At 45.4% G+C, this 60948-nt stretch overlaps 3 protein-coding genes across 4 annotated transcripts; 1 reads left to right on the top strand and 2 right to left on the bottom strand.

The window, feature by feature from the left end:
* Positions 1–2265: 2265 nt before the first annotated feature.
* tm199 (Transmembrane protein 199) lies at positions 2266–4437 on the top strand. Its single transcript, NM_001140932.1, is given in 6 exon segments — positions 2266–2820; positions 2903–2976; positions 3073–3162; positions 3297–3339; positions 3463–3575; positions 3827–4437. Coding segments are annotated over 6 exon segments (600 nt in total). The 5' UTR covers positions 2266–2636; the 3' UTR covers positions 3923–4437.
* Positions 4438–9139: 4702 nt separating this feature from the next.
* Positions 9140–15333, bottom strand: sebox (SEBOX homeobox). The gene is made up of 3 exons (XM_045703381.2): positions 15204–15333; positions 11766–11968; positions 9140–11671 (listed from the first exon to the last, which is right to left on the bottom strand). Exons 1-3 carry the CDS (start codon positions 15331–15333, stop codon positions 11045–11047), a joined length of 960 nt encoding a protein of 319 aa, XP_045559337.1. The 3' UTR covers positions 9140–11044.
* On the bottom strand, positions 14461–43022 carry LOC106580780 (smoothelin-like protein 2). Of its 2 annotated transcripts, XM_082966509.1 has the most exons (11): positions 42897–43022; positions 37357–38965; positions 36349–37098; positions 19655–19736; positions 19303–19545; positions 19099–19161; positions 18921–18987; positions 18634–18777; positions 17837–17960; positions 16591–16742; positions 14461–15466 (listed from the first exon to the last, which is right to left on the bottom strand). In XM_082966509.1, the coding sequence occupies exons 3-11, from the start codon at positions 36889–36891 to the stop codon at positions 15340–15342; spliced, it is 1545 nt and encodes a 514-aa protein (XP_082822635.1). In that variant the 5' UTR covers positions 36892–37098; positions 37357–38965; positions 42897–43022; the 3' UTR covers positions 14461–15339. The 2 variants fall into 2 exon arrangements, with proteins under 2 accessions (XP_082822635.1, XP_014017661.2); XM_014162186.3 differs by lacking the exon at positions 42897–43022 and having other exon boundaries at positions 37357–39009.
* Positions 43023–60948: the final 17926 nt, after the last annotated feature.

Raw genomic sequence — 60948 nt, 5'->3', positions numbered from 1 at the left:
GAAGCGGCGCAGGTCCTATTCCATGTACTTGTCATCTCCCGTCTGGATTACTGCAACTCGCTGTTGGCTGGGCTCCCTGCCTGTGCCATTAAACCCCTACAACTCATCCAGAACGCCGCAGCCCGTCTGGTGTTCAACCTTCCCAAGTTCTCTCACGTCACTCCGCTCCTCCGCTTTCTCCACTGGCTTCCAGTTGAAGCTCGCATCCGCTACAAGACCATGGTGCTTGCCTACGGAGCTGTGAGGGGAACGGCACCACCGTACCTTCAGGCTCTGATCAGGCTCTACACCCAAACAAGGGCACTGTGTTCATCCACCTCTGGCCTGCTCGCCTCCCTACCTCTGAGGAAGCACAGTTCCCGCTCAGCCCAGTCAAAACTGTTCGCTGCTCTGGCACCCCTATGGTGGAACAAGCTACCTCACGACGCCAGGACAGCGGAGTCAATCACCACCTTCCGGAGACACCTGAAACCCCACCTCTTTAAGGAATACCTAGGATAGGATAAAGTAATCCTTCTAAACCCCCCCCCCCCCCCTTAAAAGATTTAGATGCACTATTGTAAAGTGGTTGTTCCACTGGATATCATAAGGTGAATGCACCAATTTGTAAGTCGCTCTGGATAAGAGCGTCTGCTAAATGACTTAAATGTAAATGTAAAATAGCTTAAGGACAACAAAGTCAAGGTATTGGAGTGGCCATCACAAAGCCCTGACCTCAATCCAAAAGAAAAGTTGTGGGCAGAACTGAAAAAGTGTGTGAGCAAGGAGGCCTACAAACCTGACTCAGTTACACCAGCTCTGTCAAGAGGAATGGTCCAAAATTCACCCAACTTATTGTGGGAAGCTTGTGGAGGGCTACCCGAAAAGTTTGACCCAAGTTAAACAATTTAAAGGCAATGCTACCAAATACTAATTGAGTGTATGTTAACTTCTGACCCACTGGAAATGTGATGAAAGAAATAAAAGCTGAAATAAATATTATTCTGACATTTCACATTCTTAAAATAAAGTGGTGATCCTAACTGACCTAAGACAGGGAATTTTTTACTAGGATTAAATGTAAGGAATTGTGAAAAACTGAGTTTAAATGTATTTGGCTAAGGTGTATGTAAACTTCTGACTTCAATTGTACATAGGGCAGCAGTTTCTCAGGTGCAGGGTTGAGTACCGGGTGGTAGCTGGCTTGTCTAAGGTTCAGGGCAGGGTACTGATGACTGTTTAACAGTCTGATGGCCTGGAAATACAAGCGGTGTATCAGTTTCTTGGTTCCAGTTTTGATGCACCTGTGCTGTCTCTGCTTGTAGATGGTAGCGGGTTGAACAGGCTGTGGTTGGGGTGGCTGAGCTTCCTTGATGATCTTCTGGGCCTTCCTTTGACACTGGGTGCTATATATGTCCTGGAGGGCATTCTGGTGACCTATTGAAAATAGTTCAACAATGATATAGCAAATTAAGATGTGTGATTAAGATGTGTGACCACCCCTTAAGATGTGTGACCACCCCTTTTGTTTTGATTAAAAAAACAAAGCAGCACACACACCATGTGCCTTTTGTTCTTTGAAAGGTTAAAGGGGTGGTCTCTAGATACTTCTATCAGCCAATCAGGGCTGTATATGCAAATATATTAACCTTTGTATAGAAAAAGAAAAAGTCATTTTAGCAGACGCTCTTATCCAGAGCGACTTACAGTAGTGAATGCATACATTTCATTTCATTTCATGCATTTAAAAAAAAAAAAAATTGTACTGGCCCCCCGTGGGAATCGAACCCACAACCCTGGCGTTGCACACACCATGCCGGCGTTGCAAACACCATGCTCTACCAACTGCCCACACTTTTGGACAGAGCTCAAGGTTATACGTTATGAAAAATATACTTTGTAGTTATATATATATATTTTTTAAATAACACACACAGTGATTTATAAACATAAAATAATGTTTAAAAAATGTTAACACTACCTGGGGGCTGTAATTATTATGTATTCATTTCAAGGCATTGTCATTGAACTAGCTACATCATTATTTTATTTCCCATGACATTAACCACAATGCAAAGCGGTAAAGAAATATAAATAAATCAATTGAAATAACTATATTTGAAAACGATACTTGTACAAAAATCAACACGATAATAATTTCCACTGTGTACAAATACTGTATATTATTAACTATGTTTGAAAGTACAGTATTTTTGGTATTTATTTTTGAGTGGAAGTAGCTCTCACGTCAGATCCTGTCACAAGGTAAACATAGACGCTTCAAAGACATCTCTGGCTGCTTCCTCTTTCTGTTGTCGTAACTGATAGCTAGTAAAAATTAACGAAACCGTCATCATTGTCGAACATCTTAACATGGGTAGTTGATACGATGAATACCAAATGTATCAATTTGTGAAGAATTGGCAATGGATAATCTGTATAAACTGCCAACGTTTCCTCCTGGTCGTGGGTTTGCTAGCTAAAGACGTTAGCTATCCTTGTAGGTTGAGCCTTCTCCGCTTGTAGCTAGCTAGATCAGCTGGCTAACTCAGCTCAGCCAGCTACGGGAGAATAACAATTAGCTAATACAGCCACTTTTCAGCACAGTTCATTGTAGCTAGCTACATAAGTTTGACAGTTAACGTTATCTAAAGAGAATGGCGTCGTCATTTGTGATTGGAAACACATTTCGAGAGAGGGTAAGAGACTTGCTGGAGAACGACGAGGTTTCAGTTCCAACGGAACTACAGAAAGAAGTGGAGGATATTCTTCAACGGGAACAACCATCAACTCTGTCCTTCAGAACTGCAAGAAAACTTAATAAATGTCTGCAAGACAATGGTACCTATAAACAGTTGTTCAACACAGATCTTACATTTCATGAATTAAGTACTAGCCTATGTGTGCTTTTCCTTCTTCTCAGGTCAACCTTTCTACCTTCATGATTTGTTGGAGGACAGCTCATTGCACCTGCCTAAGGTTGAAATGCCCCCCAGAGTAAGTGAGACCTCAATGTATGGTTATTCCTTCAGTCCCTTCATTTGATCTCCATCATGAGGACAGCATTAAAGTCATACACCCTCTTTGTGACAGAACCCTATGCTTGTGGCTCGTCTGGAACGAATCAAAGCCAAGTTGGCCAATGAAGAATACAACAGGATCACACGGAATGTGAACACTCAGGTGAATTGCACAGTGCACACTCAGCATGTAGCCTACTGTATGTATTCGATTAACCAGCCAGCTTAAATGTATGATAGTGTTTAATGTTTGGGTTGTTGTTGATTCATGTGAGTACTTCTCTTCCCCCCCCCCAGCACATTAATCGTCGTGAGACACTGGCGGACTTTGGGAGAGAAGGTTGCTATGGTTACAAACGCTTGCATGCAATCTGTCTCTAAGATTCTTACTATCCTCGTCATCTACCTTTTCCTCAACCCTCCCTCTAATGTGTGTGTGTGTGTGTGTGTGTGGTCTGTCTAGTACGCTCAGCCAAAGCTGCTGTTGTGACGGTCTTAAACTTCCTAGTGACAGTGGCGGCGACGTTCGCTTGCTCCTATCTCGGCAGTCAATACCTCTTCACAGAGACAGCGGCGGTAAGAATCCATACAAAGATCCCTCACTCTTACAAGCTGGGCAAGTATAAACCCCTATTGCCTGACGAGATTAATCGTGTCACTTAACCTCGATTGCATGATAAGCAAGGGTTAAGCTAGTACTGCATTGTGTTGTACATGGACAAAAACATTGTTTGAAAATGTAATCAAGAGGTAAGCTTCATTTCAAAACCCTTTAAACCTGTTTAAGAATCAGTATCTTTGTTGACATGTTTGCTTATGTGTTTCAGAGGGTGATATCTGCAGTGATTGCTGCGTCCGTAGTCGGCCTGGCAGAGCTGTATGTTCTGGTACGAACCATGGAGGGAGAGCTAGGAGAACCATAGCACCAGTCAGGGTTCTTTTTATTAACAAAATACTTTCCTGGAGAACAATGCCCTTATCTTACCCACCAGTGGACTTCAAAACAGAAATCAAAGGGGTTGAGTGGAAGTTGATGTACAGCTTTGACATGACCACAAAACTATTGATAAGAATTGTCCCACGTTGTTCGCATATTGAAAACAGATTAGTGTGAAGATCTTGAATGTGACCCAGATGTGAAAGTTGTTTGTGTTTTACCATCACTGCTCTATGATGAAGTTAACTCAATGTTTCACAACTCATTTACTAATGTGGACTAAAAAAGTTGGGATATTTATGTATTTATTTACATCCATTATGCTTTTATAGGGCCTGTTAAATTACCCCCCTTCATAACATTTGTTTGATAATTTCCTACTTAGATGGAACAGGGATTTTTTTTTCATACAATAGCTTATTCATACTGTACTTTCACGGTCCTTCAGTATGTCTGTATAGTCCAGTATTGTCTATTTAATAAAATTAGCGCCCAGGTAATTCAACTCAGTTCAGTTTCATTCAATATACAGTACCAGTCAAATGTTTGGACACACCTACTCATTCAAGGGTTTGCCTTTACTTTGACTATTTTCTACATTGTAGAATAATAGTGAAGACCTCAACTATGAAATGACACATATGGAATCATGTAGTAACCAATTTTTTTTTTTTTTTAATTGTCGACATTTGAATATAAGGAATTATAGGTTAGGTGAACAGAAGGACTTGAGTTCCTGTATGTTATGGTTACACCATGAGTCATGAAGCATACACCCCCGCACTTCTTCCCAGAGAGATGTTTGTTTCTGTCGGAGCGAAGCATTAAGAAACCCAGTGGCTATACCGACTCCGATAACATATCCCGAGAGAGCCATGATTCCGTGAAACAGAAAATGTATTTATATTTTAGATTCTTCAAAGTAGCCACCCTTTGCCTTGATGACAGCTTTGTACACGCTTGGCATTCTCTCAACCAGCTTCATGAGGAATGCTTTTCCAACAGTCTTGAAGGAGTTGCCACATGTTGAGCACATGTTGGCTGCTTTTCCATCAATCTGCGGTCCAACTCATCCCAAACCATCTCATTTGGTTGGAGGCCAGATCATCTGATGCAGCACTCCTTTACTCTCCTTCTTGGTCAAATAGCCCTTACACAGCCTGGAGGTGTGTTGAAAAATAAATGATAGTCCCACTAAGCGCAAACCAGATGGGATGGCGTATCGCTGCAGAATTCTGTGGTAGCCATGCTGGTTAAGTGTGCCTTGAATTCTAGATAAATCACAGACAGTGTCACCAATAAAGCACCATCACACCACCTCCTCCATGCTTCATGGTGGGAACCACACATGCGGAGATCATCCATTCACCTACTCTGCGTCTCACAAAGACACGGCGGTTGGAACCAAATATCTCAAATTTGTACTCATCAGACCAAAGGATAGATTTCCGCAGGTCTAATGTCCGTCACTCATGTTTCCTGGCCCAAGCAAGTCTCTTCTTATTGTTGTCCTTTAGTAGTGGTTTCTTTGCAGCAATTTGACCATGAAGGCCTGATTCATGCAGTCTCCTCTGAACAGTTGTGTCTGTTACTTTATTTGGGCAGCAATTTCTGAGGCTGGTAACTAATGAATTTATCCTCTGCAGCAGAGGTAAGTCTGGGTCCTCCTTTCCTGTGACTGTCCTCATGAGAGCCAGTTTCATCAGAGCACTGGATGGTACCCAATTTGTTATACTTGAGTAAAAGTAAAGATACCTTAGGAAACCCTGTTCTAGCATACAGCTAGCTACCTGCTGCCAGATGTGGCAGACAATATTGTCTTCGACTGCCGATCGGCATTCATTTGTTTTGAAGTGAATTAAAGGGCAAGATGGATTTTACAGGCCAGAAGCAAACAACCAATTACAGTTGCCCTGTGTAGTACTTAAATCCCTTCCATGACAACACATATCTGTTTTCATGATTCAAAACAACTTTAATACGATATCTGACTATTTGGCTTGTGTTATGACTGCCCCCACCTATACTGTATCTCTGGACAATTTCCTTTCTGTCTTGTCCCTTTATATCAGTTGAGAGATTAAAGGATGTAATTGCATCTGCAATACAAAAACGTATCTGAAAGATCTGAGATTTGACACTGGGATTAAGGGTTTATTGAAAGATTATTTGGGATTAAAGATGATTATGATATGCAGAGATCACTGTCCAGCAGGCCAGGTTGAACTGTCGTAGTGCTCTTGTCATATCTTGACTGTATTACTCACATGTAATACTTCACTGGAGACCTTAAACCCAGCTAGAATTAAAGAGTTTGTAAGCTGGTAGACCCTGAGCTTCAGTTTTAATTTATTTCTTCTTATTATTTTTTTCCTCTATCCTTCCCATATATATGGAGAAAAATATTTTTATTTGGAAAATAATTATATCTGTCGCGGTATCTTGCCACACGGAATCATTTTAATCAGGATATTTTGAAAGATAATACTCCCGGAAACATGAAACGTTAAATCAAACAGGCCTAGAATGAAGAACAGACCTAATGGATCTATGATAGCTGATTCTATGTCAGGTAGAATACAAATACCTCAGTAAACAACTACTGTATGTAACGTTATACTATGTTATGCATATTTGTCCTCTTGTTCTCATAGCAGAAAACTGCTTGCCCATCAAAGACCCTACAAAACAATTCTGTGAGAGGGCTATCCTATAGGTAACCCCATCTCTGAAACCATATAGTATTATTTGACTGTTTTAACCCTTGTGTTCATGTTCTTGTTATTCACCCACTGTTTGCGGGTTTTTAAAACAATATAGCCGTAACAATTTATGTAAAAATATTTAATGCTTCGATGTTGACTTATAGACAGCATACGTGATTAATATTTGACATTTACCTCTGCTAGATCACATTTATCCAATCTGGGTTCAACACCATCCAGATGACAAACACGTTGTACGCCAAGATGTTTTAGAATATCACAGTGACCAGCGTAGGATTCTTCTTCTGCAGCTGTAGCCAGTCACCAGCTTGTCGAAATTGTCCACCCCTCTTTTTGTGGCATTGTAATCCATTATGATTTCTGTTTTTTGATGTTCCTGGCCACAGATTCTCCCATCCCTATGCAGCGTACTCATGAGTACCACAGTTTTGCCTGTCTTTGGCATGTAGGACACTAGGGACGTGTCTTAGAGGAATTGATAGGCCTGTTCCGTGTATTCAACAGCTGAGGTGGGATCTCTGGCTTGTTTTTTCATACTGCTCCTACCATCGTCAGGTTCCTCTTAAGGAGCTCCTGTCCCAGCTTGTGCGAAGTAAAAAAGTTATCGCATGTGATGTTGTGGCCACGGAGTTCCTGTGTTACGTCCAGGACATCCCGCATCCCTTGGTTCTTCTCAGGAGGTCCTCCGTCTCATTTCCCTGTATACACTTGCAAGTTCCACGCATATGATGAAGCAGCATCACAGGCAACCCAGATCTTGATTCCATATTTTTAGACGGTATATACTGCCTGAAGGGGCAGCGGCCCCTAAATGGCATAAGCTGCTCATCAACAGTAACGTTGGGTCCAGGGTTGTAAAACAGGGGAAGGCAGTCCACTCACTTGTCCCACACTGACCTGATTGTAGCTAGCTTGTCTCTCTGGCGCCGAGCTGGTCTGGTGTCTCAGTTATCAAAGCGGATAATCCTAGAGATAATGTGGATGTTTTCCAGAGACATTATTGCAATGAAAGGTTTTCTGCCAGTTTCTGCATCCCACAGGGATTCTGTGGATTCCCCATTGGATCTGAAAACACCAGCAAGGATAAGAACCCCAAAGTATGCATGTAAATGAGTCTGGTTCATCTCCTTCCATCTCTCCAAAAAACACGCCTTCCCTCCAAATTAGTGCAGTCCAGAATGATTTTCTGGATGGTGTCTGGGATGAACAGTTCAAAAGAAGACTTTCTGTCCTGCACATGAGTAACCGCCATCCGCGTCAGCCCTGGTTGCATCCTTATCACATTGGCAGCCATGCGAGGTGGCTCATTCATTGGGCAAGAAGACCGTTTCATTTCACAATTTTTTGACATCCGTATTTCCCCTGCAGGCTGCTGATGAGCTGGTTGCTGGCGGGCTGGTCCTGGGGCTGGCTGAGGTTCAATCTCAACCTCTTCTTCCAACTCACTGTCAGACTCTGAATTGACAGAGACATGATCCTCATATTCTGAAAATTCTTCATTTTCCAAAGTGGAAGACGCTACTTCCACGCTAGCTTCTCTCTCTGCAAAAATTATTTTTAAGGCCCTCTGCAAAGATTATTTTTGCCATACTGATTGATTGTGGTAAACCTTTTTGTTTCATTTTTACTTGTTTTCACCTACACACACACTTTTATTACCCTCGGGTCCAGTGGACCCGAACACCACATTTGTAATAGAAATGTGTAGGCAGTGGTGTAAAGTACTTAAGTAAAAATACTTTAAAATACTACTTAAGTCGTTTTTTGGGGTATCTGTAAGGTACTTTACTATTTATATTTATGGCAACTTTTACTTTTAATTCACTAAATTCCTAAAGAAAATAATTATTTTTTTACCCCATACATTTTCGCTGACACCCAAAAGTACTCGGAAATGGTCCAATTCACACACTTATCAAGAGAACATCCCTGGTCATCTCTACTGCCTCTGATCTGGCAGACTCACTAAGCACAAATGCTTCGTTTGTAAACTATGTGTGAGTGTTGGAGTGTGCCCCTAGCTATCCGTAAATAAAATAAAACATGAAACTGTGCTGTCTGGTTTGGTTAATATAAGGAAGTTGAAATGATTTGTACTTTTATTTTTGATACTTAAGTACATTTTAGCAATTCCATTTACTTTTGATAATTAAGTATATTTAAAACCAAATACTTATAGACTTTACCTCAAGTAGTATTTTACTGGGTTACTTTCACTTTTACTTGCATCATTTTCTATGAAGCTATCTTTACTTTTACTCAAGTATGACAATTGAGTACTTTTTTCCACCACTTTGTGTAGGGGGTGCACTGCATGCACTCAATGAAAATGTGTTATTTTACATGTTCTTCACAGAAAATGAGCCAAGGCCTATGAGTGTCTAGTTGGAAAAATTATTAATTGTATCATATTTCTTTTAGTAAACACTGAACATGGGTCCCACAGACCCGAACACCACACAAAGGTTAACAACGTCATATTAAACTTCTAATCAATCATTACCAGGGTGAAATAAATCCATGTATTACTCCTTGGATGAAGTAAACATACATATTACAATTATTCACAAGCTAATGAAAGATGCAAGATCCACACATTTAACAACAAAATAAAAAAAGAAACAAAATGTTACAATTGGTCACAAAACACACGTACAGTGCCTTCAGAAAATATTCACACCCCGTGACCTTTTCCACATTTTGTTGTGTTACAGCCTGAATTTAAAATGGATTACATTGAGATGTATCATTGACCTACACACAATATTCCATAAAGTCAAAGTGTAATTATATTTTTAGACATTTGTACAAAAGCTAAAATGTCTTGAGTCAATAAGTATTTAATCCCTTTGTTATGGCAAGCCTAAATAAGTTCAGGAGTAAAAATATGCTTAACAATTCACAATAAGTTGCATAGACTCACTCTGTGTGCAACAATAGTGTTTAGCATGATTTTTGAATGACTAACTCATCTTTGTACCCCACACATACAATTATCTGTAAGGTCCCTCAGTTGAGCAGTGAATTTCACAAAGACCAAGGAGGTTTTCCAATGCCTCAAAAAGAAGGGTACCTATTGGTAGATGAAAAAGTATGAGAGAGAAAAAAGCAGACACTGAATATCTGTTTGAGCATGGTGAAGTTATTAATTACACTTTCGATGGTGTATCAATAGACTCAGTCACTACAAAGATACAGGCATCCTTCCTAACTCAGTTGACGGAGAGGAAGGAAACTGTTCAGGGATTTCACCATGAGGCAAATGGTGACTTTAAAACAGTTACAGAGTTTAATGGCTGTGATCAGAGAAAACTGATGATGGATCAACAGCCAGGACTCAAACCAGGGTGTCTATAGTGACACCTCTAGCACTGAGAGGCAGTGCCCCAGACCACTGCACCACTCGGGAGCCCAATAACAGAGTGCAAAGAAGGAAGCCAGTACATAATATAAATATTACAAAACATGCATTTGTTTGCAATAAGGCATTCAAGTAAAACTGCAAAAAATGTGGCAAAGAAATGTACTTTATGTCCTGAATACAAAGCGTTATGTTTGGAGCAAATCCAACACAACACATCACTGAGTTCCACTCTTCATATTTTGAAGCATGATGGTGGCTTCATCATGTTATGGGTATACTTGTCATCGGCAAGGACTAGGGAGTTTTTTAGGATAAAAAGAAACAGAATAGAGCTAAGCACAGGCAAAATCCTAAAGGAAAACCTGGTTCAGTCTACTTTCCAACAGACCCTTTCAGCAGGAGAAGGCCAAATATGCACTGGAGTTGCTTACCAAAACGACATTGAATGTTCCTGAGTGGCCTAGTTACAGTTTTGACTTAAATCATCTTGATAATCTATGGCATGACTTGAAAATGTCTGTCTAGCAATGATCAACAACCAACTTAATAGAGTTTGAAGAATGTTAAAAAGAATAATGTGCAAATATTGTACAATCCAGATGTGCAAAACTCATTGAGACTCACAGCTGTAATCACTGCCAAATGTGAGTCTAATATACAGTATATTGACTCAGGGGTGTGAATACTTATGTGAATGTAATATTTCTGTATTTCATTTTCAATAAAATTTCTAAAATGTCTAAAAACATGTTTTCACTTTATCATTATAGGGTATTGCACGTAAGATCATGTAGATGGGTGCGAAAAAAAAGTATTTCATCCATTTTGAATTCAGGCTCTAACACAACAAAATCTGGAAAAGTCAGGCGTGTGAATACTTTCTGAAGGCAATGTATTAGGCAAGCGGTATAGGCTAGTGGTCCCAAATATGTTTGTGTGGTTTTGCCAATACCTGGCAAGACAGCACAATCAGAGTTGGGACCACCAGGCTATACAATAGGTAAGCAGGGGCAGGAAATTAGAACTCCAGGAAGTTGGTGACAATTGCAGCATTATAGATCAGGTCTGAGATGTATCCGATGGAGGTCTGGGGGCCCACCTGAGGATGATGACCCTGTCCTTGAGTCACATCCCAGTACATCTGCTGCGGATGGGAGGGGACAACCTGGTCCACTGAGGTTTGATGATTATATCTTGCCTGTGAGCCAGCTAGAGTCTGTGGCTTTAAGTTCCTATACCCTGAGGTGCCCACGCAGGGCTGGTTGAACCCATCCCGGTATGGCCGCGAGGAGTGTGCTTGCCTTCCAACGGGTGCAGTGGTAGTAGCAAGAGATTCCAGGTGAGATCGGCAGTCTTCCTCCCACAGTAGGGATTCTGCCAGGTTTGGGGAGGCGGGTGTAAACTGATGAGACACAGGGTTGCTGTAGAGACGGATCCAGTCGGAGTAGAACTGCTGACCATCATCACACTGAATCTGGTCTGGTCGGAACATTTCCCCCGTTGTGGTTGGGGTGAAGGAGGGACCAGGGGAGGGGACTATTGGGCGAGGTAGGCATTTTGCACCTCCTTTTCCAGAAGTTGTATTGGTTGATTTGGTGAGTCTTCCACTCTTGATACTTCTTGCCCGTCTGTTTTGGAACCACACCTGTGAACAATGAGTAGAGTCAGGTAAATATGTTGTTGTAGCCTATTTCCGGAAAGTGTAAATATCTACATTTAGTTATTATCACTACACAAACCTGTATCTTGCTTTCAGGTAGATGTGTATGTGCGGCCAAGCGTTCACGGAGAGTGATGTCTGGGTACGGCGTCAGAGCGAAAGCTTGTTCCAACTCAGATAATTGTGCGCGACTGAATATGGTTCTTTTGCGCTTCCTTTGGCCCTCTGTAAACCCGCCTCTCTCAGGTTCGGGTGATGAAACTCCATTGTCATTCCTCACGTCTAAACAACAACAAAAACAACATTTTTGAGAATTGAAAATCGAAATAAAAATTGGGCCAATCATATGGTTCATAGATTATTATTTAAGTAGCCTAAAATATCGGTGTAGCGTTTGAAAATTATTTAAGACAATTGAGGAATTACTAAACGAAGCGTACCATATATTTTCGTTTTGTTTTCATCTGCATTTCTGTTTATATCAATGAATATCTTTCTATATATAATAACCTTATGGTTTTGTTTGTTTGTTTGTGCGCTATTTATTTTCGGCATAATCTAGACAGAATATTGATAATTTAATTAATAAATGCTTGTTATAATAAAATCATCTTAAAGGAAACTATAAAAGACAATAAACAAATATAACTGTCACTAGCCTACCTTTACATTGATCTTGGTCTCCAAAAAGCGCAGTAAAATCCATATATTTATTGTCAGTCAGTCTGTGTGCAGTGAATTCTTGATTGATGAAGAGAGACATAATTCCATGTACCTCTGCGGCTTGGTCTGGTGATGCGTAAATGATGCACTCAGCGCTGGGTAGCGGTGTCCTCTTAAAGCGGGAACTCCCCTTTCAATCCCATGCCGCCCACGGTCTACACCACATTAATCTAGGCACGTTCAGGTGTTATAGGCCTATAGTGGTGCCCAGTGCCCACCTCTCTAATCCTCAATTGCAGATGGTGAGCGGCAAGAAACAGATGAAAGCGGCAATGGTGTATAAACCCGCTGTTTCCGCTGTCGCTATTGTCTGACACTCCCTGGGTCAGACTGTCAGATCTCGTCCCGGGTCAATCGACTGCAAAGAGGATCCCCGTGGAGATTGGAGCGCAGGGCAGGCAGACCTTGTTGGACATACAGAGCAGAGTCAATCTACATAGGCTTACTGTATCCTACCACGTTCGCTGCGAGAGTGATATTTGTTATTCAGCACTCAATTTGCTGTCCTGTCATTTGGCACATGCCTACTTAAATATTAAGTGCCAAATTGTGCTTTATCTTTTTTTCCGCTGTCTTCCCAAATTGACTTGTTGAGTTGGGCCTATAAAAAGGTACTTGCTTACTCTCTCTCTATTCATTACAATATGTTGATATTTTTTTCCGGGGCGATTAGGATGAACGAAAAGTAAACAATAGCCTAACTATTATCTTGTGCAGGAAAAAGCCTGGCAACTTCAAAAGCTTTTTTTCACACTTTCTCTTCCTGTGTATTGAAGTCAATTAGCCTAGTGAACGATTTACATTCCCTTGAACACCCGTAAAATTTCTGAGAGAAGCTCTAAATACACCAACGCACACAGATCCCCGAATTTACATTTCTGAACGAAGCTGGAAGAGTTTAGAGGAATACACATTGTACAAGAACCAACTCTTTAACTTCTCTTTTTTTAATGAGCCAATTAGTAATGATTTATATTGGCCTGCCCTACCCCTTTCCTTTTTTTGTGAATGGATCATGCTAAATAATCATAAGATTTTTGTCCTCAAATGTGTGCATTTATTGCTAAAGTAATCCTGAAGACCATTACATATATAATTAAATAGTGATATCAAACAATAAAAAATGCAATCAAGTGAATTGCAGGATTTGTCGATTAATCGTAAGATTTGTCAATTAATCACGGTTAATCACAAATTCAGATTTGCTCAAATGGAGCTGTAATTTAAGATGTTTTTTTTTAATACAAAAAGTATTACAACCCACTGGGCAAAACCTGGTTGAATCAACATTGTTTCCAAGTAATTTCAACCCCCCAAATCTGTGATGTTGTGGAAATCTGATTGGATTTGCAAAAAGTCATCAATGTAAGGGAATTTCATCATTTTTTCACCCAACTTTTAACCTAAATCCAATGACATGGTGAAATGTTTTGTTGAGTTCACGTTGAATTCACGTTAGTTGATCACTCAACCAAATATAAATCAAAACTACATGTTGATCTGACTTCTGTGCCCAGTGTGAAGGGCTTGATTTTGTCCAAAGCAGTGGTGGATTTAGGTATAGGCAACATGGGCAGCCGCCCAGGGCGGCATCTTGCCGGGGGAGGCAAGATGCCCGCACCAAAACATTTGGAATGGTGACATTTGCGCGATCGGTTTTCTATCGCTCATTTGCACGTCACGTCAATGATATCATGTCACCGTGTGGGACTGTGGGTCAATTAACCTTGTCGGAGTGGGCGCCCTGATTCTAGTTTGTGAGCTAGGAAGTACGAGATGGGGAGGGGGCGTGGGTAAATTGACCTCAGGTCTCCCCACTGGAAGCCGGAGGTAGGGGGAGCGGGGGAATCTATCAAATAGCGCACCTTTTTACATAGTTTTAAATGTTATGAATATTTATTTGTGTTGTTCCAAATGTGTATTTTCAATGCTTTCAGACGATTAATCACATAAAAAAAAAATTGTGCACTAAAATTACAAAAAGTTTACTCGAGTCAAGAATGAACTGACAGGCCGAGTATAAAATAATGACATTCAAAAAAACGAAGGAGTGTGTGAAACAAGTGATAATTTATTGAGGTTTTATTTTTGTCTTTTTTTTTTTGTCTATGAAAATAAAATAAAATCACAACCATAACAAGACCACTATAAGAACATAGGCCGTTTTACCTTTGCATCTGAGTTGATGCATATGTGCAGTTCATCTTTGCAGTTCTAGCTCTTTAAATAGCAAACCATTCAACTTTATAGCGAGTGTACATGGGTTCCTCTGTTCAGCTGATGAAAAAGCTAACTTTGGTATAGCTTTTCTTTTGTGCTGCAATGCAAGGCCTTTTGTGGACACATTCGGGTCTGAGAAACCACAGTGGGACAATAAAGTAAATGAAGCCTGAACAAATGCACATCTAGAAGGAACCAAATGATGATAGCATCCTATTTAGACTGATTTGTGTCAATCCTCAGGATCCTCAGTCCTTTGTCCAGTGTTATAGGCCTACTGTTCAAGTCCTCTTGCAGCTTCTCCAACGGGACTACTTTTTCTCTCCAGCAAAGAGTTGATTCTCCCATTCTCTCAAACAGCAACTGTGCCAATAAAAGCCTTAAAAATATTCGGTCACCAAAAAAAAAAAGGGAGAAAGATCCTTCCCCTCTCTCTGAAATGTAACACAGACTTTCAGGGAATAAAAACCCAGCCATTCATAGACAAACAGGAATAATATAGCCTTTTGTATTTGTGAATAGCTGTGAGCACTCAACATAGCAGAGTGAAACATCTCTCAAACTGAAGAAATACTTGTAATACTCTGTCCATTCCAGCAGGGGGAAGTGTAGTCACTCAGTGTGCATTGCTGCTGTCCCTGAAAGCAAGAGACTGATGGTAGTGGTGGTGGGGCGGTGATGTCGTCGAGTAGCTGCCAGGTCATCGTTCATCACTCAAACTTGCGCAGGTGGTTGTACATGGACTGGACGTAGGTAAAGACACACATGGGGTCCGGCTTGCGCCCCATCACCATCATATCGTCCACCTCGATGAGCCGGTCACAGCCCGCCTTCTCCCTGAATCAGACAGAAGGCACAGTACAAGTCAGGAGGAGTCTAGGCCTATCTATGTCATTCCTTAGTTAAGGGGGCTGAAAGGTCATTAGCCTGATCCCAGATCTGTTTGAACTGTTTTCCAAACTCATATCTATGGTCAATCAATGTTGTTGGCAAGACAGCACAAACAGATCCAGGACCAGGATAATAGATCACATGGAACAATGTGGACTAATTAAGAAATAAGGCCCGAGGGGGTGTGGTATACGTCCAATATACCACGGCTAAGGGTTGTTCTAAACACGACGCAACGCGGAGTGCCTGGACACAGCCCTTAGCCGTGGTATATTGGCCATATACCACAAACACCTAAGGTGCCTAATTACTATTATAAACTGTTTACCAACGTAATTAGAGCAGTAAAAATAAGTGTTTTGTCATACCCGTGGTACACGGTCTGATATACCAAGGCTGCCAGCCAATCAGCATTCAGGGCTCGAACCACCCAGTTTCTAATTTGTGGTATAGTACAGAAGCTCATGCGTTAGAACTATCTCTGTATGTGGTGAGATGCACACGCGGTTTTGATCTTTATTTTGTCGGTGTTCTGCATGTATCCATGTGTCAGGAGGACTTTGGGAGGCTGTGTTGCAGCAGCGGTGTTCTTAGTAGTGAGGTCAGGCTGGAGGAATGTGAGAGGAGTGGATGGAAGCAGAGCAGAGGGAAAGGAAGAGGAGTTTACTCTGGGGACCCGGGGAGAGGAGAGGGTATTCTCTGGCAGCGGCTGCCTCGTTGGCGTAACGTGTGGGCTACAGACACTCTTTACCAAGATGCAACAGAAACATTGTAAGATCATCTCAGTGGTATAATGTTTTATGTATCAACACCATTTATGCAATTTCTATTTGTATGGTGGCCAGGGACACTGTGACTCTAAATGTATTTACGCAGGTAACTTGAGGAGAGCGACATTGGAAGTGCACACGAATAGGCAGATACTTCTCTAGTCTACATAATGAATGGATGAGAGGAGTGCATGGAGAATTTAAGCCATGGAGAATTTAAGCCATTTCTCAGTGTATAATGCTGAGAAGCACTATACAGGATGTATGGATGACGCTTGTTACAATGTAAAAGTCACTTACTCCGCCGTTCCGAAGGCCAGCTCAAAGTTGTGTTTGCGGTCGACAGGCGTCAGCACGTTGTAGTCAAACTCAGTGGGGAAGAAGGAATGGACCAGGGCACAGAAGGCCATGCCGTCACTCCAACTGGACGAGAAGTTCTGGATGTCTATGTTCTGCGGACGGAGAGACAGAGTTAGGAGTGTGTGGTTGCGTGTACGTGCACGCGTGTGTGTCTGGACTCTAAATGTCTCTGAGTGTGTGTGGTGTACTTGCACATGTGTTTAGCGGGAGAATACGGAGACACTGTGAAAGAGACGTAAGAATAAACCAGACATACGAAAAAGACCTATAAAAATGATTGGCTACCTATTCTAACTTTATGACATGACCTCTCCGACAGGTTTCTCTGTCGGTCCCGCTGTCATAACGGGAAAAACAGAACAGGTCTGCTGAATGGGTCTTTATCCTCAATTCCTCTCCCTGCGTTCCTTTCTCTCCAACTGGACATGCTTTCAGAACTGTGTCATTTCACATTTTATTTGGTGTCCTTAGCCTAGCCTATAAAAGCCTCAGCGTGTCAGTGGGAAAATCCAGCTTGTCATGTTTGTCGAGCGCCAGGCGAGTCTCTAGTCTGAGTGTGAGGAGGAGCTGCCTGCGGGAAGCGGCCGGTGCTGCTTGCTCTGCGGGGCCAGGCCTTGGCCCGTGACAGCTCTCTGTTTAACCAGAGCCACATGGACAGACTGGCACAGCTGCTGCTGCAGAGTGAAGCCAACAGCCCGAGCACTGAGCCGTAACTCAAACACTCACGCATGCACAGACAAGGATATGCATGCTCACACACAGACACATATACGCATGCACGCGCGCACACACACGCACACACACACAAATGCACACACAAACATTCAATATAATACAATAATACGCTAAGTTCAGTATGCAGCATAACCATGGCAAGGTGCATCTCATTAGCACATTAACGCTCCGCTACATGCTAATGGTTTAAGCCATGGAGAAACTAGGGGAGTCATTTCACTACGCTGTTCAGGAACTAGCAAAAATAGACATAGACTTCTCCTGTGTAGTGGATCCATTTCAGATGACCAGATGACAGTTCCATATTCATTATCTTTGTTACTGGCTGCTATAGGGCTGTATTCATAACGGGGGACCTGATCCTAGATCAGCCTCTACTCTGAGGTGCTTTGTGAATACGGGCCAGGTCTCTGTTCCGGTGTGTAGCTGTGTTCTGTCACCACAGTCTCACCTGGTATCCTATGGTTTTGGAGCGGCACCACTCCAGAAGAATCTGCTTGATGCTGCTGGCACTGGACACACCAAAGCTCTGAGAACGCTTCAGCTTGGGCTTGGAGTCCATGGGCTTGGGCCTACTGAGAGGAGCGGGGACAGGGGTCAACACGATGAGCCAGAAAACATGACAGAAGTCGCGTCCCCATTCTCTCTTGTTCTCCCCAAGTGTACACATGCACACTCCCTTTGGTTAGGTGGTGGTTTTCCACCATTGTTAAATCCATTATGAGAGAGTGTGCAAGTGTAGAGAATTGTAATGCAAACGAAGTATGAATTTTATTTGTATTTTGTAGTTATTATGGATCCCCATTAGTTCCTGCCTTGGCAGCAGCTATTCTTCCTGGGGTCCAGGAAAATAAAGGCAGTTTATACAATTTTCAAAACATTACAATACATTCACAGATTTCACAACACACTGTGTGCCCTCAGGCCCCTACTCCACCACTACCACATATCTACAGTACTAAATCCATGTGTACGTGTGTGTATAGTGCCTATGTTTGTGTTGCTTCACAGTTCCCGCTGTTCCATAATGTGTATTTTTATCTGTTTTTTAAATCTAATTTTACTGCTTGCGTCAGTTACTTGATGTGGAATAGAGTTCCATTTAGTCATGGCTCTATGTAGTACTGTGCGAGTTAAGAATTACCCAGAAGAAAGGAGGGATAATATAAGGGAAAGAGAGAGGACCTATTGGTTTAGGGATGGATGGCATAGAAAGAGAGATGATGGTGGGAGGAGAGAGGGTGGTACCTGCTGGCTTCAGAATCCAGCTTTTCAAAGATGGACCGGCGGGTCTGAGCGCCAAGGTTGCGCGGCAACGTCTGTGACCTCACCAGCTCCCGCCTCCGCTCCACTCCCCTTCCAAAAGGCATGTCCCCGCCCACATCTTCCACCCTGCAGGTCGGAGAACGGAGGAGTGTCCCACATCAACTTGGGCCACAATGAGGCCATTCGAAATGCCAAGTGGGTTATTGCATGTGGGTTAAAGCAGGGACTATCTCAATTCTCTAGGACTGAGTAAAGAATAGTTCACTCACCGGTCTGTGTTGTGTTGGATGAGGCCAGAGTAAGTCACTGACTTCGGGGGAGCGGACAAGGACTTTTCTGCAAATGACAAATCAAAGAACATATAAGGAAACGGTGGGAATAAAACATTGTGTGAGCCTGGTTAGTTCCAGTTCTAGAAACAAGCCTGACTTGATAGATCCCTCTTACCTGACAGCCGAGGAGAGCCCAGACCTCGGCTGAGACTGGGGGTCCATGTCTTCATCGACGACACTGAACAACAAAAGGACAAATAGTGTAACAAATCAAAGGATATTATGGCTTACGGAGCAGAAGAACCATAGGAAGATATGAAAGTTGAGAGTTCAAATATTTGGTCTGGACAGCTTTCAGCTGATGTCTGGTCCCTCTTACCTGGTTGAATTGGGGATTCTTGGATGGCTTGAGGCTGGTTGTTGGCAGTAGGCTCTGATACAGGCGAGGGCTTAGAGCGTACGGGACTGGTGGGAGATTCGCTCTTCATAACTGAGGGGTCAGCCGTTTTGGTTGTGGCGGTGATGGGTAGGTGTGGCATCCGCATGGCAACAGGAGCCGTGCTTTCATGAGGGACGTTATAATTGGCTGGCGAGCTCGTTCCATGTGACACTGTCAAGTTTTCTGATTGGACAAGCATTGAGAAAATAAATCCCCTCATACAGTACATGGATGGTGTGTATGGTTGTATTTCTACTGTAGCTGAGATGGTAGAGAATAGAACAGGCATTACCTGGGGTAGTAGAGTGTCCATTCTCCAGTCCAGGGGATACAGGGTCTGAATCCACCTCTATTGGCTCCTCACGTTCAATACTCTACAGGAGACAGAGAGAGAATCACATAAACACCTCACCCTACAGTACTCAGGTGTCACAATGTCTTCAACAACAGTATTTTGAAGACAGGCCCTTTAAACATATGAATATCTTTTGGATGACAGAATATGCATGTTATCTGAGACATCATCAGATCAAGTCATTTCAGAGTGCTGACATGTTTCAACTTCCCATTAATGGCATCCATTTTCTCCATTTTTCATCTCATTAGCCATGTTACTACCACACCACATCTATTACGTTCATTAGTAAGCGACTGGGGCTCAGTACACTGTGCCAGACTAATCAGCCAATCCACAGAGGAGCCTTTCAGGAAGACAACCAGGAAGTGACTGAGGGCTGTGTGATTTGTCTGTGGAGGATGTGTCATGTTTCTGTCTTGTTCTTCCTTGCTCTTTCTCTCTCACACATACTCACACATGCACGTATGCACACAAGCACGCACACACGCAAGCACGCACACACACACATGCAATACAAGTTATTATATACAGTTATTATCAAAGAAATTGTACATTCCTCCCAGTGAAAATAAAGTCAGTAATTGAGCTGTAGGGGAGAGAGGAGCCAGGTGACCTCAGCAGGGAGGAATGCTGCTGCTGGGTTGTGTGTGTGTGCGTGTGCGTGCGTGTGTGTGTTACAGCATTAGGAAAGCCAATGGGAGCAGGGAGCTGGGAACAGCTGGCTGTCCCACTGGGAGAAGGTGATGGTGGAGACAAATATCCCCCGCTCAACCATAGAAGCCCCTGAGCCCCGATCAACTCTGATGCTCTGGCTGAAACTCAGAGCTCCTCCTGTCTTGGTGTGTCCCAGCCATGGAAACTTTCTGTACTAAGTCACACTTCTCCTCCTGTCTGAATGGGCCACCAGACACGTGTGTGAGACTGTGGTGCTCTGGGCCTGAAGATAAAAGTAGGTCAATATTTTCGGGTAAAACCGATCGAACGCAGAGTGTACCACCGCCTATGTTTAATCTGATCTTGGATCTCAGAAATAGTTCTGCAGCTAAACTGTATTGAGAATGGAAGGAAGGCACCTTTCAAATCATCTCTATTGTGTTTGTGCATTTCAGACAATGTTAAAACAATGTGGAGCTCAACCCAGTGTGTGTAGTCAGCTCTGCTGTCATGAGCTGCCCAGATACAATGCTATATTAAAGAGGATGACCCGGAATCAAGGCAAACCCCACAGAGCAACACCAACACTCGCACCGATGCACGCACATGCCCAGGCAGGAGCACACAAAAGCCCCTTTCTCCGCCTTCCTGGAACAACAAATCCCCCAACCCTGAGAGTGCGTCATCGAATTATCAGTGGGGAACTATAAAATATTTGGAGGAAATCGTGAAATTAAGTAGAAAATGTGGAAAAGCCCTCAGTCTGCTACACTGATTCATGAGAAAGGGGGGGTGGGGGGTGGGGGGGGGGCAGTCTTAGCCTACAGGGTTGAATCAAAGACGAAACCCCCTGTCCTGTGTGTTTAGTTTCTCAGTTTCTACATTTTTGTTGTCTTAGAAGCAGTGTTACTGGGCACACACCAATGTAGCCATTCTAGGAGCCTCCACTGTTTCTTCTCCCTAGGGAGGCACACCCGACCTGAGAGAGGATAACTACCTTAGAATCTCCCCACTTATCCCCACACAGCAGCACTGTAACCCCACTCCTAAACACTACAATACCTCTGCACCTCCCTCCCTCCCTCCCTCCCTCCCTCCCTCCCTCCCTCCCTCCCTCCCTCCCTCCCTCCCTCCCTCCCTCCCTCCCTCCCTCCCTGACCTGGTTCAGCAGAGTACAGACTCAAAGCATCAGGGCCAACACAGTATTCAAAGGAATGAAACTAATATAGGCTGTGGTGGTAGAGTGGGGTAGAGTGGGACAGTGGGTTCTCCTAGGCACATGGGTATTTCATAAGGGTGTAAATATCACAGCTGTCCCATGTGACCTTGGCCAAAAATGCCATGGGTGGGAATTTTTCCCACCTGGCAACGTGCCATAGAAATGTTGATGTGCAAACAGAAGATAATCTAAGTGGATTGTTATATTGCGAGTCTTGCAGCGTGTTACAAAGCTGACATGTCATGGCACCTAACTTTGTGACATTTCAATAAAGAGCGTTAGCTAGGTGAACTCCAGTCGGGGTGGAGTTGGAGATTATATGAGAGGATATTCAAGCCTGTTTCTCGGGATGACATTTGACATTCTTGGAACATTGAGTGGTTGTGGAATGGAACGTGAAAACAATGGCGGCATGCTGTGAGAGAACACTGGGCTGGGGAGTTGAGTGGGGGTATAACAGTATGTTGGGCACAGCGCTGGGCACAGAAACAGAGATAGATAGCGATTATGGACAACAACACCACCCTGCCATACAATGAGCCTCACTAGTACGAATTTTCCCATTTTCCATTGATCACACACGAATCCTTTCCAACACAGGACGTTGTTTTATGAACGCTTCACAAATATATTGTGACTAAAAGGTACATTACTCATCCAGGCATGTACAATACATTGTCGCATATTTAACTAACTCCGCACCCCCCTTCTGAAGTCAAATGAACAACACACACACACACACACACACACACACACACACACACACACACACACACACACACACACACACACACACACACACACACACACACACACACACACACACACACACACACACACACACACACACACACACACACACACACGAGCAAGCATGCAGTACAGTTATAAAGGGGTCTTTGCTCTGTAATTTGCACACAGGAACAGGGAAGTCCTGATGGAGGGAGAGACACATAAAAAAAAACACCTGTTCCTCAAAAGACCCACAAAGCCTGCAATTTAGCAGGGAGACCCAGGCCGGCGCCTTGGTCCTACAGAAATGGAGGGGGCCCTTTAAAACACTTTCTTTACATCACCTGACTACAGGGGCCCCTGCCTTATCTGATGGGTGTGTGTGGGAGCGAGGCTGTTTGGCCGAGCACACACACACACGTGCGCAAGCACTCACGCACTCACACACAGGCCCTTGTATTAAATTCACTGGGCACGCATACCCTTCCTCCTCTGCTCCCCCTCTACACATGCTTTAGGATCTCTCCTCTGTTACTGGGGTTTTCCAGGGTTTCAGTCACAAGGAAGGGACCATAAATGCTGTCAAAGGTTAAGAATAGATATACTCCAATGTCACTGACAAACAGATAAGATAACCTTATGTTCCCGGCTGGATGTCACGGAAGACCATGTACCACTGAGAATGTGTGAACACATTCTGCATTATTTAGATTTGCAGTGAGAGAGTGTGATGATGACTTGAGCAGCCTTCTGTGACACACTGTCTCTCCTGTCCTGTCTGTCCCCCTCTCCATCTCTCTTGTCTGGTCTGTCCCCCTCTCCGTCTCTCCCGTCCTGTCTGTCCCCCTCTCCGTCTCTCCCGTCCTGTCTGTCCCCTTCTCCGTCTCTCCCGTCCTGTCTGTCCCCCTCTCCGTCTCTCCTGCTGGCTACGGAAAGGTCAGGAGATCAGACATAAAGTTTAGACTGCCCTGCGGTAAGGGGATGGGGAGGGAGGGGGTGAGGGAAGGGAGATGGGACCGTCTCCCCGACTCCCCAGGACAGCACAGCAGTTGGCACCTAAGAACTCCAAGATCTGAGAGGTTTAGTAGTCCTCTCTCGGGTTACAAGGCATCAGCTGTGGAAGACATCGGTATACCAGCCTCCCAACACCAAAACAAATCAATAAAACCTGGTGATATGATACGGCTGTCTGATGATTCAATCAGTTAAGTTAGAGGTGATAGGACACATGCTCCGGTCTGACGCTTACCCTCTCTAGTCCATACAGAATGGCTGCATGAAAAGCGTGGAGTCAAACCACTGCACGCAAGTCTAATACAAACCCCTAATTCATACTATACATTTGCTGTTCTTGTCTGTCTGTCTGTTTGTAAAATGTCAAATGTAGAAATAGAATATATATTCTGGGCCCAGGGCCCTCTAGAACGGTGAACGTAGAGGGCGGTGAGGTCATCCACTAAACAGTGAATTATTAACCTGTAACCACGGCGATGGAAATACAGGGCATTGTATGGAAGTAATTAGGAGAGCCAGGGGCAGCCTTGGAGGGGAGCGGCCAGCCAGCCCAGCCCGGCTCGCATGCCTCTCTCAATCCTCCATCACCCCTGACCCTGGCCTCTCTCTCTTTCACTCTCTCGTTCAATCTCTCTCTCTTTTACTCTCTCGTTCAAGCTCTCTCTCGTTCAATCTCTCTCGCTCAAGCTCTCTCTCGTTCAATCTCTCTCTCTCGTTCAATCTCTCTCTCTCGCTCAAGCTCTCTCTCGTTCAATCTCTCTCTCTCGTTCAATCTCTCTCTCTCGTTCAATCTCTCTCTCTCGTTCAAGCTCTCTCTCGCTCAAGCTCTCTCTCGTTCAAGCTCTCTCTCTCGCTCAAGCTCTCTCTCGTTCAAGCTCTCTCTCTCTCCCTCCCTGGGTCTGTCTCTCAGGCTGAGCTCCACTGTATTAATAGCCATGCTGAGGGGTTTGTGCCAGGAATCTGGAGCCCTGGGCTGGATGGCTGGATGGTCTGGCCCAGGCAGGGGACACACAGACAGGCAGAGAATAAAAGACCCTGCTCCATTGTGAGAGAGCTATGAATTTGGGAGGGGAGTCTCTGTGGCTGTGCTGGAAATGTGAAGCGTATTTATCATGGGGATAAACACAGACGCACACACGCGCACCCACACACACAGGCTTGAACGCACACAGACACACACTCAAACACACGCACGCATGCACACACTCACACTCACACACACAAGTGCTCTTGAAAGACTTGTGATGGGAACTTCCAACTCTGGCACGTAAAGTAGAAGGCATACACCGGTCTAATTAAGTTCCCAAGACATTGTCTGAGAATGTGACCATTTTTAATAGTGAAAAGAAGCTGAGGTGGAGCTGTTTGATGTTGCTGAGTTGCTCCCATCATGTTTCTCGCTTTTAAAAGGCCCGAGTGGAGAGATCTGGTGTTGGGGCAAGAAGGGGCCAATGATGCCGGGCAAGATCACATCTCTGAGAAACAGATGATTACACCATGTTGGCCACAGTAGAGGCTGCTGAGGGGAGGATGGCTCATAATAATGCTGGAACGGATTAAATGGAATGGCATCAAACACATGGAAACCAGGTGTTTGATGTATTTGATACCATTCCACTCATTCCACTCCAGCCATTACCACGAGCTCATCCTCCCCAATTAAGGTGCCACCAACCTCCTGTGGTTGGCCAAAGATCTGCATCAGGAGAGGAGTGTGAGGTCAAGATGCATTCCTCTGGGCACCATGGAAGAGAACAGCCTGGCTGGTGGGATAAATGATGATGGAGGACAGAGAACCAGATGGAGCTGATCTGACTCCTGAGGTGTGTGTTGGACCATCCACAAGAGTGATGAAAACAACGGAGAGATCACATTTGCACTGTGTGTGTGTGTGGGGGGGGGGGGGTTGTGTGTACGTGCGTGTATGCATGCTTGCACAACCTACTAGTGTGTGTGACCACAGGAGGTTGGTGGCACCTTAATTGGGGAGGACGGGCTCGTGGTAATGGCTGGAGTGGCAACTAGCAGCACTGCAGAAACTATTACATTACAACAAAACGACTTGATTAGTGTGGTGTTAGTGTTAGTTAGCCAGCTACATAGTTGTCTTTGCTGTCTCTGTATCTAAGATAATTGTGTAGTTTGAGTAATTATCGAGGTGAGCTAGCCAGCCGCGACGCGGCGCCAGACTTAGTCAACACACCTAGTCATCATTAACCCACTGCTAGCTAGCCAACCGTTACCGACTAGCAGCGCTGTAGATACTAATACTTTACAACGGAACGATTTGACTAGTGCAGTGTTAGCTAGCAAGCTACTTAGTTGTCTTTGTCATAGCTTGATAATTGTGTAGTCTAGTAATTACCGAGGTTAGCTAGCCAGCCATTGAGGTCAGCTAGCCAGCTATTTCCGTCCCCCGCGACGCCATTTTTCCTAACCCAGCCAACTATTACCGACGAGCAGCATTGTAGAAACTAAATACATTACAAGGAACGTCTTGATTAGTGTTATGTTAGCTAGCTATTTACAAAGTTGCTTTGTATCATGACAAGGGGTAGTACTGAAACTATCGAGGTTACCTAGCCAGCTACACGTTCAAAGTCAACAACGCAGCCACTGCTAGCTAGCCTACTCCACCAGCCAGCAGTACTGTATCATTTTCGTCATTTTAGTCAATAAGATTTTTGCAACGTAAGCTTAACTTTCTGAACATTCGAGACGTGTAGTCCACTTGTCATTCCAATCTCCTTTGCATTAGCGTAGCCTCTTCTGTAGCTTGTCTACTATGTGTCTGTCTATCCCTGTTCTCTCCCCTCTGCACAGGCCATACAAACGCTCCACACCGCGTGGCCGCTGCCACTCTAACCTGGCGGTCCCAGCGCGCACGACCCACGTGGAGTTCCAGGTCTCCTGCAGCCTCTGGAACTGCCGGTCTGCGGCCAACAAGGCTGAGTTCATCTCAGCCTATGCTACCCTCCAGTCCCTAGACTTCCTGGCGCTGACGGAAACATGGATTACCACAGAGAACACTGCTACTCCTACTGCTCTCTCCTCGTCTGACCTCACCCTCTCACCTTCCCCCCCTACTCACAAGGCAGGCAATACGCTTGACCTCATCTTTACTAGATGCTGTTCTTCCACTAATCTCATTGCAACTCCCCTCCAAGTCTCTGACCACTACCTTGTATCCTTTTCCCTCTCGCTCTCATCCAACACTTCTCACTCTGCCCCTACTCGGATGGTATTGCGCCGTCCCAACCTTCGCTCTCTCTCTCCCGCTACTCTCTCCTCTTCCATCCTATCATCTCTTCCCTCTGCTCAAACCTTCTCCAACCTATCTCCTGATTCTGCCTCCTCAACCCTCCTCTCCTCCCTCTCTGCATCCTTTGATTTCCTCTGTCCCCTATCCTCCAGGCCGGCTCGGTCCTCCCCTCCTGCTCCATGGCTCGACGACTCACTGCGAGCTCACAGAACAGGGCTCCGGGCAGCCGAGCGGAAATGGAGGAAAACTCGCCTCCCTGCGGACCTGGCATCCTTTCACTCCCTCCTCTCTACATTTTCCTCTTCTGTCTCTGCTGCTAAAGCCACTTTCTACCACTCTAAACTCCAAGCATCTGCCTCTAACCCTAGGAAGCTCTTTGCTACCTTCTCCTCCCTCCTGAATCCTCCTCCCCCCCCCCCCCCTCCTCCCTCTCTGCGGATGACTTCGTCAACCATTTTGAAAAGAAGGTTGACGACATCCGATCCTCGTTTGCTAAGTCAAACGACACCGCTGGTCCTGCTCACACTGCCCTACCCTGTGCTTTGACCTCTTTCTCCCCTCTCTCTCCAGATGAAATCTCGCATCTTGTGACGGCCGGCCGCCCAACAACCTGCCCACTTGACCCTATCCCCTCCTCTCTTCTCCAGACCATTTCCGGAGACCTTCTCCCCTACCTCACCTCGCTCGTCAACTCATCCTTGACCGCTGTCTACGTCCCTTCCGTCTTCAAGAGAGCGAGAGTTGCACCCCTTCTGAAAAAACCTACACTCGATCCCTCCGATGTCAACAACTACAGACCAGTATCCCTTCTTTCCTTTCTCTCCAAAACTCTTGAACGTGCCGTCCTTGGCCAGCTCTCTTGCTATCTCTCTCAGAATGACCTTCTTGATCCTAATCAGTCAGGTTTCAAGACTGGGCATTCAACTGAGACTGCTCTTCTCTGTGTCACGGAGGCTCTCCGCACTGCTAAAGCTAACTCTCTCTCCTCTGCTCTCATCCTCCTAGACCTATCTGCTGCCTTTGATACTGTGAACCATCAGATCCTCCTCTCCACCCTCTCCGACCTGGGCATCTCCGGCGCGGCCCACGCTTGGATTGCGTCCTACCTGACAGGTCGGTCCTACCAGGTGGCGTGGCGAGAATCTGTCTCCGCACCACGTGCTCTCACCACTGGTGTCCCCCAGGGCTCTGTTCTAGGCCCTCTCCTATTCTCGCTATACACCAAGTCACTTGGCTCTGTCATATCCTCACATGGTCTCTCATATCATTGCTATGCAGATGACACACAATTAATCTTCTCCTTTCCCCCTTCTGACAACCAGGTGGCGAATCGCATCTCTGCATGTCTGGCAGACATATCAGTGTGGATGACGGATCACCACCTCAAGCTGAACCTCGGCAAGACGGAGCTGCTCTTCCTCCCGGGGAAGGACTGCCCGTTCCATGATCTCGCCATCACGGTTGACAACTCCCTTGTGTCCTCCTCCCAGAGTGCTAAGAGCCTCGGCGTGACCCTGGACAACACCCTGTCGTTCTCCACTAACATCAAGGCGGTGACCCGATCCTGTAGGTTCATGCTCTACAACATTCGCAGAGTACGACCCTGCCTCACACAGGAAGCGGCGCAGGTCCTAATCCAGGCACTTGTCATCTCCCGTCTGGATTACTGCAACTCGTTGTTGGCTGGGCTCCCTGCTTGTGCCATTAAACCCCTACAACTCATCCAGAACGCCGCAGCCCGTCTGGTGTTCAACCTTCCCAAGCTCTCTCACGTCACCCCGCTCCTCCGCTCTCTCCACTGGCTTCCAGTCGAAGCTCGCATCCGCTACAAGACCATGGTGCTTGCCTATGGAGCTGTGAGGGGAACGGCACCTCCGTACCTTCAGGCTCTGATCAGGCCCTACACCCAAACAAGGGCACTGCGTTCATCCACCTCTGGCCTGCTCGCCTCCCTACCTCTGAGGAAGCACAGTTCCCGCTCAGCCCAGTCAAAACTGTTCGCTGCTCTGGCACCCCAATGGTGGAACAAGCTCCCTCACGACGCCAGGACAGCGGAGTCAATCACCACCTTCCGGAGACACCTGAAACCCCACCTCTTTAAGGAATACCTGGGATAGGATAAAGTAATCCTTCTAACCCCCCCTTAAAAGATTTAGATGCACTATTGTAAAGTGGTTGTTCCACTGGATATTATAAGGTGAATGCACCAATTTGTAAGTCGCTCTGGATAAGAGCGTCTGCTAAATGACTTAAAATGTAAATGAAATGTTAAATGAGTGGAATAGGTGGAATGGTATCAAATACATCAAACATGTGGTTTCCATTTTGTTTGATGCCATTCCAGTCGCTCCGTTCCGGCTGTTATTATGAGCCATCCTCCCCTCAGCAGCCTCAGCAGCCTGTGTGTATACAGTGGCAAGAAAAAGTATGTGAACCCTTTGGAATTACCCAGACTTCTGCATAAATTGGTCATAAAATTTGATCTGATTTTCATCTAAGTCACAACAATAGACAAACACAGTCTGCTTAAACTAATAACACACAAACAATTTTACATTTTCATATCTTTATTGAACACACCATGTAAACATTCATAGTGCAGGGTGGAAAAAGTATGTGAACCCTTAGATTTAATAGCTGGTTGACCCTCCTTTGGCAGCATTAACCTCAACCAAATGTTTTCTGTAGTTGCGGAACAGACCTGCACAACGGTCAGGAGGAATTTTGGACCATTCCTCTTTACAAAAGTGTTTCAGTTCAGCAATATTCTTGGGATGTCTGGTGTGAACTGCTCTCTTGAGGTCATGCTACAGCATTTCAATCGGGTTGAGGTCAGGACTCTGACTGGGCCACTCCAGAAGGTGTATTTTCTTCTGTTGAATCCATTCTGTTGTTGATTTACTTCTGTGTTTTGGGTCGTTGTCCTGTTGCATCACCCAACTTCTGTTGAGCTTCAACTGCCGGACAGATAGCCTGACACGGAACCCAAACCGGCTGCGTGCGTACGCCATCGTGCATACATTTATTTTGTCCCCCCACGCCAAACGCGATCACAACACGCAGGTTAAAATATCAAAACAAACTCTGAACCAATTACATGAATTTGGGGACAGGTCAAAAAGCATGAAATATTTATGGCAATTTAGCTAGCTAGCTTGCATTTGCTAGCTAATTTGTCCTATTTAGCTAGCTTGCTGTTGCTAGCTAATTTGTCCGGGGATATAAACATTGAGTTGTTATTTTACCTGAAATGCACAAGGTCCTTTACTCCGACAATTAATCCACACATAAAACGGTCAACCGAATCATTTCTAGTCATCTCTCCTCCTTCCAGACTTTTTCTTCTTTGAACTTATATGGTGATTGGCATCTAAACTTTCATAGTATTACCACGACGACCGGCAACACAGTTCGTCTTTCAATCACCCACGTGGGTATAACCAATGAGGAGATGGCACGTGGGTACCTGCTTCTATAAACCCTTGAGGAGATGGGAGAGGCAGGACTTGCAGCGCGATCTGCGTCACAAATAGAACTGACTTCTATTTTAGCCCTTGGCAACGCAGACGCTCGTTAGCGTGCGCGAGCAGTGTAGGTGCAATAATTGAATAACATAGATTTCTACATTTATTTTGCAGTCAGCCTGTTACATTCTCCAGCAAAATGTCTTGATAAACTTGGGAATTCATTTTCCCGTCGATGATAGCAAGCTGTCCAGGCCCTGAGGCAGCAAAGCAGCCCCAAACCATGATGCTCCCTCCACCATACTTTACAGTTGGGATGAAGTTTTGATGTTGGTGTGCTGTGCCTTTTTTTCTCCACACATAGTGTTGTGTGTTCCTTCCAAACAACTCAACTTTAGTTTCATCTGTCCACAGAATATTTTGCCAGTAGCGCTGTGGAACATCTAGATGCTCTTTTGCGAACTTCAGATGTGCAGCAATGTTTTTTTTTAACAGCATTGGCTTCTTCCGTGGTGTCCTCCCATGAACACTATTCTTGTTTAGTGTTTTACGTATTGTAGACTCGTCAACAGAGATGTTAGCATGTTCCAGAGATTTCTGTAAGTCTTTAGCTGATGCTCTAGGATTCTTCTTAACCCCATTGAGCATTCTGCGCTGTGCTCTTGCAGTCATCTTTGCAGGACGGCCACTCCTAGGGAGAGTAGCAACAGTGCTGAACTTTCTCCATTTGTACGCAATTTGTCTTACCGTGGACTGATGAACACCAAGGCTTTTAGAGAGACTTTTGTAACCCTTTCCAGCTTTATGCAAGTCAACAATTCTTAATCTTGGGTCTTCTGAGATCTCTTTTATTCAAGACATGGTTCACATCGGGCTAGGCTTCTTGTGAATAGCAAACCAAAATTTGGTGTGTTTTTTATAGGGCAGGGCACCTCTAACCAACATCTCCAATCTCGTCTCAATGATTGTACTCCAGGTTAGCTGACTCCTGACTGCAATTAGCTTTTGGAGAAGTCATTACCCTAGGGGTTCACATACTTTTTCCAACCTACACTGTGAATGTTTAAATGCTGTATTCGATATAGACATGAAAAATACAATAATTTGTGTGTTATTAGTTTAAGCAGACTGTGTTTGTCTATTGTTGTGACTTAGATGAAGATCAGATCTAATTTTATAACCCATTTATCCAGAAATTCCAAACGCTTCATATACTTTTTCTTGCCACTGCACGTGCACATCGCGAGCCAATGATCACAAATAGTAATTTGGTTTGGAGCAGAATTAGTACTTTTTCCCCACTTCATACAGTCTATCCATCAGACTATACTAGACTGTGACGAACATGCACCCATGGCACTGCAAGGTAAACCGAGCAGTCTGTTAGTAAATTGCATGTTTGAGCAGCAGTGCAGAAGACAGAGGTTAAGTAATGTTAGTAGTGGGAGTCGGGGTCCTGTATTGTAGGGAGTGGAGAGAGTATATGATGGTGGTGTGTTGTGTGTGTGAGGGATTTTACGTGGTGCAGTGACAGGGAGGATTGGGTGTCAGCTGTCAGCTGATTTTAGGGATCTTGATAATAGGACTTTAGAGTGCTCTGCTCCTCTTTAGAAGTCCTCTCTGGGTGTACTCTATAACAGTATGTGTTTGTATGTGTGAGGTGTGTGTCTGTGTTTGCTCACGGTGACAGTGTGAGCGTGCTCTGACGGAGTTTCCACTGATAACGCCTCATAGACACGTCTTATCCCCCCCACCCCTCCCCTCCTGTCGGTACACATGGCCTGGAGATACCTCAGTCTGAGAGAAGACACACACACACACACACACACACACACACACACACACACACACACACACACACACACACACACACACACACACACACACACACACACACACACACACACACACACACACACACACACACACACACACACACACACACACACACACACACACACACACACACACACACACAGCCCACATGAACACAACCCAGCCCAGGGCAGGGCAGGGACAGGGCAGGACAGTGAGGGACCTAAGGATTCACACTGTGGTCCTGTGTTATGAAGTTACACTAACTGTCAAAGATAACATTGTGACCTGGGTGGAATCTATCCAGTTCGTCTTATAACAGGGCACAGCCGCTCTCTCTTCAACTTGAGTACACTGAGGAACGCAGCAAACGTGAGGTTTGAGGTGTGCAGGTGTGGTCTGTCTGAGAAAGCATGCCTGTGTGTGAATTCTACCGCATGCTACAAGGGAACAGATGCGAAGAGGAGGTCTGTGAGAGGAGGGAATGGAGGAGTGGAAGAGAGGGCCCTGACTCACTCCTGAAGCCCAGAGAAGGAGTGTGGAGTCTGGGGATGACTGGGTCCTGTGTGACCCTCTCCTCTAATCCCCTCCTCAGTCAATGTACTTCAAATGAGGCAGAATGTCGACACAATAGCCCTTTGAGACCGCAGCTATGTTGGAGTAATTGGCAACAGGCAGCATTGTGTGACTCCTCGGCAGAGACCAGACAGACTGACTGACGTAGGTGGCCGTGGAGGATGAGAAGGAGGACGGAGGAGGAGGAAGAGGAGAAGGAAAGGAGGGGGAGGAATAGGGAAGAGTAGGGAGGAGGAGATTGGAGGAAGAGGAGGAGGGGGAGGAGAAGGAGGGAGGAGGAGGTGGTGTAGGATGGGGGAGGAGGAGGATTCCTGTCTAGTATTGTCAGAGCAGCAGCACTGACCAGCACAGTGGTAGAGGCTCCTAGCTTCAACAGATCTCTCTCTGAAGAGGAGTATCAAAAATCCCAGTGAAACCCACTACCTGTCCTCCTCAGACTCTGGGAGAGCTGGTGTGTGCTAGAAGGGACTGAGGGGAACTTGTGATGAACTGTGCTCAGCCAAGAAGACTTAATAAAAACAGGGCCCAGTTTGGACCAGAGGGCTCTATAGAGGCTCTGCTCATGAGAGAGAGGGAGAGAGAGGTGGGGAGTTAAAGAGAGAAAAAAAGAGATAAAGAGATAGAGAGAGAGAGCGAGAGGCTCATATCTGCATCAGAGTGTCAGGAGTCCCCAAGGCACAGTCGAGCACAGGTGGAGACGTACTGTAAGCAACCCTATAGTAAAAGTGCAGGCCCAGGGCAGGCCCGCACACATCCCAATTGGCTGTGCTCTTTCCGTAAGGTGACGCTTAACTCCAGGGCTGCAAAACCATCTTCAGATGTGCCTGGAGGTCCCCAGCACAATCAGCTCCCTCCCTCAGACCTGCTGAAACAGCCCCATCGGACTTGATGAGGTCAGCATACAGTCTCTGTACAGTCTCTATCTCTCGTTGGCTGTGTCTCGACTTGACAGTTCATGCAGATTTTGTATTCTGGTCATGGAGTTCTGGTCATGGAATTCCGAACACGTCTACACCTACATTTAAATGTGTCTACCGTGTCCACATTGTGTCCGGATTCCCTTTCCCCGCACTATATTTAAATGCAGTATGCATTCTGCAAACGGTGGAACGGGCTAAATCTGATAACACAACAACAACAACTTGATGGCGGTAGCCAACTACTGAAGCTAACTAGCCAGCTAACCTCTGAACCTAGCCAGCAAGCTATCTAGCAAAGCTAAAGCGTTTGCTAACATGTTAGCATAACTCTTGCCAAGCTATTTTTTTCCCCTTCTAAATAAGCTAGCTAGCTAGCATTTATGAGGTCAGTAAACTCGTTCCTCACACGCTAGGAATGGATTTCATCCAACGTTTAATGAAAAACGTTGCATTGCACTCCCAAAACACACTTTTCTGGAGACTTGTGGGCGGAGAGCTGATGACGTCGCCCACTGTATGCGCTTTCGGTAGCCTGATTGCGTCCAGACCGAGGACTTTTGTGCGTCTACACCTGTCTTTTCAATGCGATCTTCGTACTCTGATAGCAGAAGTCCTATGTTAGTGTCAAGTGTAGACATGGCCATTGAGGCTGAGAGGTGTAGATGTGGCTGTAGGATAAATCTGAATAGGATAACGTTTCCCTGTTGAGTTCCGGATTAGATTTGATTTACTCACACACACACACACACACACACACACACACACACACACACACACACACACACACACACACACACACACACACACCACACACACACACACACACACACACACACACACACACACACACACACACCAATTAATAGATTTGCGTTGGATCAATAGATGAGGAACTCACATTAGTTTTCTACAGTATTATGATCCAATCTCTGTCTGGTTGTTCGGAAATTTGGAGAATTTGGAGAAAAAAGTTTTGGCCACGAAAGGGGGATCTCCAAGAATCTATTATGAGAAACAAAGGACTTCTGTTTCATACTAACCAACATATTTACATCACATAAGAATCCTCAGATGCTTTACAACATACTTTGTTAAGGTGAGGTATATGACATTAGTCATTTGCATACATGTTTTTGTGTTTCCGTGTGTATGCACCTGCGTATGTGTGTGTGTGTGCGTTTGTTGTGTCTATGGCTGTGTGTGAGCAGTCACAGTTAACAGTCAACATCCGTGCCAGACTGTCAAGGGTCAGTTTGCTACAGAAAGCAGCTGTGAGTTTACTGAGAGGAAAGACTGGGAATCAAATAAAGTGAAAATCGGAATAAAGACCTTATAAAAGATGAACGTAACCATTGTAGTTTCCAAAGCAGCGTAGCCATAGGGCCTTGTGTTGGGATACAGTCAAGAGAAACCTCTGGACTTTTCAAACAGACACCACTGTGCTTTACAATACACCAAGAACTGAGATGATAACTTTCCCAGACTTATAACTGAGTTCCCACCCAAACTTCCTCAACAAGTGTCAAACTGTACTGGACCTTAGAACTGACCAGCTACGGCAGCGTTAGCTTCTCATTAACTGTAACAAAGTACAAGTGTTTGTCTTTCAGTCCCTCACATGTTAGTCAAATGTCCCAATGACAGTCCGGATAGGGATAAGTGACAAACAATGTACTGTGTTTATATTTGTTACTAGTAAAATTGAAGAACACGATTGAATCCATTCTAAAATGTAGCGCAAGCTGTGGTGCCACTCAACAAAGAGTATAGTGGGAGAAGATTCATGAGCAACATGTTGTCAGCAACATGATAGCAGCAGTGGTGTAAAGTACTTAAGTAAAAATAGTTGAAAGTACTACTTAAGTCGTTTTTGGGGGTATCTGTACTTTACAGGCATTTTTTACAACTTTTACTTTTACTTCACTACATTCCTGAAGAAAATAACGTACTTTCTACTCTATACATTTTCCCTGACACCCAAAAGTACACGTTACATTTTGAATACTTAGCAGGTCAGGAAAATGGTCCAATTCACACAGTTATCAAGAGAACATCCCTGGTCATCCATACTGCCTCTGATCTGGTAGACTCACTAAACACAAATGCTTCGTTTGTAAATGATGTCTGAGTGTTGGAGTGTGCTCCATAGCTATCCGTAAATGTAAAAAATAAGATAATGGTGCATTTTAAATTATTTATACTTTTACTTTTGATACTTAAGTATATTTAAAACCAAATACTTTTAGACTTTTACTCAAGTAGGATTTTACTGGGTGAATTTCACTTACTTACTTGAGTGAGTTTCTATTAAGGTATCTTTACTTTTACTCAAGTATGACAATTGAGTACTTTTTCCACCACTGGATAGCAGTATATGAGTGCAAAAGAACCATTCACCGCAGAGAGAGAAAAAGGGAGAGAAAGAAAGAAAGCGAGAGAGAGAGAAAGAAAGAGAGACTCTTCCCATGATCTATCACACTCAGGAAAGAGAGGTCTCATGCCAGGAGAACAGCTTCTTTCTCAGACTGCAGAGGCTGGATGGACATTAGAATAAGCAATTACTTCTACCAAAAATGTTCAGCGATGGGAAATGATCCGGATTGCTTTCTTCTGGTATCTACTCTGCTCACGTGTCTAAATATGAAGTTGAATATGACCGAGTTTCCCCACCGCTGTCAAAGCTCTGACATCATCCCTGTGACATGTTCAAGAAAGTCTGTTCAACCCCCATATCATGATTTAGTTTAGACACACTCTGGATGAATCATTGCACAATCTTGAGAGTCTTTCAGATCCACATACAGTCACCACCACAGAATGAAACACAACACTTTCATTTATCCCTGACCAAGATGGCTGCCATTCTCACACCATTCTAGAGTTTTGTAGGTTCATGACATAGTCTACTGCTCTAATGTATCTATGTTCGCCATAACACCAACCCAGTCTCCCCACTGTATAAGGCTACTCACGTTAGTCTTGCTGGACACAGCGAAGGTAGCTCGGCTGGAGAAGCGGGCGGCAGTGGGGCTGGAGGCTGAGCCCGAGGCTGACCCGGTCAGGGCTCCCATGCTGGGGCCACCAGCAGGGCTGGTAGGGGAGGTGGAGGGGGACCGGGGGCTCGCCCTCTCCTGGCTGCTGCTGTGTGTCTGGGCCTGGATGGATGCTAGCTGGTGCTGGTGGTGGTTGTTGTTGTTGTTAGTCATCAGGGCGCCTCTGTCGCACACTGTCCCAGTGAGGAGCTCTACCTGTCGGGTAAGGGCCTCCAACTGGCTCCGGAGCTGCCGGTTCTCCTGCTGCAGCTGTGCCACAGCCCTGCCTAGGGGGCCCTCGCTGGGGTGGGCCGTCGCCTCCTCCAGACGACGCTCCACACCCTGCTTGAAGGCGCTCACGTCCACGTGGATCTCACACACGGCATCTCTCAGTGTGGCCTCGTAGCGGGCGAGCGCAGCGCACACCGTCTCGCCCTCCGGAGAGGAGCCCTCTCCCTCGGCTGTCAGAGGACCTGCGTCCATCTCTGCTCCACTGCCTCCAGTCCCTGTGTTCCTCACTGGGTCTTATCTGCTCTCTCTGGGGCTGCTTCTTCCACACGATTCCTCCTGTCTGAGTGTCTCAGACACATCCACTTTGAATGGAGATTGGGGAGAAGTCAGTCTTGTTAGCTGCAGCTGAACCTTTCAGATCCCATCTGTCCCAGGAAGTCCTTCAGGGTATCCTCTATCCTGCAGAGTGAAAGCTCACTTTTAAATGCCTGCTCCGAATGACAGTACTGAGGTCTATCGAAAAGCAAACACCATTCAAACATGACAGACTCTAAAATAAGTGAAGTGAATCAGTAGAAAAGTAAAATGACAATCTGTGTTGAAGCCAGGCATGTGACAAGGCTGTTGTGAATTAAACCAGTGAGGTAATTGTAACTTAGTTTCAGTGAGTGTACAATGTGTGTGTGTGTGTCAGAGAGAGATAGTAGTAACCCATACCTAAGTTCACCTCTCGAGCTCCAGTTTAGTATTCCCCCTCAGCGCTGGCCAGCTATGAGTGTCTGCTCTTCTCTGCCCGGCACACTGCTTTAAAACACTCCTCTCTCTCACACACTCACACAGGTTAATCTCCCTCTTCTCTACTGGTCAGGGGGAGGGTTGCAGAAATACAGAGGAGGGAGGGAGGGAGGGAGGGAAAGAGGAGGAGAGAGAGAGAGAGAGAGAGAGAGAGAGAGAGAGAGAGAGAGAGAGAGAGAGAGAGAGAGGGAGGCAGAGAGAGGGAGGCAGACTAGATTTCCTCTTTAGTTCAATTCAATTCAATTTAAGGGCTTTCTTGGCATGGGAAACACGTTTACCTTGCCAAAGCAAGTGAAATAGATAATAAACAAAAGTGAAATAAACAATAATAATAAATATGGGTTGTATGTTTGTTCTTTACTGGTTGCCCTTCTCTTGTGGCAACAGGTCACAAATCTTACTGCTGTGATGGCACACTGTGGTATTTCACCCAATAGATATGGAAGTTTATCAAAATTGGGTTTGTTTTCGAATTCTTTGTGGATCTGTGTAATCTGAGGGAAATATGTATCTCTAATATGGTCATACATTTGGCAGTTTAGGAAGTGCAGCTCAGTTTCCACCTCATTTTGTTGGAAGCATGCACATAGCCTGTCTTCTCTTGAGAGCCAGGTCTGCCTACGGCGTCCTTCCTCAATAGCAAGGCTATGCTCACTGAGTCTGTACATAGTCAAAGCTTTCCTTTAGTTTGGGTCAGGTATTCTGCCACTGTGTACTCTCTGTTTAGGGCCAAATAGCATTCTAGTTTGCTCTGTTTTTTGTTGTTGATTCTTTCCAATGTGTCAAGTAATTATCTTTTTGTTTTCTCATGATTTGGTTGGGTCTAATTGTGTTGCTGTCCTGGGGCTCCGTCGGGTCTGTTTGTGTTTGTGAACAGAGCTCTCCCAGCACTCTGTGAACAGTTGAAAGGAATCATCTGTGTTGATGTTGCCTTTCCCCTTCCAACATCTCCTCACTGCACCTCTCTGATTCAGAGGGGTTGTGTTAAATGCTGAAGGCACATTTCAGTTGAAGGCATTCAGTTGTACAACTGACTAGGTATCCCCCTTTCCTTTCCTTTCCTTTCCTTTCCCCTCTTTCTCCTCCTCCTAGTGTATTTGTGTCACTCTCTCACCAAGTGAACTTCTAAAAGCAGGACGTTCAGTCAGCATTCTCTCTCTCTCTCTCCCTCTCTCTCCCTCTCTCTCCCTCTCCCTCTCCCTCTCTCTCTCTCTCTCTCATGTGCTTTATTGTCATGGGAAACATATGTTTACATTGCCAAAGCAAGTGAACTAGATAATAAACAAAAGTGAAATAAACAATACAAATTTACAGTAAACATTACACTCACAAAAGTTCCAAAAGAATAAAGACATTCTTTCTCTCTCCGATCTCATTTCTCTTGGTTCCAAGTCTTGTCAATCACGCTGGCTGTCTTCGTCTTTTAGCAGTGCTGTCATACATCAGGGGGGAAACTGACGCTTTCTTCCTCCCCCATACCTCTCTCTTTTCCCTCTGTCTCTCTTTCTGTAGTTGTATTATTATAGGTGGGCTGACAAGATAAGAGAGATAAGACAAGACAAATAAACTTGTGAGATTACTTTTAATGAGAGAGAGATTTACGGGCAAGATAACGACTGACTTCAGGTAATCTGTGAACAAATCTGTGAAATGTACATTCAAGTAGTGGGAAAGGCCTGTCTCCGTGAGTATTCCATTGTATAGTTGTATTGTAATGTGAATAACTATTGATCAAATTGTATTGTCAAAGTGGGTAGCGATAAAAGCTGGGTTTGAGCCTGGTGAGTGAAGGGTGAAGGGCTGCAACCCTCTTCCTTTCCCCTCCCCCGCGTAACAGGACCCTAGCAGAACAAACATTCCATATCAGATTGGAGAGTGAGTGAGTGGGGGTCTGGCTGGGTTGGGGGGCACAATGCTTGACAGACCAACACTGCCCTGCACCACCATCACAATGAGAGCAGACGGACAGACCCAAATAACTTTACATTCTACCCCACTGTTTATTGTAAACACAGGGGGGTTTGGGTCCACCCTAGATATTCCTCCCTCCCTCCATCCCTAATTCCCTCCCTCCCTCATACCCCAGGCCTTATGTAAGTCTGCCTGGCTGAGACACAACAGCCAGCTACCACAGGGACCACAGTCTACAGTAGCCTGGTTAAACCAGACTGAATGCTGTGCTCACCAGTGTTTCAATTCAAATCAAATCAAATCACATTTTATTTGTCACATGCACACCGAATACAACAGGTGTAGACGTAACCGTGAAATCCTTACTTAACTTCTTTGGGATAGGGGGCAGTATTTTCACGTCCGGATAAAAAACGTACCCGATTTAATCTGGTTACTACTCCTGCTCAGAAACTAGAATATGCATATAATTAGTAGATTTGGATAGAAAACCCTCTAAAGTTTCTAAAACTGTTTGAATGGTGTCTGTGAGTATAACATAACTCATATGGCAGGCCAAAACCTGAGAAGATTCCATACAGGAAGTGCCCTGTCTGACAATTTGTTGTCCTTCTGTTGCATCTCTATCGACGTTACAGCATCTGTGCTGTAACGTGACACTTTCTAAGGCTTCCATTGGCTCTCTAAAGCCGGCAGAAAGTGGAATGGGGTGTCTGCTGTCTCTGGGCAAAGTATAGGAGCAGAGTTTGTAAGTGGTCAGCCTGGGGACAGTGAGACTGGAGATGCGCGGTCACGAGAACTCGCCATGTTTTTCTTTCAGTCTTTGAATGAATACAACGTTGCCCGGTTGGAATATTATCGCTATTTTACGAGAAAAATTGCATAAAAATTGATTTTAAACAGCGTTTGACATGCTTCTAAGTATGGTAATGGAATATTTTTATTTCTTTTGTCACGAAATGCGCTCGCGCGTTACCCTTCGGATAGTGACCTGAACGTACGAACAAAACGGAGGTATTTGGATATAACTATGGATTATTTGGAACCAAAACAACATCTGTTGTTGAAGTAGAAGTCCTGGGAGTGCATTCTGACGAAGAACAGCAAAGGTAATCCAATTCTTCTAATAGTAATTCTGAGTTTAGGTGACCCCGAAGTTGGCGGATGTCAAAATAGCTAGCCGTGATGGCCGAGCTATGTACTCAGAATATTGCAAAATGTGCTTTCGCCGAAAAGCTATTTTAAAATCGGACATAGCGATTGCATAAAGAAGTTCTGTATCTATAATTCTTAAAATAATTGTTATGTATTTTGTCAACGTTTATCATGAGTAATTTAGTAAATTCACCGGAAGTTTTTGGTGGGTATGCTAGTTCTGAACATCACATGCTAATGTAAGAAGCTGGTTTTTGATATAAATATGAACTTGATTGAACAAAACATGCATGTAATGTATAACATAATGTCCTAGGAGTGTCATCTGATGAAGATCATCAAAGGTTAGGGCTGCATTTAGCTGTGGTTTGGGTTTATGTGACATATATGCTTGCTTGGAAAATGGTGTGTGATTATTTGTGTCTATGTACTCTCCTAACATAATCTAATGTTTTGCTTTCGCTGTAAAGCCTTTTTGAAATCGGACAATGTGGTTAGATTAACGAGAGTCTTATCTTTAAAATGGTGTAAAATAGTTAATTGTTTGAGAAAATTGAATTGTGGTATTTTAGTTGGTTTTGTATTTCGCGCCGTGCGATGCCATTGGCTGTTGGCTAGGGGTTCCCGCTAGCGGAACGTCTGTCCTCAACAGGTTAACCAACAATGCAGTTCAATAAATAGAGTTAAGAAAATAATTACCTAATAAATTAAAGTAAAATTTTTTATAAAAAGTAACACAATAAATTTGCAATAACGAGGCTACATAGAGGGGGTACCAGAACCGAGTCAATGTGCGGGAGTACAGGTTAGTCGAGGTAATTTGTACATGCAAGAGGGGGTAAAGTGACTATGCATAGATAATAAACAGCGAGTAGCAGCAGTGTAAAAACAAAGGGGGGGGGGTCAATGTAAATAGTTTGGGTGGCCATTTGATTCATTGTTCAGCAGTCTTATGGCTTGGGGTAGAAGCCATGTGGTAGCAGAGAGAACAGTCTATGACTTGGGTGATGGAGTCTTCCTCTGACACAGGTCTCTGAACTCCTCCCTATAGGCTGTCTCATCATTGTCGGTGATCAGGCCTACCACCGTTGTGTCGTCAGAAAACTTAATGATGGTGTTGGAGTCGTGCTTGGCCACGGAGTCGTGGATGAACAGGGAGTACAGGAGGGGACTAAGCATGCACCCTTGAGGGGTCCCTGTGTTGAGGATCAGCATGGCAGATGTGTTGTTGCCTATCCTTACCACCTGGGGGCGGCCCGTCAGGAAGTCCAGGATCCAGTTGCAGAGGGAGGTGTTTAGTCCCACGGTCCTTAGCTTAGTGATGAGCTTTGTGGGCACTTTGGTGTTGAATGCTGAGCTGTAGTCAATGAACAGCATTCTCACATACGTGTTCCTTTTGTACAGGTGGGAAAGGGCAGTGTGGAGTGCGATTGAGATTGCGTCATCTGAGGATCTGTTGATGCGGTATGTGAATTGGAGTGGGTCTAGGTTTTCCGGGATGATGATGTTGATGTGAGTCATGACCAGCCTTTCAAAGCACATCATAGCTTCCGACGTGAGTGCTACGGGCGGTTGTCATTCAGGCAGGTTACCTTCGCTTTCATGGACACAGGGACTATGATGGTCTGCTTGAAACATGTAAGTATTACAGACTCAGACAGGGAGAGGTTGAAAATGTCAGTGAAGACACTTGCCAGTTGGTCAGCGCATGCTCGGAGTACACGTCCTGGTAATCCGTCTGGCCTTGTGGCCTTGTGAATGTTGACCTGTTTAAAGGTCTTAGTCACATCGGCTGCAGAAAGCGTGATCACACAGTCGTCTGGAACAGCTGGTGCTCTCATGCATGCTTCAGTGTTAAAGCAGCATTCAGACTGCTTTAACCAGGCTAGATCTGCAGGGGTGAGAAGGAAGAGAACTCCCAACAACTCCTATCCTGTCAATGTGTGTTAATTGAATATCTGGATAAATCATGGCAAATACATTTACTTCACCGATACTTAAAAATGTATTAGTGGGCCGGTAATGAGCAAAATCCACTTGCCTTTCTCCAAACAATGTCTCTCACTCCCTGAGTTGCTGGGCCAAGAGCAGCTGTTTCTTTCTGTGTTTTCATAATGAATAAATATGATTGAGCTCCTGGGGTGACGTCAGCCATGTTGCAACACCACTCGACACTTGTAAATGTCGGACATGATTAGGGGGACGAACCAGGGGAGTACATAGACTTTGTTGTGCTCTGCCTATCTACAACAAGTGCTTGTTATTGTACTTGAATCCCTAACCGTCTAACACTCTAGTCTGCTGTGTTTCTGCTTGCTTTCAGCCTTATCAGTGTCGTATGGAGAGAGAGGGGCCCAATGAAGAGTGGTGAATGACGCGTGACGAAATGAACTCACGGATGTTTGTGGTTCGTGGTTCAGCTCTGGACCTCACCGGGCTGCTGAAGAAAGGGCTCTTCTGATGTAAAACTGAGATCCCTGATAGCGACAAGTTAGGTGTTATGTAATCCAGTAGTAGTGAGACAAAAGCAGGAAGTCAGAGAGACAAAGAAAGCATGACGCATGCATAGTCACATGCCTGTTCCTACACTCTGCTCTGGCTTCATTTCAGGGAATTGTGTTGGGCCGCATATGACATGATGACACTTGCTATATAATATGTGTAATACATGACCAACTCTCGTTGATGCTATACAGATAGTGGGATCCAGAGATACTCTTTGTGCTACATCAAGTCTTCACACAGAATTTAAGTTAGCTTTGGAATCCAAACCCGAGTCCACACTATTAGTGAAACAATAGTGAAACGTGGCATGGATTCAGTAGCAGGAGCAGAAATAGTCAAGATTTCGATTCCATGTCAGTCTGGGGATCAGTAAGAGAGGACAGAGGAAAGAGGTTGTGTGTTGTGAGGGGTAAATGGTGACCTCTGACCTCAGAGTACTGGAAGCAGGTCAGTTGCTACAGTACCTTCGCTATTCTATTCTTGACTTCAACACGTCAATATATCAGTCAACATATTATCAAAACGGTTGATTCGTTAAGTTAGTAATAACCTTGGTTAACCCAGAACTGAAGTCTTGCGTAATTGGTCAGCTGCTAAATGAAGTTCTGGGTCCATACGTGTTAAGAGAAGAGATGCTAGAACCAGGAGCGGAACCGTAATGAGGAGCTCCACCCTCTCTCAAGTCTACGGGCCGAATGTCCCCTCCCCTTTCTGAAACTCGGAAGATGCTAACACCTGCGAAGTCGTGATTTGTACAAATAACCAGAGATGAAAAACCCAAGCACCGGATCTATTGCTGCTCGTTAGCTATCAGTGTCCATCGTGTAAAGACAGATCTACGGTACCATTTATGTTTACGTAGTCTGCCCACTAAAGATGAAGTTAGTAAGTATAGTAATCTGCATGTAGGGTCAACATTATTCATCTCTTCAGAGGGTGCCAGGCTAAACCCCATTCCTGTGTCCCCTGTAATTTCTCCTCCAACTAATGGTTTTGAGCTGTGAACATTAACAAGGAGCGCTGAAGCTTTCCCACAGAGCAGGGCTGCATCGCTACACTATTAAAACTGTACACAAACATGTCTGTCCACTCTCTCTCTCTGCACTCAACCTCCCATTAAAACTCCCTGTGTTCACGTGGAGGCTAGCACTAGTCTCTGTACTAAACAAGCCCTCCTCAGCCAGAACAAGTGCCATGCAAACACCTCTTTGTCTTCATGTATTTACGAAGTGTCTAAGAGTAGGAGGACTGATATAGGATCAGGCCCCCCAAATCTTATTCATTATAATTTACAAGGTAAAACAGATCTTAGATCAGCATTCCTACTCTGAGATGCTGTGTGAATACAGGCCCAGAGCTGCATACACTTAGCAGGGCACAACATTGATAAACGTTCAGACCAAAATACTGTATATGAACAAACATGGCTCTCTGATACGTAAGGGATCACGCCAGCTCTATTCATGATATTTCCATTGGCAATGTTCCATAACGTTTGCCTACTGAACGTGCCCCAGACTTCTGACAGAGGGATGGACAGAGCACTCTCACTAGGAGGGAGGAAGAGAGTGAAGGAATGCCCGGCTGCCTCTCCTGTCTCCTGGGGAAAGATAGAATACCTGCTGGCTTTCGTCCAGCGAGACAGCCCGTTGACAAACCTGCCGATCCATCCAAAACAAAAGCCCATTTCTCTCTCTTTACCACGTCAGCTGCGCTGTGGTTTCCAAAAAAACAAGCCTGCATGGATGTGATGACATCAAAGTTTCCATGGGAACCCTGCAGCCCCCCCAGAAATAACAGGCAGCTGATGATGTCATCGTCACTTCAAAGTAAATTTAATGAAGTGCACATGGAGCCAAGAGAGAGAGAGAGAGACAGAGAGACAGAGAGACAGAGAGAGAGAGAGAGAGAGAGAGAGAGAGAGAGAGAGAGAGATGCACTCTTAGAAAAAAGGTGCAATCTAGAACCTTAAAGGGTTCTTCGGCTGTTCCTATAGGAGAACCCTTTTTGGCTCCAGGTAGGGTTCTACCTGGAACCAAAAAGTGTTCTCCTATTAGGACAGCCGAAGAACCAATTTGGAACCCTTTTTTCCTAAAAGAGTGTAGAGAAGAGAGAAAGAGAGAGAGAGAGAGAGGGTGAAGTATGCTAATAAAATTTATTTAATGTTACTAGCATTTTTGGCACGGTTTCTGAGGTACGTGCAGAGACATCCCGTGATGAGGTGGATTGAGAGGTTGGCTCAAGGTGAGAAGGCTGATAATTACCATTTTACGGCAGGGGTTGCATAACTCCAACCCTGCAAAACACTATCTACACTGAACGTACCAGGGATGCAAACTGGTGAGGGCCCAAAAAGTGAGAGCACTGAAACATGCAAAAAATCCCTGCTTGGGGGAAATGCAGGTTTTAACTAATTAAACAGCAAAGAATATGATCGACATGATCAGTCTTTGTGTGTACAATAAAAAGTGGTTAATGTGAACCTAACTCACAGCTAAAAAATGTAAAGAAAGCAATCCAATGTTATTTGTTGCCTAGACTTTACTGCAAATAAAACTCTTGAGAAAAAACAATACACTAATATTTCAGTTAGCCATGACAGCCTTTATAACAGAACGCTTGTGACCACACACATGAATATTGCACTTGGGGAAAAAAACATCTTAAAATAGAAAGAAACAAACAGGAATTCTATTTTTGCTTTAAAATACTGGCTACTATAGACATCGATCAAGTGCACAAGGCTACATGTGTGCAAAAATAACGTTCACTGAGTAAAACATTTAATAATCCCCCTCACTAACACAGGTGTTACTGTCAAATTCATCACAACAAAAGCAATATCTATGGGCTACACTGCACATTATTACATTGTACACTTTCTGCCTGTGGACATCTGTTCTACAATGTGCCAGCAGAGCATGATACCCTTTGTTGGCATAATTGATCTCTTTCAGGTATAGAGTACACCTGGCATACCCCTTTTTCTCCACTGTATTGAAAAAGTGAGAAAGAGGGATAGTGTGTGGTGTTCCTTTCATGTCTGTAGTGGCATCCAGCTAAAGCCAGGCCCAGCTCCAGCTACACTTGATCCCTGAATCACTTGTTTAACAAGCAACGCCTCATTTTCACCTAATTCTCTCATTCTGAAAATGAACCACATACTGTAGAGGGAAAACATTAGTTAACAGGTTAGTTCGTTAGCTAGTTAACTAGTTAACATTTCACACAGATTGCCAGGGTCCAGTAAGCAACTAACGCGTTATAACCTGAGGAACGGCAAGGAGTCGTATACCAGTTAATACTATAGCGAATTGGTTAGGTTACTAACTTTAACTCATCTGATGTTGTAACGTTAGATAGCTAACGTTAGCTGTCTGACTTTATTAGACAGCTAATTTTCATAAACTCAATAATTTGATCAGATAAATTAGCTAATGTTGCTCAACATTTCTCTGGCTAGCTAACGGAGAATTCGATCCAGCTAGCAAGATTCTTAACAATGCTAACAATACTTGTTCCACCACACTTTCTCCTTCACCTCAAACTTTCCAAATGCTAGTTGTTTTTTGGTTACAGCTCATGAAATACGCTTCATCACCTTCTCACCCCCATCTCAGTGGTCAGGCTTCTCACCTAACGCTACCTCTTCGTTATCGTTCAGTGGACGTGCTGCTGTAACTGGCAAGCTGCCTTTCCACTCTCTGCTGCCTTTCCACTCTCTGCTGTCTTTCCACTGTCTTTCCAGAGTGCACGCTGATGCTGTAACTTGCAAGTCGGATGTCTCTTCTCTCTTCAGTCGCATGCTGCGCTGCATTCTGTTATATGAACGATTGGCTGAGCCTTGGATACAGCAAGTATTGCTCCAAATGAGCATCACTCGTTTACTACAGCCAGTAGTGATCCAAAGCCCCCCCCCCCCAAACTTTCTCATCGGATCTACACGAATCACGTAGCCCACCTATGTTGGATTCAAAACGGCGAATTTCGCCGAAAGGTAACTAGTTTGCATCCCTGACGTACCCCTAGAAATACACAGGCAGTGCATGAGAAGGTGACAAATAGAATGAGATCCCTATAGAAGAGTTTAACTTAATCTAAACTGAAAAATACTGTCACATATCTGCCATACATAGCCTAAAGACAAGTGGGCTAGTACTGTATTATAGCTAGCAGAGAGAAAGGAGAAGGAGTGATGGAGGAGTGGAGGAGAGGGGGGAGAGGAGGATGGGAGGAGAGGGGAGAGGGGGGGGTACATTCCCCAAACCCAGCTAACCTACTGAGATCACTGGCTCTGGATAATTACAGCCCTGCTCCCCCCAGCTCCCAGAGTCGGGATGGGCTGGGCCATACCGCCCGTGTCCTCACAGACACACACACACACACACACACACACACACACACACACACACACACACACACACACACACACACACACACACACACACCACCCACACCCCCCCCGCACACACACACACACACACACACACACACACATTCATGCAAACACATGCGTGCAAACACACGCTGTTGTTTTCGGCACATTTGACCAATAAAATTTGATTTGATTTGACATGCAAGCAAACACACAAGCATGCACAGACGCACATGTAGCGCATGGGAATGTGTGAAACTTTCTCCTCAGCATGAAGTGTGGCCACTTGCACAGTTGAATTGTTCAATTTCGGTTGCATCGACTGGTAAGATGCTTCTGGAGGGCGGTCACGTGTGTTAGCAAAGCAGAGGTCCGGGGTTCGAGCCTCGATGTGAGCTGAATGGAGGAAGTGGTACGTGCTAACCAGGCAGCATGACGTCTGTTACACACATGTCGTGTCGCTCTGTCATCCTCATACACCACGTTTCAGATATCCTCAGAGACAGGAAATTACATTTAAAAGACAATGACCACAGGCTCAGTGGAAAGTGGCAAATCATGAATGAGAGATGAGTCACCTCCTTGGGCCTGCACTATGGGAAAGGGGGGAAACAGACTATCCCCTACTATCAACACCCTGGGTACTCTCAGTCCACTGTCTCCAAGAGGCTAGATGTAATCGTGAGAGCTGGAGCGCATGTGAAAGATTGTGACACACACACGTGCACACACACGCTGAAACTTTCCCATGTGCCAAGAGCTATCAGTCTGTGTGCAGCTTCAACAAAAACTGATACTTCAGTGATGATGGATTCTCAAGGAAGTGAGCAGTGCTGATGTCATACTCCCAGGCCGAGCCAAAACACATCTCTGTCATATCCATCAATTGTTCCCCACAATCTGCTCTCCTATATCGAAACCTCACAACCTTCTCCCAGGCCTCCCTCCTCTGGCAACCAGACGATCCCTGATTCAGCATGACATCATCCACACACACACACACACACACACACACACACACACACACACACACACACACACACACACACACACACACACACACACACACACACACACACACACACAGAAATCAGCAGGACAATAAAGGTTGTCCGTCTGTCAAACCTAACATTTTTCACTTAAAGACCCTGAAGTGTGGTTTGGAAACAACATCACTATTTGTCCTGGCAATGAAGGTCTGTCCTCCGGAACACTCATGAAAAAGAGAATGGTTTTCATTGAATTTGTCCACTTTAAAACCCCTTCAGCTTCTCCCTCTCTCTCAGAGTTGCTTGAGGACATAGTAGCGCTGTGGCGAGGATGCACAAGATAGGTCCTTAAAATAACCTACCTAAGGTTACTTAACACTGCAGAAACTCTGGAATCACACCTTACATTTTTTTTATTGAACCTTTATTTAACTAGGCAAGTCAGTTAAGAGCAAATTCTTATTTACAATGACGGCCTACCCCGGGCCAAACCCTAACACTGACGATGCTGGGCCAATTGTGCTCCGCCCTACGGGACTCCCAATCACGGCCGGTTGTGATACAGCCTGGAATCGAACCAGGGTCTGTAGTGACGCCCCTAGCACTGAGATGCAGTGCCTTAGACCGCTGCCCCACTCGGGAGCCCTTGTTGGCATAAAGACACCCAAAATCTCTCTTTTTATCTCTGTACATTCTGTTGCACACCAACGGGTGTTCAGTCCTTGCACACCATATAATGGATGGTGTCATTCCAAAACACCCCTTCACTGCAGTGAACCTGCTAATTACCGAGACAGTTGAACGTTAAAATGATTGAGCGTGACTTTCACCACTAAATAAACTTCCACAGTTCGACGAAGACACGTCAGGGGAAAACAGCTCCTCACATTAAAAGCCTTTCATTATGGCGTTAGCTATTTGCTGCAGTGACTGAGAGCCAAATGAGGCCCACTATTCTCAGTGCTTCTGGGGCTTGTGCAATGCAGGTGAATGTGTGTGTGTGTGTGTGTGTGTGTGTGTGTGTGTGTGTGTGTGTGTGTGTGTGTGTGTGTGTGTGTGTGTGTGTGTGTGAAATGTTGGATTGTATGGGCACAAACAGAGCGACTTATTTTGGCAACGCATGAAGCAGAGTTAAAAAACAGCTTGAGTGATGAATGACAGGCTGCTAGGAGTGGCGGACAACCCAAAGATCCCTCCTCACTCACACTCCCAGAAAAGGCTTTTGAGTTGCTGTGGATCCAGTGGTGTGTGTGTGTGTTGATGTGTGTGTGTGCGCGTGCGCACGAGGCAGGCTGCCCCTGCCAACTCCTAATGAATGTGTTACTGAGGAGGTGAGTGATAACTCTTAGACAGATGTGCCTCAGCTCACCTGTGTTTGTATGTGTGTGTATGTGTGTGTGTATATGTGTGTGTATGTATATGTGTGTGTGTGGTGGGGGGGAGTGGGGTATGATGAACACATGACATCTGCCTGTGGCACAGATGAGAGCTCCAGGATCTAGCCCAGCCATACTAGAAAAAACTCATCTGAGATTTGACAATAAACTACAGTTTGTAATGAAATACAGGAATGTGTCTTTGCCGTATCGGTTACTGCCACATCACTGAGCTTTCTACATTTATAGAGGTCTTAGGTCTGAATGAGGTTTCTACAGAGATGAAGCACTGTGGTCAGACAGTGGTGTTGACGCTGTGGTGGGGCTGTTAAGCATGAAACACACTGAGAATCTCACTGCCGATATACAGCCGATAGGTACTTACTTTACTTTACTGACTTTATTGTCCCCATGGGGACATTTTGTTGCAGTATCATGTACATTTTTAAAGTGGTGTTTAAATATAGTAGACACAAATTGACAATACAAAATTAATAACAGTTACATACAGTATATACCAATGAAAGAGACTAGCCTGCTGGCCTTACTGGTGGACAGGAACATTAGCCCGAGCTGTTTAGGAGGGATATCACACCTGGCACAAATGATTGTCTAGTTCTGTTTTTCCTGCTGGGGGGTGCCCTATACCTGCACCCAGAGGTGAGTAGTTCAAAGTTCAGGTACTATACTGACTTTGTTTTACACATTTTTCATTGAGAGTATTTTCACTTTTTGCATTGTTTGTTGGTTTGGCTTGGGTCTAAAATGTTTTTGTGAGCCTTGCTGAGAGCCCTGAATTTAAAGATCTCATCACCTTGCTTGCTGTGGTAATAATCCTTCTCAGCATATTGTTCTGGCTGACAGTGGCATTGCCAAACCAACAAGCAATGCAAAAAGTTTAAATACTCTCAATTCAAGATTTGTAAAACAGAGTCCGTATAGCACAGTCTACATTAAAAGATCCCAGCTTTTTGAGAAAGTACAGTCTCTGTTGACTCTTTTGTAGATCAGGTCTGTACATTTACTCCACTAAAGCTTATGGGCCAAGAGGACACCCAGATATTTGTATTCCTCTACAATCTCTATGTTCTGACCTCTGATAGATGTTGCAGAGGTAGGTGTTGTATGCTTCCTGAAGTCTATGCACATTTCTTTGGTCTTGTTGGTATTGAGGACCAAGTGTGATTCATCACACCACTCCACAAATTAATTTAGTACATTTACATTACATTTACATTTAAGTCATTTAGCAGACGCTCTTATCCAGAGCGACTTACAAATTGGTGCATTCACCTTATATCCAGTGGAACAACCACTTTACAATAGTGCATCTAAATATTTGAAGGGGGGGGGGGGGGGGGGGGGTTAGAAGGATTACTTTATCCTATCCTAGGTATTCCTTAAAGAGGTGGGGTTTCAGGTGTCTCCGGAAGGTGGTGATTGACTCCGCTGTCCTGGCGTCGTGAGGGAGCTTGTTCCACCATTGGGGTGCCAGAGCAGCGAACAGTTTTGACTGGGCTGAGCGGGAACTGTGCTTCCTCAGAGGTAGGGAGGCGAGCAGGCCAGAGTTCGATGAACGCAGTGCCCTTGTTTGGGTGTAGGGCCTGATCAGAGCCTGAAGGTACGGAGGTGCCGTTCCCCTCACAGCTCCGTAGGCAAGCACCATGGTCTTGTAGCGGATGCGAGCTTCAACTGGAAGCCAGTGGAGAGAGCGGAGGAGCGGGGTGACGTGAGAGAACTTGGGAAGGTTGAACACCAGACGGGCTGCGGCGTTCTGGATGAGTTGTAGGGGTTTAATGGCACAGGCAGGGAGCCCAGCCAACAGCGAGTTGCAGTAATCCAGACGGGAGATGACAAGTGCCTGGATTAGGACCTGCGCCGCTTCCTGTGTGAGGCAGGGTCGTACTCTGCGAATGTTGTAGAGCATGAACCTACAGGATCGGGTCACCGCCTTGATGTTAGTGGAGAACGACAGGGTGTTGTCCAGGGTCACGCCGAGGCTCTTAGCACTCTGGGAGGAGGACACAAGGGAGTTGTCAACAGTGATGGCGAGATCATGGAACGGGCAGTCCTTCCCCGGGAGGAAGAGCAGCTCCGTCTTGCCGAGGTTCAGCTTGAGGTGATGATCCGTCATCCACACTGATATGTCTGCCAGACATGCAGAGATGCGATTCACCACCTGGTTATCAGAAGGGGGAAAGGAGAAGATTAATTGTGTGTCGTCTGCATAGCAATGATAGGAGAGACCATGTGAGGATATGACAGAGCCAAGTGACTTGGTGTATAGCGAGAATAGGAGAGGGCCTAGAACAGAGCCCTGGGGGACACCAGTGGTGAGAGCACGTGGTGCGGAGACAGATTCTCGCCACGCCACCTGGTAGGAGCGACCTGTCAGGTAGGACGCAATCCAAGCGTGGGCCGCGCCGGAGATGCCCAACTCGGAGAGGGTGGAGAGGAGGATCTGATGGTTCACAGTATCAAAGGCAGCAGATAGGTCTAGGAGGATGAGAGCAGAGGAGAGAGAGTTAGCTTTAGCAGTGCGGAGAGCCTCCGTGACACAGAGAAGAGCAGTCTCAGTTGAATGACCAGTCTTGAAACCTGACTGATTAGGATCAAGAAGGTCATTCTGAGAGAGATAGCAGGAGAGCTGGCCAAGGACGGCACGTTCAAGAGTTTTGGAGAGAAAAGAAAGAAGGGATACTGGTCTGTAGTTGTTGACATCGGAGGGATCGAGTGTAGGTTTTTTCAGAAGGGGTGCAACTCTCGCTCTCTTGAAGACGGAAGGAACGTAGACAGCGGTCAAGGATGAGTTGATGAGCGAGGTGAGGTAAGGGAGAAGGTCTCCGGAAATGGTCTGGAGAAGAGAGGAGGGGATAGGGTCAAGCGGGCAGGTTGTTGGGCGGCCGGCCGTCACAAGAAGCGAGATTTCATCTGGAGAGAGAGGGGAGAAAGAGGTCAAAGCACAGGGTAGGGCAGTGTGAGCAGGACCAGCGGTGTCGTTTGACTTAGCAAACGAGGATCGGATGTCGTCAACCTTCTTTTCAAAATGGTTGACGAAGTCATCCGCAGAGAGGGAGGAGGGGTTGGGAGGGGAGGAGGATTCAGGAGGGAGGAGAAGGTGGCAAAGAGCTTCCTAGGGTTAGAGGCAGATGCTTGGAATTTAGAGTGGTAGAAAGTGGCTTTAGCAGCAGAGACAGAAGAGGAAAATGTAGAGAGGAGGGAGTGAAAGGATGCCAGGTCCGCAGGGAGGTGAGTTTTCCTCCATTTCCGCTCGGCTGCCCGGAGCCCTGTTCTGTGAGCTCGCAATGAGTCGTCGAGCCACGGAGCAGGAGGGGAGGACCGAGCCGGCCTGGAGGATAGGGGACATAGAGAATCAAAGGATGCAGAAAGGGAGGAGAGGAGGGTTGAGGAGGCAGAATCAGGGGATAGGTTGGAGAAGGTTTGAGTAGAGGGAAGAGATGATAGGATGGAAGAGGAGAGAGTAGCGGGAGAGAGAGAGCGAAGGTTGTGATGGCGCAATACCATCCGAGTAGGGGCAGAGTGAGAAGTGTTGGATGAGAGCAAGAGGGAAAAGGATACAAGGTAGTGGTCGGAGACTTGGAGGGGAGTTGCAATGAGATTAGTGGAAGAACAACATCTAGTAAAGATGAGGTCAAGCGTATTGCCTGCCTTGTGAGTAGGGGGGGAAGGTGAGAGGGTGAGGTCAAAAGAGGAGAGGAGTGGAAAGAAGGAGGCAGAGAGGAATGAGTCAAAGGTAGACGTGGGGAGGTTAAAGTCACCCAGAACTGTGAGAGGTGAGCCATCCTCAGGAAAGGAACTTATCAAGACGTCAAGCTCATTGATGAACTCTCCAAGGGAACCTGGAGGGCGATAAATGATAAGGATGTTAAGCTTGAAAGGGCTGGTAACTGTGACAGCATGGAATTCAAATGAGGAGATTGACAGATGGGTAAGGGGAGAAAGAGAGAATGTCCACTTGGAAGAGATGAGGATTCCAGTGCCACCACCCCGCTGGCCAGATGCTCTCGGGGTATGCGAGAACACGTGGGAAGACGAGGACAGAGCAGTAGGAGTAGCAGTGTTATCTGTGGTAATCGATGTTTCCGTCAGCGCCAAGAAGTCGAGGGACTGGAGGGCAGCATAGGCTGAGATGAACTCTGCCTTGTTGGCCGCAGACCGGCAGTTCCAGAGGCTGCCGGAGACCTGGAACTCCACGTGGGTTGTGCGCGCTGGGACCACAGGTTAGAGTGGCAGCGGCCACGCGGTGTGAAGCGTTTGTGTGGCCTGTGCAGAGGGGAGAGAACAGGGATAGACAGACACATAGTTGACAGGCTACAGAAGAGGCTACGCTAATGCAAAGGAGGTTGGAATGACAAGTGGACTACACGTCTCGAATGTTCAGAAAGTTAAGCTTACGTTGCAAAAATCTTATTGACTAAAATGACAAATGATACAGTACTGCTGGCTGGTGAAGTAGGCTAGCTAGCAGTGGCTGCGTTGTTGACTTTGTTTGGACGTGTAGCTGGCTAGGTAACCTCGATAGTTTCAGTACTACACCTTATCATGATACAAAAGCAACTATGTAGCTAGCTAACATAGCACTAATCAAGACGCTCCTTTGTAATGTATTTAGTTTCTACAATGCTGCTCGTCGGTAATAGTTGGCTAAGTTTGGAAAAATGGCGTCGCGGGGAACGAAAATAGCTGGCTAGCTAACCTCGATAATTACTCTAAACTACACAATTATCAAACTATGACAAAGACAACTATGTAGCTAGCTAACACTGCACTAGTCAAATCGTTCCGTTGTAATGTATTAGTTTCTACAGTGCTGCTAGTCAGTAAAGGTCGGCTAGCTAGCAGTGGGTTTGACGATGACTAGGTGTGTTGACTAAGTCTGGAGTCTGGACAATGGCGTCGCATCGCGGCGCGGCTGGCTAGCTAACCTTGATAATTACTCTAAACTACACAATCATCAAACTATGACAAAGACAACTATGTAGCTAGGTAACACTGCACTAGTCAAATCGTTCCGTTGTAATGTATTAGTTTCTACAGTGCTGCTAGTCAGTAAAGGTCAGCTAGCTAGCAGTGGGTTTGACGATGACTAGGTGTGTTGACTAAGTCTGGAGTCTGGACAACGGCGTCGCGTTGCGGCGCGGCTGGCTAGCTAACCTCGATAATTACTCTAAACTACACAATTATCTTAGATACAAAGACAGCAAGGACAACTATGTAGCTAGCTAACACTACCCTAATCAAGTCGTTCCGTTGTAATGTAATAGTTTCTACAGTGCTGCTAGTCGGTAGAAGTTGGCTAGTTGGCTAGCTAGCAGTGTTGACTAAGTTAGGAGGATGAAAACAGCTGGCTAGCTAACCTCGATAATTACTCTAATTACTCTGAACTACACAATTATCTTTGATACAAAGACGGCTATGTAGCTCGCTAAGAAAAATTGCTCAGATCAAACAAATCAAACCGTTGTAATGTAATGAAATGTAATATTACCTGCGGAGCGAAGCGAAGTGCGACTACTCGCTCCAAACCCGGAAGCAAAACTGGGCCATGACAGTGGGAGGCCGTTCCTTCTCTTGCTAGAACAAAAACGGTACCTGCTGCGTGCCAACCCAGTAGCAACGAACCTACCGATTCTACTTGTCGATTAGCAATGCTCGTCAGTAGCCAATAACTTGACTTTGAGCCAGTCAGAGAGTACAAACCCCCATATGGTAGAGCCAACACGATATATATATTTTAAAGATGGCATTTTCTGCGTACATCCACAGATGAGCCATTCACACTTCATATGCAATGTAGGCTATGGATTATGGAGAGTGACTTAAATTGTTTCTTCGTTATCTTGCTAGGTAGTTATTTAGCTGAGGCCATCTGGCTAGTATGAACAAGGGCTTTCTACAAAATAGCAACATTAGGGCAGATAATGTTGGAATCTAGACCATAAGCAATACGCTCATATATGCATTGCCAAATAACGCTACTGCCACCTTCTGGTTTGGAGTATTTTAGCAAGGCTGAGTAGCTGAAGGTCTTTGCTGTGTGAACACATAAGAGATTGACTGCCAACACTCTGTTCAGAGGTGCTAAGTACTTTCGGCAGGCAAACATTTGACAATCCTACCGGTGCGTCTGAGCTTTTAGAGGGGAGACACCCTTCTGTGCGTCTGTCACAGCTGAAGACCAACACAGAGGAAAAGGGCTATTGGTCTGATAGGAGGAGTGAAAAGAAAGGCAGGGGGAGAGATCAGGGCCTAATGTGCTTAACAGTCCAGAGAGAGGAGTGTGAGAAAGCCATCAAGACCACACCTCTGTTAAAATGAAGAAGCACCAGTAACCATAACGCCCTCTGCTTCCTCCCCTCCATGTCCACCCCAGGCCCTTCTCTACTATCCCCTCCCCCAGACCCTCATTACCCCTGGTGGTGCTGGAGGTAGAGCTCGGTGTTGCCAGATTAGGCAGTTTCACACCAAAAATAATGGGATGCAAGAAAACACACAAACCCCGCACACCCAGCTCACAGAGCAAACTGTTAAAATGTGGCTACTTTTTAGTGGATTGGGCAGGACTTTGGTTCCAATTGTGCTAGAAAGTGTCAGTAGAATCTGGTAACACTGGCAGAGCTATACCGGCCTTGGGATGGGGAAGAAACCCAACCAGCCTCCGAGCAGCCTCCAAGTATGCTTCTATATTTTCCTTTAAGAGTGGAAAACATCAGATTTGTTCATGTTTAGCCTCTGGAAGACTATACAGTACCAGTCAAAATTTTGGACACACCGACTCATTCAAGGGTTTTTCTTTATTTTGACTATTTTCTACATTGTAGAATAATAGTGAAGACATCAAAACTATGAAATAACACATACGGATTCATGTAGTAACCAAAAAAGTGTTAAACAAATATGTTAAACAAATATATTTTATATTTGAGATTCTTCAAAGTAGCGACCCTTTGCCTTGATGACAGCTTTGCACACTTTTGGCATTCTCTCAACCAGCTTCATGAGGTAGTCACCTGGAATGCATTTCAAATAAAAGGTGTGCCTTGTTAAACGTTCATTTGTGGAATTTCTTTCCTTCTTAATGCGTTTGAGCCAATCAGTTGTGTTGTGACAAGGTAAGGGTGGTATACAGAAAATAGCCCTATTTGGTAAAAGACCAAGTCCATATTATGGCAAGAACAGCTCAAATAAGCAAAGAGAAATGACAGTCCATCATTACTTTAAGACATGAAGGTCAGTCAATACGGAAAATGTCAAGAACTTTGAAAGTTTCTTCAAGTGCAGTCGCAACAACCATCAAGCGCTATGATGAAACTGGCTCTCATGAGGACTGCCACAGGAAAGGAAGAGTTACCTCTGCTGCAGAGGATAAGTTCATTAGAGTTACCAGCCTTAGAAATTGCAGCCCAAATAAATGCTTCACAGAGTTCAAGTAACAGACATCTCAACATCTGTTCAGAGGAGACTGTGTGAGTCAGGCCTTCATGGTCGAATTGCTGCAAAGAAACCACTACTAAATGACAGCAATAAGAATAAGAGACTTGCTTGATCTATTTACAGTACCAGTCAAAAGGGATAGAGTGCAACTGGACATGCCTAGCTCTGGAAGGCAGTCCTAGTGGTGCTAGGATTCGTCACAGATTTATTAAGCTCTTAATGAAAGAAGAGTGAAGACAATGGAGGGAAAAACAAACAGAGAGGAAAGAGAAGGGGAAGCTGCTGGTACTTTGGGTGACGATGATGAGTCGTGTCTTATTTGCTGAGGTGCCAAGATAATTCACTGCAGAGGACTCCCACATACTCCCACATAACTGATAGATCTCTGCTGCTAAGAGAGGCCCACACTCTCACACAGAGAGTACACACACAGAGTACACAATGTACCTTTTGGAGTCATGCACTGTATGACCTGACTGCGCGCGCACACACACACACCACACACACACACACACACAGACATAACTGATTAACTGGCTCCCTGAAGGCCTGATAAAACACTGTCTGCATGACCTCATTTCCTGTTGCAGCAGCCAGAGGGAGGATGGATAGACAGTAATCCGTTGAGTGGTAGAGGAGAGGAGAACACACACACACACATTTCCACTCAGGGTGTTTTACTGGCTGGGAATCTGCCCCCCTGACCTTTCCCGTGTCATGCTTTATGGGAGGTGGTCTGATCCTGATCTGTGACCCCCACATTGGCCTTTAACAAATTAAATACATTTGTCCTTTGGGGGTTAATAATGTTTTCCATCCTATCTATCTATATACAAGTTATAAAATTGAACCTCAACTCTCAGTCTCAATTACAGTTCCAGCGAGTTTAAGAGTGATGTCTGATGTGACGACATCATCAGGTTTTCCAACTTCTATCCCTCGTCGCTTAAATCATCCTTCCATATGAATTCATTTTAAATAGTCCTTTGCCTGCTGACGTCTGCCTTTAAATTACTGTATGGCTATGTAGGGAAATGCCTTTTTGGAAGTAAACCCCATCACTCAAGCTTGTGGCGTCAAGCGAGTTTTAGAAGATTCATTTTCAGTGGACAACTTTCTTCTTTAAATGGTGCAATGTGCCGAGGAGTGAGGAAAAACCTGGCCACATTTCCTGGCATGTCCTGGGAGAATCTACACCTCCTATTGGGACCATGACATCACATCAGTCCTTAGAAAAGCTGCACTGATGAAAATGCTCAGACTGTAATTACCAGGAATTGATTCTTCAAACAGGTAAGATGACAGAGGTACCCGGGAGGCCAAGGCCAGACAGCGAGAGGACTGAGGTACCCGGCAGGCCAAGGCCAGACAGCGAGAGGACTGAGGTACCCGGCAGGCCAAGGCCAGACAGCGAGAGGACTGAGGTACCCGGCAGGCCAAGGCCAGACAGCGAGAGGACTGAGGTACCCGGGAGGCCAAGGCCAGACTCAGCGAGAGGACTGAGGTACCCGGAGGCCAAGGCCAGACTCAGCGAGAGGACTGAGGTACCCGGAGGCCAAGGCCAGACTCAGCGAGAGGACTGAGGTACCCGGCAGGCCAAGGCCAGACAGTGAGAGGACTGAGGTACCCGGCAGGCCAAGGCCAGACAGCGAGAGGACTGAGGTACCCGGGAGGCCAAGGCCAGACAGCGAGAGGACTGAGGTACCCGGGAGGCCAAGGCCAGACAGCGAGAGGACTGAGGTACCCGGCAGGCCAAGGCCAGACAGCGAGAGGACTGAGGTACCCGGCAGGCCAAGGCCAGACTCAGCGAGATGACTGAGGTACCCGGCAGGTCAAGGCCAGACAGTGAGAGGACTGAGGTACCCGGGAGGCCAAGGCCAGACTCAGCGAGATGACTGAGGTACCCGGCAGGTCAAGGCCAGACAGCGAGAGGACTGAGGTACCCGGCAGGCCAAGGCCAGACAGTGAGAGGACTGAGGTACCCGGCAGGCCAAGGCCAGACAGCGAGAGGACTGAAGTACCCGGGAGGCCAAGGCCAGACAGCGAGAGGACTGAGGTACCCGGGAGGCCAAGGCCAGACAGCGAGAGGACTGAGGTACCCGGGAGGCCAAGGCCAGACTCAGCGAGATGACTGAGGTACCCGGCAGGTCAAGGCCAGACAGCGAGAGGACTGAGGTACCCGGCAGGCCAAGGCCAGACAGTGAGAGGACTGAGGTACCCGGCAGGCCAAGGCCAGACAGCGAGAGGACTGAGGTACCCGGGAGGCCAAGGCCAGACAGCGAGAGGACTGAGGTACCCGGGAGGCCAAGGCCAGACAGCGAGAGGACTGAGGTACCCGGCAGGTCAAGGCCAGACAGTGAGAGGACTGAGGTACCCGGGAGGCCAAGGCCAGACTCAGCGAGATGACTGAGGTACCCGGCAGGTCAAGGCCAGACAGCGAGAGGACTGAGGTACCCGGGAGGCCAAGGCCAGACTCAGCGAGAGGACTGAGCACGTGGGGTGTGTTCCAAAGGGCACACTATTCTCAGTGAACTACTTTTGACCAGTGCATTATATAGGGAAGAGGGGGTTGTAGACCTATTTACCATGTTTCTGTTCTATTTATTTCCTCCCTGTACTTATCTGTTCAGCACCTGACTGCCCCCCCGATTTAGATTTTTTCCCATTGATTATATACGGCTGCCAGGTGATTGAGATAATGAACTTCAATTTTTAAAGAAACCGGTTGACTTTGTCTTTTAGCTAGCTAGGTCTTTAAAATGTGCACTAAGAATTAAAACAAATACCAAATCGATGAAGGATGATGAAGACTAAATACATGAAATGTAAAATGTTTGAGGGCAGGGTTTTGTTCTTTCTGGATTCCACTAGAATGACGCTATTAGAGATCTCACACATGAAGCCCTACCTAGACTGCAAGGGACGGCTTTTTTTCCTCTGGTCTAAAATAAAATATCGCAATGCCCCAGGGCAGTGATTGGGGACATTGCCCTGTGTAGGGTGCCGTCTTTTGGATTAGACGTTAAATGGGTGTCCTGACTCTCTGTGGTCACTAAAGTTCCCATGGCACTTATCGTAAGAGTAGGGATGTTAACCTTGGTGTCCTAGCTAAATTCCCAATCTGGACCCTCATACCATCATGGCCACCTAATCATCCCCAGCTTCCAATTGGCTCATTCATCCCCCCCTCTTCTCCCCTGTAACAGGTCGTTGCTGTAAATGAAAATGTGTTATCAGTCAACTTACCTGGTAAAATAACGGTAAAATAAAAATGTGGGTGGGAACTAGTGTGCTTGAGAGCACAGACAACTTTCAACCGTATCTTAACGTACTCTTTCTGTTTGTGATAATGATTTACGAAAATAAGGGAAAATAAACGGACTAAACGTATTCTTGGATTCTCCTCTTTTATTGGATTGTGCGAGATTGAATTATCCCCAGGTTGTCAGTAAGTGGCATCAAGTACTTTTTTGTATTTGTTACTACAAACTGGTGAGATGACAGAGAGTTACCGGGAGGTCCAGGCCCAGGCCAGACTCCGTGTAATAACTGAGCACGTACTATAGTGTGTGTCCCAAATGACACTCCATTCACAGTGTACTACTTTTGACCAGTGCGTCATACACTGAGAGTACAAAACATTAGGAACACATTCCTAATTGTCTCAAGGGTTAAAAATACTTCTTTAACCTGTCTCCTCCCCTTCATCTACACTGAGTGAAGTGAATGTAACAGGTGACATCAATAA

The sequence above is a fragment of the Salmo salar genome, chromosome 20 (genome assembly GCF_965601325.2).
Source record: "Salmo salar chromosome 20, fSalSal1, whole genome shotgun sequence".
NCBI lineage: Eukaryota > Metazoa > Chordata > Actinopteri > Salmoniformes > Salmonidae > Salmo > Salmo salar.
Note: the sequence above shows the minus strand (reverse complement) of the source record. Positions and strands in the feature narration are given on the sequence as shown.

What these genes read in the sequence shown, in the direction of transcription:
- LOC106580780 (XM_082966509.1), bottom strand. Translation starts at nt 36,891, where the DNA reads ATGGACGCAGGTCCTCTGACAGCCGAGGGAGAGGGCTCCTCTCCGGAG. An exon ending in TGGACACTCTACTACCCCAG is followed by an intron (nt 19,546 to 19,654) that starts GTAATGCCTGTT and finishes TTGTCCAATCAG; the next exon opens with AAAACTTGACAGTGTCACAT. An exon ending in CTGGATTCTGAAGCCAGCAG is followed by an intron (nt 17,961 to 18,633) that starts GTACCACCCTCT and finishes CGCTCCTCTCAG; the next exon opens with TAGGCCCAAGCCCATGGACT.
- sebox (XM_045703381.2), bottom strand. Translation starts at nt 15,333, where the DNA reads ATGACCTGGCAGCTACTCGACGACATCACCGCCCCACCACCACTACCA. An exon ending in GAATGGACAGAGTATTACAA is followed by an intron (nt 11,969 to 15,203) that starts GTATTTCTTCAG and finishes GTTGTTGTTTAG; the next exon opens with ACGTGAGGAATGACAATGGA. An exon ending in TACCTGAAAGCAAGATACAG is followed by an intron (nt 11,672 to 11,765) that starts GTTTGTGTAGTG and finishes CATTGTTCACAG; the next exon opens with GTGTGGTTCCAAAACAGACG.